The sequence below is a fragment of the Dromiciops gliroides genome, chromosome 3 (genome assembly GCF_019393635.1).
Source record: "Dromiciops gliroides isolate mDroGli1 chromosome 3, mDroGli1.pri, whole genome shotgun sequence".
NCBI classification, from domain to species: Eukaryota; Metazoa; Chordata; class Mammalia; order Microbiotheria; family Microbiotheriidae; genus Dromiciops; species Dromiciops gliroides.
Window position 1 is genome coordinate 89,459,979 of NC_057863.1, and position 52,900 is coordinate 89,512,878.

The 52,900-nt window shown below is 39.4% G+C and overlaps 1 protein-coding gene across 4 annotated transcripts; it reads right to left on the reverse strand.

Annotated features, from left to right (window-relative positions):
* Nucleotides 1–7,324: 7,324 nt before the first annotated feature.
* Nucleotides 7,325–49,135, reverse strand: CASP10 (caspase 10). 4 transcript variants are annotated; one of them, XM_043997212.1, is made up of 9 exons: nt 49,041–49,128; nt 44,829–45,000; nt 34,609–34,965; nt 32,842–32,935; nt 31,884–32,019; nt 21,726–21,799; nt 12,517–12,622; nt 9,585–10,089; nt 7,325–7,735 (listed from the first exon to the last, which is right to left on the reverse strand). In XM_043997212.1, exons 3-9 carry the CDS (start codon nt 34,920–34,922, stop codon nt 7,564–7,566), a joined length of 1,401 nt encoding a protein of 466 aa, XP_043853147.1. In that variant the 5' UTR covers nt 34,923–34,965; nt 44,829–45,000; nt 49,041–49,128; the 3' UTR covers nt 7,325–7,563. The 4 variants fall into 4 exon arrangements, with proteins under 4 accessions (XP_043853147.1, XP_043853148.1, XP_043853149.1 ...); XM_043997213.1 differs by lacking the exon at nt 44,829–45,000 and having other exon boundaries at nt 49,041–49,135; XM_043997214.1 differs by lacking the exon at nt 49,041–49,128 and having other exon boundaries at nt 21,726–21,796; nt 44,829–45,154.
* Between the last annotated feature and the right edge of the window lie 3,765 nt (nt 49,136–52,900).

The following is a 52,900-nucleotide window of genomic DNA, read 5'->3' on the forward strand; positions in this document are numbered from 1 at the left end:
CCTGACACCTATCAGATTGGCTAATATGACAAAAAAGGAAAATAATAAATGTTGGAGAAGCTGTGGAAAAATTGGAACACCAATGCATTGTTGGTGGAGCTGTGAACTGATCCAACCATTCTGGAGAGCAATTTAGAATCATGCCCAAAGGGCATACCCTTTGACCCAGCAATACCACTCTTGGGTCTTTTTCCCAAAGAGATCAAAAAAAGGGAAAAGGACCCATATGCACAAAAATATTTATAGCTGCTCTTTTTGTGGTGGCAAGGAATTGGAAATTGAGGTGATGTCCATCAATTGGGGAATGGCTGAACAAGTTGGAATTCTATTGTGCTATAATAATGGAATTCTATTGTGCTGTAAGAAATGATGAGCAGGTAGAGTCCAGAGAAACCTGGAAGGTCTTGCATGAACTGATGATGAGTGAGATGAGCAGAACCAGAAGAACATTATACATAGTATCATCAACATTATGTGTTGATCAACTGTAATAGACTAGATTCTTCTCACCAATCCAACGGAACAAGAATGTTCCAAAGGACTCATGATGGAAAAGGCTCTCCAAAACCAGAAAAAAAAAAAAGGAACTGTGGAATATGGATGCTGATTGGACCATACTATTTCTTTTGTTTTTGATGCTGCTAGTTTTCTGATTTGAGGTTTTTCCTTTGTACTCTGATCCTTCTCATATAACATGACTAATGCAGAAATATGTTTAATGTTATTATATATATAACCTATATTGGGGCAGCTAGATGGCACAGTGGTTAAAGCACCGGCCCTGGATTCAGGAATACCTGAGTTCAAATCCAGCCTCAGACACTTGACACTTACTAGCTGTGTGACCCTGGGCAAGTCACTTAACCCCCATTGCCTGCCAAAAAAAAAAAAAAGTACCTATATCAGATTGCCTGCTGTCTAGGAGAAGGGAAAGGGAGGGGAGGGAGGGAGAAAAATTTGAAATTGGAAATCTTATATAAACAAATGTTGAAAACTATTTCTACATGTAACTGGAAAATAATAAAATACTTTTTTTTTTAAGTGCCTGCAGCCAAGCCAGGAACTAGATAACACTTTGAAGATAGCAACAGATGCAGAGACATTCAGAAGGTGCAGAAGCAAACAAAGTTAAAGAGCTGCCAGCAGAGGTGACATTGACCAGGAGCCAAAATATGGTTGCCACAGGATTCCAGCCAATTGGAACTTCACTTGAACTTTCTCAATTTATATCTTAAACTTTCCAGGACAGAAATGGAACCACTTAACTGGGGGTTAGTGATAGGCTACTTGCTTACAACTGTTAAATTTTCATCATGAATATGTAATGGGCTTTGGTTAGGGGAGGGGGTTCTTAGGAATTCCTCTTTAAAGAATTATACCCTCTTGCACACAAAGAGTAGTTAGAATAAGGTGGTAGTTTATTTAGGAACAAGGGAAGGGAAGGGTGGGGGAGGGAAACCATGAAAGAAATCCTTGGACTTCTCATGGGGAGATAGGTACAAAGCATGTGGCTCAGAGGTAGCAATCTCCACAAGCAGGAGACTGGTAGGTACTTTTATAGAAGACTGATGGGGGGAGGAGTCACCATTTGACTGTGGAAAGTTCCTTTAGTGATGGAGGACCATCCCCCACTGGTAGTGACTAGAGGAATTGGGTGAGGGTTGGCTACAGATCTCTCTTCAGAACACAAAGGCTGCAGCCACACCCAAATTTATCTCCACAGGGTAAGGGAGACCAGAATGAAGGGTGGGAATCCATAGCTAGCTCTGTCTGATTTGGTTCAGCTTATCTCTCTAGGTGTTATCTGTCCTCTGGTTTAGTTTCTCAAGGAGAAGTTTCCTTGATTTGCCCCAGAGAACTTCTGGGGTGCTCTGCACCCCATGACAAATATTTACACCTCAGAAATCAGCAAAAGCTACAAATATGGCTGCTTTCTCGTTTTGTTGATTTCCTGGACTTAAGAAAGTGGAGAAAATGTTGATAATGTATGTGTACTTTTTTTTTTAACTTGGAAAGCAGTTGTTAAATGTTTACCAGCTCATACCAGAGTCAGGGACATAAGAAGGAGCACTCATCTGGAAAATGGACAATTCATATTTCCCAACTATGTTTTTTTTATTTGTTTGTTTTGCAGGGCAATGAGGGTTAAGTGACTTGCCCAGGGTCACACAGCTAGTAAGTATCAAGCCTCTGAAGCCGGATTTGAACTCAGATACTCCTAAATCCAGGGCTGGTGCTTCATCCACTGTGCCACCTAGCTGCCCCCTCCAACTATGTTTTCTAAAGAGATTGGGATACTAGCCTTTTCAATAATGTATTAGAAAAACAACTTTTGTTTGAATGTTGTTTGGAAGCTTCCATTGGTTGTGGGAGTTGTAATGGAGCCTAAAAGCTCTGTGAGATAGTGACAATTAGTCAGATTGTGGCATTTTTCCTAGAAAAGAGCCTGAATGTGAACAAGAAAAAACATTTATTAAGTATATACTATGTGCAAGTATATCATATACTTGCACATAGTTTATTTATATATATATACATATATATATATGTATATATATATACACACACACACACACACACACACACACACACATATACTATATTAAGTATATACTATGTTCTATGAACTGGGGATACTAAGACACAAATAAACCAGTCCTTGCTCTTAAAAATCTTGTATGTGTCAAAAGTAACAAATTAATTTATTGAGAATCCCAAGAACCAACTGCCCAGAGTAGAAAGGTTGGGAGCCCTATCTGACACTCCAGTTTCACAAGCATGTATGCTGGTGAATCAGTACCCTTATTTTATCTGTACAATCAAGAGTAATAAAAAGGAACAGGTGACATTTTCCTGTAAGAAGGGAAATTCATGTGGGTTAGTCCACTCTCCCCATATTTTTCTTTCTTCCACCTCCACCATACTCCTCACCCCCAGTACACAGACATACAAATATTATATAAGTATCCTTATGGGCTTTGAAAGTTTCCATTTCACTCTGGATCCAACATAATATCCAGTATGTTAGGAAGAGGCAACATAATATAATATATTTGGAGTTAGGAGACATTGAGACCTACTTATTAGCTATGTGACCTTAGGAAAGTCATTTTTTTCTCTCTTAGCCTCAGTTTCCTCATTTGTAAAATGAGAAGGTTGGATAAAATACTTTTTAACATCCCCCCTCCCCACTCAGAGATTCTATGGCTCTATTCTGTAATTCTTGGTTTCTAATAATAATAATAGAAGCTAACATTTATATAACACTTTATGGTTTATGAAGCTCTTGAAATGTTGATCCTCAAGGATTACAATATCCTCATTTTACAGATGAAGAAAGTGAGACAGACAGTGACTTTCCCAGGGTCACTCAGCTAACATGTATTTCAGATAGAGGCTTTCCTGACTACAAGTCTAGAACCTTAGCCACACTAGCTAGTTAGATTATGACAAAATAGTCAAGGAAATCAAAGACAGACAGAAAGAAAGGTTCTAGATATACCTAAATCTTCATAGGACCCCTTTTATGGTAGCAAAGAACTTGAAATAAAGAAGGTACCCATCCATCAGGGAATAGCCAAACCATTTGTTCTGTAGGAATACTATAGAATATTATCATGCTGTAAGAAACAATGAATGTGAAGAATTACGAGAAAACTAGGAGACTTGTATGAACTAATGCAAAATGAATTGAATAGAACCAAAAAGATAATCGACACGGTGATTTTAATACTGTCAGCCAAAAATACAATCAAATGAAATTAGTCCCATTACATAAAAAAGAAAAGAAACAAAAGAGGGCTTACTCAAAGTTTGGAAAACATAAAATTTCATTTATTTCATGACCAGTTGATTCCCCCTAATTTATTAAGCCATTGCTTTCATTGTTAAGGTTTTCTTTTGTAATCATACCATTCTTTGCTTCTTTCTTTCCTTCCTTCCTACCTATCTTTTTCTTCCTTCCTCTCTCCTTTTTTTGATTTTTTCTTCCTTTTTCTCTTTCTTCCTTCCTTTCTTTTTTTTTCTTCCTGCCTTCCTTCTTTCCTTTCTCCCACACCTGAGATGTCATTAGAGTAGTGAGCTCACTCCTCTACCAATGCAGATTGATAATCTCTCCAATTTATAGTTTAGAGATTTGCCTGGGTTACTGGGAGTGATTTGTCCAGGGTCACACAGCCAGTAGGCAGCAAGAGTGGGGTTTGAACCCAATTTATCCAGATTCTGAGGCTGGCTCTCTATATAGTACAGGCTGCCTCTCCATACCAGTATTTCTTTCTTTTTTGGGGTGGGGTGGAGCAATGAGGGTTAAGTGACTTGCCCAAGGTCACACAGCTAGTACATGTCAAGTGTCTGAGGCTGGATTTGAACTCAGGTCCTCCTGAATCCAGGGTGTGCTTTATCCAATGTGCAACTTAGCTGTTCCCCATACCAGTATTTCTTTTTTTTTTTAATGGGGCAATGGGGTTAAGTGACTTGCCCAGGGTCACACAGCCAGTAAGTGTCAAGTGTCTGAGGCCGGATTTGAACTCAGGAACTCCTGAATCCAGGGCCGGTGCTTTATCCACTGCGCCACCTAGCCGCCCCCCCATACCAGTATTTCTTAAAGACTATTACTATTTTCATTGCAGGTAAGTCAAAGTAGTAAATGATTGACCGATTGAGAACAGTGTTTCACAGTACACATGGATTTTTTTTAAATAGAAAATCCCATATTTAAAACTACAAGTTGGGGCAGCTAGGTGGTACAGTGGATAGAGCACTGGCCCTGGATTCAGGAGGACCTGAGTTCAAATCCAGCCTCAGACACTTGACACTTACTAGCTGCATGACCCTGGGCAAGTCACTTAAACCCAATTGTCTCACCAAAAAAAAAAATACAAGTCAACAAAAAGTTTTCTAAAAGAGTAGTTATTTCAAATACAAAACTTATTCACCACCAGATTTTTTTCATTGTACTTAGTTGTCATTTTATTACTGATCAGAGCCCTCCATACATTAATGCTTATCTTTATTAGAGGAGTGGAAGATTAAAAAAATCTCAGACTATCCTGGAATAATATTAATTACTTAGTTGCAATCAATGTTGTCAGATAGTTGTTTCATGGAAGAAGCTTCAAAGAAAAGAAAGGAAATAGCACCCATGGATTGTCAGGGGAAGAGACCAAGATAAGTCATCTAACCTTTTTGGATCTCAGTCTTCTCATCTTTAAAATGGGGGGAGAAGGGGGCAGCTCTATCCACTAAATATGCTGCCCCCTAAATGCTTTTAAAAAACAGAATTATATCGATAATTTTTCTTTTTATACCACCTACATTTCCCAATGTTTCCTTCTGTCCTACCTTCCCCAGAGAGTCATCCTTTGTAGCAAAATATAAAAAAGGGGAACAAATTTTTAGCAAAATTAACCAACATGTTGAAAATGCTAACAGTTGCTGTATCACATCCATAGGCTCCCGCCTCTACAAAGAAGTAGGGTATGGTAGGAGAAATATTACCTAACAGTTGCCAGGTTATAGGTGTTAGGCTTGTTTTCCTTAAAACCGCACCCAATGCAAGTTAGACTAGTTTTCCCTTAAAAGGTATTGAAATTGGGCAGCTAGGTGGATTCAGGAGTACCTGAGTTCAAATCTGGCCTCAGACACTTGACACTTACTAGCTGTGTGACCCTGGGCAAGTCACTTAACCCCAATTGCCTCACACACACACACACACACACACACACACACACACACACACAAAAAGGTATTGAAATTGTCCCTGAGATTTATACATAAGGGTATAAAAGAGACCTACCCATATAGAGTCTGGGAAACAAGTGGAGCCATGCCAGCTCCATTTGCTGTCTCCTTATTGAGTATCTTTGAAGTAAACCTCTTTCTATGTCCTAAGAGTGCATTTCATTCCAATAACAAAACTAAATTACCAGGGGGACTGTCCTGAGTCAGACCTGGCCTATTAGAGACGAGAGGTGCCCTCTGATATCTTTTCTTTGGTGCCAAGCTTGGCCACTCTAATTTTGCAGAACACATACTTAATGGTTTTGTTATTGTTCTTTCCATCTACATTGTTGCAGTAATTTTGTACGTTGTTTTCATGGTTCTGCTTGGTTCACCTTGAATCAGGTCATACTGTCATACCATGCTCTCTGTTCTCATCAAAGTCCTCATTTCTTATTTTCCTGCCAAATTTGAAACTAACTCCCAATGTTTTTTGTTAAAGCGAATATTAATTACATCAAACACACTGCTAGAAATCACCTAAGGATGTCAAGGCTCAGAGTTGTGGGCTGCTTCTTTTCCTGGGAAAGCTGTCCAGAAACTGGTAATGAGGGAGCAGATGTGAATTGTCTTCCAAATAGTGAGTCAGAATGAATGCTGTTATTGTTTACTAGGACACTTTTGGGGACTGAAAACTCACTACTTTATGAGTCAATCTTTTCTATTTTGGATTATGCTAAGTTTTAGAAAGTATTTCCTTCTGTCTTTTCCAGTTGAAAGGCAGAATTCTCAGAAGTCCTGAAGTTACCAGATAAGGAGCACTCACCAACCAAGTGCTTTTGCTGCAGTCTCCCTAATATAGTAGAACTCAGGAATAGCCAGCCTCTCATAAAAGTTTAATATAATAAGAGTAACTGACACGTATTAATTGTTCTAAGTTCTATTCTTCGCAAGAACCAATGTTGAATAGTGGGTAGAGAGTCAGAAAGGTTGGGGTTAATTTCCTGCTCTTGACATATACCAGACCATATGCCCCTTAGCATCTTATTCTAACCATTTCCCTGAGCAAAGTCACTTAATATTTCAGGGCGTGAGTCAGTTCCACAGAGTTATAGAGAAGGTGCTGATCTGTACTGGTGGAGGCAATGTCCTTACTTGGGAGTTCTTTATGGCAATGAAAGCACATGTCAAGTCCCTCTCTGTGTCTAATTTGGTCCTTTCAGTGAAGCAGGTGGCATTATCCCCATTTTACAGATGTGACAACTGAGGTTCACGCCAATTAAGTGGCTAACCCATGGCCACATAGTAGCTAGTAAGTGTCAGAGGCTGTGTTGGAATACAGGTCTCAGCTGACTCCAAGGCTAGTATTCTATTCTATTTATGATACTACGACTCAAGGGGCAGCTAGAGTGGCGCAGTAGATAGAGCACCAGCCCTGGAGTCAGGAGGACCTGAGTTCAAATCTGGCCTCATACACTTGACACTTACTAGCCGTATGACCCTGGACAAATCCCTGAACCCTGATTGCCTCAAACATCCAGGGCCATTTCCAGTCATCCCGAAGTATATCTTGCCATTGGACCCAGATGGGTCTGGAGGAGAGAGTGAGGCTGGTGATTTTGCCCAGCCCTCCTCTCTTAAATCCAATTCACCGCAAGTGCCCCACTGGCCAAAAGATGGGGTCATAAAAACTTCAAATAACAATTAATTCATGAGGCTCTGATAAACAGAAGCCTTCACTTCAAGTAGAGTTGACCATCTGCCATCATATTGTAGAGAAGATTCCTCATGGGCTGGACTTCTGAGGGTGAACTGAGTTACTTCCTTGCTTGAGATTTTATCATTCTATAAGAAATTCTCTTCTGCTGGTGGAGGGTCATCAGGTGGCACTGGGAATATCACTTTTTTCAGGAGTGTAAAAGCAGGCTGGGGGATCTGTTTCATTGTTCCCTTCAGATCACCCTGTTGGCTCACATCATTATTGACTACTGTTAGGATGGTTAAGATGTCTTCCTGTCTGCGGGCAGAAAGGGGTGGGGGGAGCATTAGTGAGAAGGTGGAGAGGACGTATGAGGTTTTCCAAAGAAAAAGCAGTGTGTTGTAATGGAAAGAGTGCTAGACCTTGAGACAGGAGAACCCTGGGTCCCAATCTTGACTGTGATATGTGACCCTGTTCAAGTCACTTAACTGAGGTTCAGTTCTCCCATCTATAAAATAAAGATCTAGGTTCCAGTCCCACCTATCACCCAGCCTGGCTTTGTGACCCTGGGCAAATTACTTAACTTCTCACTGCACCAGGCAATTCATTCTCCAAAGACTAGAAGATGCATTCTTCCCTGGGAGGGAGAGCTGTATTGAGAGAAGTAATTTCCTCCCTCCTCAACAACAGTCGATTGACCGATGGAACCACAAGTCTGGACCAGAAAATGATCAACAATCAAGTCCTATACTTTAGTGAGCATATGGGCACCTAATACCACATGAATCATTATTGTATCTAGTTTTCTTTGGGGAGGACTGGGGGTTTTATTTTTAAACCACACCTGTGATTTCAGAAATATAGGGAGAACCAAGGGCAGCTAGGTAGTGTAGTGGATAAAGCACCAGCCCTGGATTCAGAAGGACCTGAGTTCAAATCCGGCCTCAGACACTTGACACTTACTAGCTGTGTGACCCTGGGCAAGTCACTTAACCCTCATTGCCCCCCCCCCCAAAAAAAGATATGTTCTATCTGAAGGCCTAGTAGGAATTGTAATTTGGAACTGAAGCCTGAATACATCATCAGGACTACAGATATAAATGAAAGGCAAATAGTTAAAAGGTTGTGGCTTGACCAAGACCACATAACTTGACAGGAACAGAATCTAGAGTTCTTTGTAGTGCCACAGCCGTCTCTCTTGTGCTACAACTCGAATTTAGCTTTTAACAGTGATATTGAATTTGTGAAGGTTGCTTATCATTCTGTTCCTGGTCACAGACGAATGAATGTTCTCAGGTATCATTCTGAGTGAAAGTTGTATACTGTGTAAACTTTCTATCAACCATTCAAACAACGAGCATTAATTGATCGCCTCCTATGTGGCCAGGAACTGCACTGACTACCAAGGCTACAAAGATAACAGGAAATAGTCACTGACCACGAGACGTTTCCATTCATTCTACAAGGGGAATACAACACACATCATGGAGTAGCAGCCAGCCAAGAACTCTTTGGTCTAGGCCAAGGGGTCTTGACTTTTTTTTGCATCAAGGACCCCTTTGGCAACCTAGTAAAACACAGGGACTATGTCACAATAATGTTTTGTCGCCTACATTCACGATTGAAGGAAAAGCTAAATTTCAGTGAGAGGTAAGGGAAAACAGAGATTTAATTCTTCCCTCTCCATATTCAAAAAACCCCTGATAAGAACTCCTCAGGTCACAGTGATTATGAGTAATAATAATAACAATATTTATCCTGTCCTTTAAGGTTTGCAAAGAGCTTGACAAATATTACTTCATGTTATCCTCACAACAACCCTATAGAATTAGATGCCTGTTATTATCCCTATTTTACAGATAATAAACTGAGGCAGGAGGATATTGAAGGACTTACCCAGGGTCACCATGGGTAATAAGTATCTGAGGCAGGATTTGAACTCAGGTCCAGCATTCTATCCACAGTACTACCTATTTGCCTCCAGAGTTAGAGCTTCACCCAGAACCACAGGGCAGAAGATTATTATACCCTTTCCCATGATAATGGCAAATACTGATGTGATTATTGATCTAATAGATATAATTCATGACCCATCATCTCTAGGAGTTACCCGTTAGTCTCAACCCAGAACAACAACTAACATCATCAAGCTTCCCAGAGAGAGTACCTTGGTACCAAGCGTTTCAGCTGATGACAGAGGGCTTGAATATACCAGGAACCTCTGACTCTATGTCGAATAGCAGAACAACCATCAACTGTGGCCATCCCCAGGAGGAAATCTGCTTCCTTTGGGATGCACCTCTGAGGGATATTCTTGGTGACAGAAAGTGAGTTTTTGGCCTTCTTCGCATCTGCTTGAAGAAACACACCTTCTTGTATATCCGTGCCTTGACAGGCTTGGAAGAAAAAGAGCTTGGGTTTGTTAATCAGGCCTCGGCATTCATGGGCCATGAAATAGGATGTGAGCTCATAAATGGCTATGCTCTTCTCATCCGAGGAGAACACACAACCAGACTCGCCATGGGTGAGGACGCAGCACACAAAGCAGTCGCTATCTTGGTGCATTGGGTCGATTCTACACAGCATCAGAATCTCTTTCATTTCGTCTTCTGTGGTATTGTGATGAATTGTCACTGTGAACCCAAGCCACTCAAAAACACTCCTCAGGTCATCTGTTAAAAAGGAATTTAACATAATTCCAGAGTGAATCCCCCTGAATCATTGAAATGTCAGTCTTTCTTTGTACCCACAGAATCCCTACTCCCATCCAAGGTGATGGGGAAAGCACTGGGCTTAGAGTCAGGAAGATACAGATTCTGATAATAATTTATATAGTGACTACTTTATGCCAAGCACTATGTTAAGTACTTTACAAATATTATCTCATCCGATCCTCATATCAATCCTGGGAGGTACAGGCTATCATCACCCACATTTTACAGTAGAGGAAACTGATTTGCCTGAGGTCCCTTAGCTTGTAAGTATCTGAATCCAGATTTGAACTCAGGTCTTTCCAACTCCAGGCCCAGCACTCTATCCACTTCACCACCACCGACTGCCTCAGAGTCCTTAGAGTTAGGAAGACCTGGATTCAAATTACAAACGTTGGCACTTATTAGCTGTGTGCCACTAGGCAAGTCATCAGCTTCTGAAGCAATCGCCAAGGACTTACACACACAGTTGATCTTGCTTGATAGTGAAAATTCCCTGTTGTTATAGAAGTCTTAATCCTTCATGTATTCTTATATACATGCTTCCTAAATGCCTCAACATTTTGTTACATGTGATGTACCAGCAGTATCTCATTAAAGAAAAAAACAATTGCCTAGCCTTTATTGTATTGTTCAGTTGTAACCAACTCTGTGACTCCCATGGGGTTTTCTTGGCAAAGATACTGGAGTGGTTTGCCATTTCCTTCTCCAGTGTGTCCCCCATTTTACAGATGAGGAACTGAGGCAAATAGGGGTTAAGTGGCTTGCCCAGGATCACACACACACACACACACACACACACACACACACACACACACTCAGATCTTCCTAACTCCAGGTCCAGTGATCCATTTGCTGTACAACCTAGCTGCTCCTCGCCTTTATACTAACATACTAACATTTCATAGACTAGAGCTGTCAAAGATCTTTGAAATAATCTAGTCCATTTGTTAATGAGGAAACAGAAGACCAGAAGATCCAGTGACTTTCTCAAGATCACATTTAACTGGAAATCTTTGAGAGGCATCATGGCATAATTCTGATAAAGTGTTAGACTTGTCAGAAGCACTGGGTTCCAATCTTGCCTCAGATACTTAACAAGTCATGTGATCATGGGTAAGTCATCTTAAATTGATCAAGCTTCAATTTCCAGCTCTACAAAATAGTGAGGAGAGTTCCTGTCTCACAAGAGCTGTTGTGAGGCCCAAGAGAGGTGATGTAAGTGCAAACTTTAACATATTAATACCAGTCATTAATTTTTTGTTTTTTTGCAGGGCAATGAGGGTTAAGTGACTTGCCCAAGGTCACACAGCTAGCGTCTGAGGCTGGATTTGAACTCAGGTCATCCTGAATCCAGGGCCAATGCATTATCCACTGTGCCACTGTGGTAAAAAAAAATGAAAGTTTTTTAACAGCCGGTTAGGATAACTGAAAGATGCCAGTTTTTTTTTTAAGGACCACCCTTTTGGGGAGGAGACCAACGGCATGAGCTACGCACGCCAGTCTGCCTGCTGCGCACGTCAGACTGCCTGCTAGCACTCCACTTCCAGGGTGCGAGCTTAAAAGGTAGGGAAGAGCCAGGTTATGAGAATTTTTTATTTGTTTTTTTGGTGATGCAATTGGAGTTAAGTGACTTGCCCAGGGTCACACAGCTAGTTAAGTGTTAAGTGTCTGAGGCCAGATTTGAACTCAGGTCCTCCTGATTCCAGGGCCAGTGCTCTATCCACTGCGCCACCTACCTGCCCCTTAGGCAATTGGGGTTAAGTGACTTGCCCAAGGTCATTTTTAAGCTCGCACCCCGAAGTGGAGTGCTAGCAGGCAGTCTGACGTGTGCAGCAGGCGGACTGGGGTGCGTAGCTCATGCCATTGGTCTCCTCCCCGAAAGGGTGGTCCTTAAAAAAAAGACTGGCGTCTTTCAGTTATCCTAACCGACTGTTAAAAAACTTTCATATTTTTTTTACCACACCACCTAGCTACCCCCAGTACCAGTCATTATTACAAAATATAGAAAGAAAATGTGGAATGTGGAAGGTAATCTCCTTTAGAACAAGGATGACATTGGATGTTTTCTTTTGAAATTTTGTATCCCTAGTTTATCACAGTGTCCGGAATAAAGCAGACCAGTATATTGAATGGAATTGTTGAAAATAAACAAACAGGGGTCGGTTGGGTGGTGCAGTACATAAAGCACTGGCCCTGGATTCAGGAGGACCTGAGTTCAAATCCGGCCTTAGACACTTGACACTTACAACCTGTGTGACCCTAGGTAAGTCACTTAACCCCCATTGCCCCACAAAAAAAAAAAAAAGAAAAAGAAAAAAACCAAACAAACAAAAAACCCCACCCCTTTTTAAAATCCATTTGATCAACACCACCCAAATTCCTTACCTGCATCTTTACAACTTCCTTCCCTGTAGTTCATGGTCTGAAATTCATAGTTGTTGAAAATGATGCATCGACCTCTGTATTTATGATCCATTCTATATTTTACTGCCTTTGGGGGAGAAGAAACAAGGCAAAGCATTACAGAAATCCACACTCCCATTAAAGGTATCATCCTGTAGTAGCAGTTCCTAAACAACCTCCCCTATGGTTCATGCACCTTTATTGAGAAGGGGGAAAATATCTTTTGATTGCTGTATTTCAATGCAAATGGCTTCCTTTGTAATTGTATGCATTTTGTTTTAGTCACTGAAAAGTATTATTCTGAAAAGGGGTCCATAGGATTCTCCAGGCTGCTAAAGGTGTCCACCACACAAACAAGGTTGAGAACGTTTCCCTTGAGACCTAGAACCCTGAATGTTAAGAATTCAATGTTACTAAATGCCATCTCCACTTTCTTTTGGCAATTTCCAATTTTACAGGGCCCTCCTTCACTTCTTTTTTTTTTTTTTTTTTTTTAGTGAGGCAATTGGGGTTAAGTGACTTGCCCAGGGTCACACAGCTAGTAAGTGTTAAGTGTCTGAGGCCGGATTTGAACTCAGGTCCTCCTGACTCCAGGGCCGGTGCTCTATCCACTGTGCCACCTAGCTGCCCCCCCCTCCTTCACTTCTTCTGTACTTGAAAAGTTTTCTGATTTCATCTGTGGGCACGACCCTCCTTGGTCAAGGTCAAGTGGTCCCTCCCTCCCCCAAGACTACAATATCACATGTATCGAAACAAAAATTGAAGAATTGCAATGCTCATCTCAAAATCAGTGTGTGTAAATAGTACCAATTTCTGGAAGAATTCTTTCTAAATGTAATGGTAATCTGACCATTTGCAAAGTGCCTTAGATAGAGGAGGCTAGGGAGCCTGCCTCTTGAAGAATCATGATCACTCACAGCTTGACCTTACTTCCTCATCCAGCCCTACTCCTAGAAGTCCATTACCACAACACCCAGCACTTCCTGCTTAAGGGTTGTTTCCCCATTCCCTACCCCACCCCCATCCCCAATCCCTGGAGATATATGGGTCTCTCCTCCTGATGCTAAAGGAGTTGCTGCCACTACTGCCTCATAGTCCTCTGTGGGCTCCTGCACACAGATTAGGGAAAATACTCCCTAGCTATGAATCTTCACATGAAACTAGGACTCTTGCAGGAAATATGAAAGACCAGAAGAAATCCTTCTGGAAGAGCTTCTCTGGCATAGAGGTCCCAGATCTGGTCAGAGGACATATGGGTGCTGCTAGAAACCAGGCTTTCAGCATCACTGTACAATTTGTATAAAAGAAAGGCCAACCTGGGGATGATGGAATCTCACAACTGTAAGTGGCTGCCTTCCTTTGTTCCTGCTTATCTGTGATTCTTTCTGGCCTTCCTTCTGTTGTCATTTGTGCCTTTAAAAAGTGCTTCAATGACCCTGTTTTCCTTATTTTCTTTTTTCCTTCCTTCTTTCCTATCTTCCTTCCCTCCTTTCTTCATGCTTTCCTTTTTTTTTTTTTTTTAGTGAGGCAATTGGGGTTAAGTGACTTGCCCAGGGTCACACAGCTAGTAAGTGTTAAGTGTCTGAGGCCGGATTTGAACTCAGGTACTCCTGACTCCAGGGCTGGTGCTCTATCCACTCTGCCACCTAGCTGCCCCTCATGCTTTCTTTTGGGTCTCTTTCCTTCCTTCCTTTCTCCTTCCCTCCTTTCTTTCTCCTTCCTTCTTTCCTTCCATCTTTCTTCCTTCTTTCCTTCCTTCCATCTTCCTTCCTTCCTTCCTTCCTTCCTTCCTTCCATCTTCCTTCCTTCCTTCCTTCCTTCCTTCCTTCCTTCCTTCCTTCCTTCCTTCCTTCCTTCCTTCCTTCCTTCCTTCCTTCCTTCCTTCCTTCCTTCCTTCTTTCCTTCCTTCCTTTCTCCTTCCCTCCTTTCTTTCTCCTTCCTTCTTTCCTTCCATCTTCCTTCCTTCTTTCCTTCCTTCTTTCCTTCCTTCCATCTTCCTTCCTTCCTTCCTTCCTTCCTTCCTTGCTTCCTCCCTCCCTCCCTCCCTTTCTCTATCCTATATATAATTCCCTTCTCTGTCCTTATTAAACAAAAAAAAAGAAGAAGAAGAAGAAAAAACAAAGCTCTTGTAAAAATATGCATAGTGGGGCAACTAGATGGTGCAGTGGATAAAGTACCGGCCCTAGATTCAGGAGGACCTAAGTTCAAATATGACCTGACACTTGATACTAGCTGTGTGACCCTGGGCAAGTCACTTAACCCTCATTGCCTCACCAAAAAAAAAAAAATTATATATATATATATATATACACACACACATATATATACATACATACATACATACATATATATATATATATATGCATAGTAAAGAAAAACAAATTACCACATTAGCCATGTCTGAAAATGTTTGCCTCATTCTGCATCTTGAGTCCATCACTTCTTCTCTATCAGGAAGTAGATTAGCATGCTTCATGATCAGTCCTCTGGAACACTGGATGGCCATTAAATTGATCAAAATTCTTAAATCTTTCAAAGTGTTTTCTTTATTGTTGTTATATAAAAATTATTCACCTGGTTCTGCTTACTTCAGTCTGCATCAGTTCATGAAAGTCTTCCCACATTTCTCTTTCTCATAATTTCTGACAGTGTAATAATATCCCATTACATTCATATTTCATAGTTTGTTCAGCCCCTGATTAATGAGTACTTCCTTAATTTATAGTTCTTTCACATAACACAAAGAGCTACTACAAATATTTTTGTACACATGGATCTTTTTTCTTTGATCTCTGTGAGCACAGACCAAATGATAGCATTTCTGGATCAAATAATATGCACAGTTTAGTGACTTTTGTGGCATAGTTTAGAATTGCTTTCCAGAATGGCTGGAACAATTCATAGCTCTACCAACAATGTGTTAGTGTACTTATTTTTTTCCATATCCCTTCCAACATTTTTCATTTTCATTTTTAAAAAATTATCTTTTTGTGGGGCAGCTAGGTGGCACAGTGGATAAAGCACTGACCCTGGATTCAGGAGGACCTGAGTTCAAGTCCGGCCTCAGATACTTGACACTTACTACCTGTGTGACCCTGGGCAAGTCACTTAACCCTCAGTGCCCCACAACTCCCCCCCCCAAAAAAAATTATCTTTTCCCATCTGATGGGTGTGAAGTAAAACCTCAAAGTTCCTTGAATTTACATTTCACCAATTCTTAGTTATTTGGAGCATTTTCTCATATGGTTGTTCATAGCTTGGATTTTTTTCTTTGAGAACTGCCTCCTTATATCCTTTGGCGTATTGGAGAATGAATGACTCTTGTATCAGAACTATCTTTTACCTGTCATCTCTCCCAATTAAAGAGTGAGCTCTTCAAGAGCAGGGACTACTTTGCTTTTTCTTTTTGTAGCACTTAGATTAGTACTTGGTAAATATTAAAGACTTATTAGTTCCTTTTTCATCCATTTCATCTAAACTGTTGTCTGGACCCAGTAGGCTGAGAACTCAAGCTCCCAGGAGAGGGGTATGTGAGTTGGTGACCACTTAAGATTGAGGAAGTGGTTGGTTCTTCCATGGTTCCCCTTATTTTGTCTGCTTTCTGCCTGCTCCTTGTGGCCCTTCCCACACAACCCCTGTCATCTTTCTACTACCTTGTTTCTTTGGCCAGATGACTGGCAGAGATATGATGAGTTAGTTAGCCCACAGTACAAACACAACCCTTTGCCTGATCAACAGCCCAGCTCCATGAAGTGTCTAATCAGGTCAAAACCACCATGATACAAGTGGGTTCCATTTTATTCTGGAGCCAAGAGCTAGTGACCAGAAGCAACAGGAGTAAAAGAAGGGATTATGAGCAAGGATGAAATGGTCCTGGGAGTGAATGCAGTTGTGGCCTATGGCCAGCACCACAAATTTTGTGCTAAAAGGGAATTTAATTTTGGAGTTAACCACACCTACCCACACAAACCATTCTTTCTCGCTCACTTTTCCCTATCTAGAGCCGCCTTCAGGAACTCTCAGACTATTGCTATATCTGTATCTCCACAGAAGTGGATAAAAATGGTCCACAAGCTTTATAGAAACTCTCAAGATAATAATGCATACTGTGTACAGAATAATCCCTTCACAGATGATGGAGAATTGTGCCAAGAACTCACAGTAGCCTATAAATAATCATTATCATTCTTTTCCTCCTCAGATGAGTCCCACCATTCAGCACAGGGTCCTATTCAGTGCCAACTCTCAAAGAACCACCCTCTATGGCTTGGAATCCCCTCAAAAGGGAAACAAAACTAAAGGAGCAACCCTTCCAACATACATTATGGTGAGTTCCACTTTAACCTCTGAGACTAATATAATCGTCCAGACTATAGCTTTGAGGACTTAGATGCCCCTCAGAAGGAAAATTAACTTGAAGTTATTAGGTGGGTAACCCCCTTCCCATCAGACCTGCACTATCTGAATAAGTCATGATGATTATTGAAGGATTGGAGGGGCTATAGAAAATATAAGCATCATAATGTACTGTTGATATAATCCTAAATTTGGTCTAATTATTATGGAAAAATGATTTTGAATTACACTAGAAAAATCATTAAACTATTCATGCTCTTTCCCCCTTTAATACAACTTCAAAATATACATCCAAAAGATTTCAGGGGGGGGGGGTCCCAGCCCTCTTTTCCTCAAAGAGGGAAAGATCTTGTGTACATCAAAATATTTATAGCAACACTTTTTTGGTAGTAAACAAAATGAGTGCTCCCAGCCTGGGGAAGAGCTAAACAAATTGTGGTATAAAGTGTAATAGAATATTACCATGCTGTAAGAAACAATGAAATGAAGAATTCAGGTAAATTTGGAAGATGCATATGAACTCATTCAGTGAATTAAATAGAACCCGGACAACAATATATACATAATGACCACAATGTAAAAGAAAACACATTGAAAGACAAAGGAACTCTGATCAACACCATAACTGGCATGTCTCCCTTCTCTTAATACCTATATAGCAGTCTATAGAGGTGGAATGAAGAACATGTTGTTACATACAAATGACATGGGACAGCCAGGTGGTGTGCAATGGATAGAGTGCCAGGCCTGGAGTCAGGAAGACTCATCTTCCTGAGTTCAAATCCAGCCTCAGACACTTACTAGCTATATAATCCTGGCCAAGTCATTTAACCCTATTTGTCATCTGTAAAATGAGCTAGAGAAGGAAATGGTAAACCATTGTAGTGTCTTGGACAAGAAAACCCCAACTGAAAACGACTGAGCAACAACACACATGACTAATACGTTGACCTATTTTGCTTAACTGACCTTTGTTACAAGGGAGAGTTCTGTTGGAGGAATGGAGGCCAAGGAGGATCATTTGAAATTGTCAGCAGTGATTTTCTTTTTAAAGAAACATCAATAGGGGCAGCTAGGTGGCGCAGTGGATAGAGCACCGGCCCTGGAATCAGGAGTACCTGAGTTCAAATCCAGCCTCAGACACTTAACACTTACTAGCTGTGTGACCTTGGGCAAGTCACTTAACCCCAATTGCCTCACTAAAAAAAAATTTAAAAATTAAAAAAAAAAAAGAAACATCAATAAAACTTTTCTTAAAATCACACCATTGATTTCTTAAGATTTAGGAGATCCAGTGAGAAACTTCCTCTACCAATGCAGATGGGCATCTATTCTGCAACCAATGGTCTCAGATACCTGGGACACTGAAAGATTAAGGGCCTTGCCCAAAGTTAGACAATCAGAATGTGAATCTAGATCTTTTTTTGATCTGAAGCCACTTTCCATCCACTACTACATGCTTCCTCTCCATAAATTAAATTATTGTTAAAAGAATTAACAAAGGTTGGGGGCAGCTAGGTGGCACAGTGGATAAAGCACCAGTCCTGGATTCAGGAGGACCTGAGTTCAAATCCGACCTCATAGACTTGATACTTACTAGCTGTGTGACCCTGGGCAAGTCAGTTAACCCCAATTGCAAAGAAAGAAGTAAAGAAAGAGAGGGAGGGAGGGAGGAAGGGAAGAAGGAAGAAGGGAAGGGCCAAGTTCAAGTTTCTACCCCCTGATATTATCTGGTTTTATTGCCTTGCTAGATCTTCAGCTCCAGGTGTCATATTTGTGACCCTCTTTTCCTCCAACAAGTGGTTCTTCCCAGCAATTCTTCTTTCTCTCTCTAGAAAGCAGGACTCCAGGGTCCTCTTCTCTCTATGGGAAACTAGAGCTTCCCCTTTTCTTACTAGAAAAACAGATACCCAAACCCTTAAGCTCGTGTTTGCTGAAGAAGCAAAACTACAGTTCGAGCTGGCGCTTGGGAATCCCCCTTCTCTCTCTAAGAGGCTAAGATTTGGAAACTCCCACCACTCAGCCACATTTCCTGTTTCCTAGGAGTGTGCGATTGGAAGCATGTCCTGTTGCAACATATTCTGACTGCTATTTCTCCAAGTGACTCACTCTAGTAGATCTATAAAATTCAGAATGCACAAAGGATTTGAATTAAAGTGGGTATGCATATAGCTCACTAGAGGAAAAAGTATAATACAGGCTATATAATAGGATATAATATGACATGACAGAATATAGAATAGAATATATAGCATAGCCTAATATGATATATAAGCTAATATATTATAGTATAGCTATATGAAGTATATAAGTGAAAGATGAATTTAAAAAACATCACTAGGGCAGCTAGGTGGCATAGTAGGTAAAGCACTGGCCCTGGATTCAGGAGGACCTGAGTTCAAATCCGGCCTCAGACACTTGACACTTACTAGCTGTGTGACCCTGGGCAAGTCACTTAACCCCAATTGCCTTGCCCCCCCCAAAAAATCACTGCCCTTAGACTCACAGGACATGAATTTGATTATCTCCTCTACCACTTACTATTTGTATAACCTTGAGCAAGTCACTAGAATTCCAGGCCAGGAATTTTTCAGCAGCACTGACTGAGATTATACGGGGTAAGTTAAGTACTCTCAGCCTCTCTCCCTTAGTCATTCATTTCTTTCCCATCTTCAGAGAGTCACATTTGCCCTCAAGGTCTGGCCCTGCTCTCATCGCAACCTCTTGTTCCCCAGTTGTCCCTATGGTTCTGCAGCAGCCAATAGATTCTCCATGGCCTGCGGAAGGGAAGTTAGATTGCTCTGGCTCACCTGAACCTGCTCCTGGGCAGGGACGGAGGTGAGAACTTCAGGGCAACATGAGAAAACAGACATGACTCAGACGAGAGTGCCAGGAACTGAGGTGAGAACGTCTGTAGACAAAACCACCCACAGTCCAAGAGATACACATCACCTGATTTTCCAAGAAAAGGAATCCCAGGCTGATGATTCAGGCATGGCAATCAGGTCAACAAATTATATCATAATAATAGCTAACATTTCTATGACACCTACTGTATGCCAGGTACTGTGATAAACACATGACAATTATTATCTCATTTGACCCTTACAACGACCCTGAGAGGTAGGTACTATTATTATCCCCATTTTATAGATGAGGAAACTGAATCAAACAGAGGTCAAGTGACTTGCCCAGGATCACACAGCTAATAAGTATCAGAGGATTTGGACTCAGTTCTTCCTGACTCCAGGCCCAGTGTTCTATCCACTGTGACACCCAAATGCCCTAAGATAGCTAGTTTCAGGGGAGCCCAGGTAATGCAACAATAAATCGATAATTCAGTCATGCCAATGCCAACTGGCATGACATGCCAATGCTGTCAGAAAGAACTCCAAGACAGAGCAAGTTTCACCTAGAAGTAACAGGAACTCGGGAAGGAGATAATCCAAATACAGGATTACTGAGTGCCCTCATCCAAGATGCAATTTATTGCCTTCTGTTTGCCACAGTGTAGGGTTCCTGCTCTTTTAAGATGGAGAGCACAGCATGGTCTGTACCTACCCATTGTTGTTGTTGTTGGTGGTGGTATTTTCTTTTGTTTTGTTCTGTAGTGTGGGGAATTATAGATCTCTTTTTGATGGTATGAGAAATAAACATGGTCACTTAGGTGACAAAAATGTGGATGGAATAGTAACTCCTTCCCCTCCTGGAAAACACAACCTTCTGTTAGGCTTTTAAAGCTCTGGCCCTGGGCAGCTAGGTGGCACAGCAGATAAAGTACAAGCCCTGGATTCAGGGGGACCTGAGTTCAAATCCAGCCTCAGACACTTAACACTTACTAGCTATGTGACCCTGGGCAAGTCACTTAACCCTCATTGCCCCGCAAAAAAAAAAAGTTCTGGCCCTTTCTAACTCTCCCTTCTTCTTATGCTTGACTCCAGGTGGCAGCTTGGTAGTAGATAGAACCCTGGGCCTGGAGTTAGGAAGGCTCATCTTCCTCAGGTCAAGTCTGGCCTCTGATACTTACTAGCTGGGTTACCCTGGGCAAGTCACTTAACCCTGTTTGTCTCAGTTTCCTCATCTGTAAAAGGGGCTGGAGAAGGAAATAGCCAACCCCTCTAGTATCTTTGCCAAGAAAATCCCAAAAAGGGGTCACAAAGAGTCAGACATGACTGGAAAAAAAAAAAGACCAAATACTTTATTCCCTTCCATGTACCCTCAAAATCCAGCAACAACTGGCCTCCTTGTTGTTCCTCACCCCCACCTCCCAATTCTGTACATTTTCACTGGCTGCTCCCCATGCCTGGAATGCTCCCCCTCCTTATTTCTATCTCCTGGCTCCCTTGGTTGGGTTGGGTTTGGTTTTTTTTTTTTCAAGTCTCAGCTAAAATCTCACCTTCTACAAAGAAGCTTTCGCTTACTGCTAATACCTCCCTTCTGAAATTATGGCCAATTTGCCGTCTATATTTTGTTTGTACATAGCTGTCTACATGTTGTCTCCCCCATTATGTTGTGAGTTCCTGGGAGGGGGATGGGCAGGGACTGTTTCTGCCTTTATTTGCGCACCCCTGCACTTAGCACAGTGCTTGGAACATAGCAGGTACTTCACTGATGCATGGTGACTTTGCCTAGAAAAACAGCCCATGTCCTACTGAAGGTTCAGTGCTATCAATGACAATCCGCATCTTTTCTTCATTGACTTCAGAAGAGCAGTGGGAAAGACAGAATCAGATCAAGAGGGGAAAATGTAAGCAAAAATATACCCCCAAATCAGTATCAAAGCCTCAAAATCATTGCTGACTAAATCAGAAAAGTATTTGAGAAAGAATTCATACCTCCATGTTCTTTTCAGCAGATGCTTCCACTGATCTGTTGGCAGTGCCTGATGTGAGACTTAGTTTTTTCTCTTCTAGAAAGCAAGGAACACAGATTTTTGAATCTAACTACTTTTTTCCTGAACAGCACTAAGCGTACATTCTAGGGGGCAGCTAGGTAGCACAGTAGACAAAGTACAAGCCCTGGATTCAGGAAGACCTGAGTTCAAATCTGACCCCAGACACTTGACACTTACTAGCTGTGTGACCCTGGGCAAGTCACTTAACCCTGATTGCCCTGCAACAACAACAAAAAAAAGGTACATTCTACATGAAATGCTTCAATACCCCTATTGCCTTTTGGGGTTTGGCTTCTGGCAAGGCAGTTAAGTGGCTCCACAGTGCACAGAGCACTGGGCCCTGGAGTCAGGAAAACTTGAATTCAAATTTAGCCTCAGACATCTACTAGCTGTGTGACACTGAGAAAGTCACTTAACCTCTGCCTGTCTCAGTTTCCTTAACTTAAAATGGGGATAATAATAGCACCTCCTTCCTGACAAGGATTGTTGTGAGGATAAAATGGAATAGTATTTACTAAATTCTTTGAAAACCTTAAAGCACTATATAAATACCTTGTGATTGTAGTTCAGTTGTTTTGCTTGTGTCCAACTCTTCGTGACCCCATTTGTAGTTTTCTTGGCAAAGATATTAGAGTGGTTTGCCATTCCTTCTCCAGTTCATTTTACAGATGAGGAATTGAGGCAAACAGGGTTGAATAATTTGCCCAGGGTCACATAGTTAGTAAGTGTCTGAGGCCAGATTTGAACTAAGTAAGATGAATCTTGCTGACTCTAGGCCCAGAACTCCATTGCCTGCACCACCATGCCCTACTAGTTATTATTATTATTTTAATCACTTAACAAGAACTTAACTTAGGGTATACTATACTTCATATAAAGTTATATAATTAAGAATAGTTTGGGGTTTTTTTTCTATACAGGAAACTCCAGGCTCTTCACAGCCATAAACTCAAGCATCTTTAAAATATAGCAACCACTCCACACCCAGGTGCCAAGTATGCCCCTTTTATCACAACCAGCATTAGAAGCATACACCACTATCACAAATTTGTGCCTGCAGGAAGAGCAGCATAAAATACATTTGATAGCTTCCTGTTAAATTACACTACCTGGGGGCAGCTAGGTGGTGCAGTGGATAGAGCACCAGCCCTGGAGTCAGGAGTACCTGAGTTCAAATCCAGCCTCAGACACTTAACACGTACTAGCTGTGTGACCCTGGGCAAGTCACTTAACCCCCATTGCCTCACTAAAAGAAAATTAAATTACACTACCTAATTATTTTTCTAGTAATAAATAGGTGCTAAATTCAATTATTTCTACATATTTTAAAGGATTATAGGTATTGTCTGCAACCCAGGACAAAACCCTGATGACTCAGTCCCCTTAATAGATTTGACCATTATGACAAGTCAGACAAGCATTCAAATAGATATGGGACCCTAGAAGTCAAAATATAGTCTTGTCTTTCTACTCAAATGAGAAGCCAGCTCTTTCTGAGTCTGTACTTATGCCTTATCAAACAAACAAACAAACAAAAAATCAGTGAGGAAAGGGATGGGGAGGAGGGCAAAGAGAGGGAAGGGGAAAATGAAAAGGGGGGAGATAGAGAAGGCAGAATTGTAGGAAACAGGACATCAAGCTCCTCTCTACGAAATTTCTCAAAAAACACCTAGAGGGCAGCTAGGTGGAGCAATGGATAAAGCACCGGCCCTGGATTCAGGAAGACCTGAGTTCAAATTTGGCCTCAGACACTTGACACTTACTAGCTGTGGGACCCTGGTCAAGTCACTTAACCCTCATTGCCCCACCCCAAAAAACAAAACAAAACAAAAAAACACCCAGAAAATGTACCAGCCTGAATCCTGATGGGAAAATCCAGAAAACCTTTGTCCTGTTCAGGTCAGCATAGGGAGTCAGACAAGGAGATCTTCAGACACTGAAGATGAGTGGGATCAGGTTGACTCAGGAGCACACAGGCCCAGGGAGAGGTTATACACCATGAAGAGGTCTAACATCCAAACTGGACCTCTACCAGTTCCATTCTGGGGCTCAGTTTTAAGAACCCTGGTCCTGGAGTTAGGAAGATCTGAGTTTAAAATATAATCTAAGGGGTGGCTAGGTGGCTCAGTGGATAGAGCACTGGCCCTGGAGTCAGGAGTACCTGAGTTCAAATCCGGCCTCAGACACTTAACACTTACTAGCTGTGTGACCCTGGGCAAGTCACTTAACCTCAACTGCTTCACTAAAAACAAAAACAAAAAAACAAAAAACAAAACAAAAAAATAAAATATAATCTAAGACACTTACTAGTTATGTGACCCTGGGCAAGTCACTCAACCCCGATTGCCTCCAGAAAAGAAAAAGAAAACCCCATGGACAGTATGGCATGTGGGGTCATGAAGAGTTGTTCACTATGGAACAACAACAACCCAGTTTAAGTCATAATTCCAGAACAGACTGAGAAGGAGACCTAACTAACCATGGGGATGGAGGATGAGAGGGAGGGGTCACATGACATTCTGGCTAGGGAGATGCTAGGCTGTGGATGGAGAAAGGAGGAAATGCAGAAGCTAGAAGCCACAGCAGTAGTGTGACTCAGACCTCAGGCTCAAAGCGGGGTTTCATTTGCAGCATCTAGACAGACCCGCCTGCAGCAGTATAACCAGAGCAGGAATCCCAGACCAAAGGGGAGTCTGCCATCTGCCCCTCTGAAGCAACAGGGCTTTTCAGCTGACTGATGGGGCAGTCAAGCAGCAACCTAATGTTGCTCGGAGCTAAACCTAGGTAAGGAGCTTGCAGAGATCAGACCAAGGGGACGACAGTCAGACATTGTCAAGGATCAGAACATTTGGGGAACACCAAAAGCTTTCAAGTCACCAGCCTGTCCCTTAAATCCTGAATAATCCTTAAGAAAGCAGTAATAAGACTAAGAAGACTAACATCCCCACCAGAGGTGCCACAGAGCCCAACCCTGACGTCAAGTCCAAAATCAGGAAATAAGGTGGAAGAATGAGTAAACAAATAAAGAACCCTACCATAATCTTCATTGCTAGCATGTATATAGTGCCGACTGTGTTCCAGGAACTGTGCTATCTCAACTGTTCTTCACAACAACCGTGGGAAGTAGTTGCTATTATTATCTCCATTTTACATTTGAGAAAACTGAGGCAAATAAAGGTTAACTTACTTTCCCGAGGTCACACAAGCTAGTAGGTATCTGAGGTCAAATTTGAACTCAGGTCTTTCTAACACAAAGCCCAATGCTCTATCCACTGAGCCACTTTGCTGTCCTCCAAAAAGGGCTATTAATAATATCAGGGAAGCTTAAGACACAAATCCAGAAAAAGAGAATGATGACAAAATATCTACAGGTTACAAGCAAAGCCTCACAAACTCAGCTAGTATGCCTGGAAGAGATGAAACAATGGTTTAAAAAAAGAATTTTTAAATGTTTTTATAAACAGAATGAGAGTGCTTAAGGGTAAAGTTAGGAAGAAAATGAGAGTTATGAGAGAAAGAACTGGAAAGCTCTTAGCAAGAAGTACAAAGAACTGGAAAGCTCATAGCAAGAAGTACAAAACCTTAATCAAGTAGCAAACTCCCTGAAAATGTGAATGGACCAAACAGAAGCCAACCACTCCATGAAGCAACAAGAAATATTAAAAGAAATTAAAAACACTGACCAGATCGAAGAAAATTAAGGTATCTCATGGCAAAAATTACTTAGAAAACAGATCAAAGAGAAAGAAATGTAAGAATCATTGGACTATCTGAACACTGAGACCAGGGAAAAAAAGCCTAGACATCTTATTTTAAGAAATCTTTTTTTTTTTTTTTTTGTGGGACAATGGGAGTTAAGTGACTTGCCCAGGGTCACACAGCTAGCAAGTGTCAAGTGACTGAGGCCGGATTTGAACTCAGGTCCTCCTGAATCCAGGGCCCTGTGTTTTATCCCCTGTGCCACCTAGCTGCCCCTTATTTTAAGAAATCTTAAAAGAAAACTGCGGGGCAGCTAGGTGGTGCAGTGGGTAGAGCACCGGCCCTGGATTCAGGAGTACCTGAGTTCGAATCCAACCTCAGACACTTAACACTTGCTAGCTGTGTGACCCTGGGCAAGTCACTTAACCCCAATTGCCTCACTAAAAAGAAAAAAAAAAGAAAAAAAAAAAAGAAAACTGCCCAAATCCCTTAGACCCAAAAGACAAATAGTGGAAATAGAAAGAATCCACTGGTCACTTCCTGAAAGAAATCCCAAATGAAAACCCCCAGCAGCAATAGTATTGGCCAAAATCAAGAATTTCCAGGTCAAATCAAAACACTGCAAGAGACAAAAAGAAAGAATTCAAGTACTGAGTAGTCACAGTCAAGATCACGCAAGATTTAGTGGCCACCATTATAAAGAAATGGAGAGCAGAGCCAAGATGGCTAAGGACAGGCAGTGACTCCTCAGAGCTCTCCCTCACATTTCTCCAAATCCCTTCAAATAATGCCATAAGACAATTCCTGGAGCAGCAGAACCCACAAAAGGACAGGGTGAAATTATTTTCCAGTCAAAGACAGCTTAAAAAGGTTGGCAGGAGGGGTCTGATTTGCCAGAATATGAGTGGAACCCAACCCTGAGGTCGTGCCAACACAGATTCGGCCCCAAGCAGGCTGCACCAGAGAAAGAGACCTCAGAGCCTCTGAATCAGCTGCAGCACCAGCATTTTCTGGAACTAAGCTCACAGTCTGATGAGAGGGCTGAGTGGCTGGCCAGAAGAAGATTACAGGGGTCTCTGCTGGCACTGAGGCAGAACTTGGTTGTTTTACCCCTGCTGGGAGCCAGGAATCAGCCTTGAGTGGTGGTGGCCCAGGTAGGAGAGAGGCACAGGCTGGCCAGAGCTATCAACCCAGCAAAACGAAAACTTTGTTTTCTGGGTGAAGAGCAAGTAGGCCTGGGGTTATTTACAGACTAGAGCACAGGCCAGGTGAGTGAAGAACCTCCCACTCCTTAAATCATACCACCTTGGACCTCCTGGAGCTTCAGACAATGCAGCCTGGAAGCAGTGCCCCACTTTAAGAAGGAGTTAAAAATTAAGAAATAGGCAAGCAAAATAAGAAGACAGAGAAAGATGCAGACCATAGAAAGTTTCTTTGGTGACAAGGAAGATAGAGGTACACCCTCAGAAGAGGATAGCAATGTCAGGGCTCCTACATCCAAAGCTTCCAAGAATAATATGAATTGGTCTCAGGCCATAGAAGTGCTCAAAAAGGACTGTGAAGATAAAGTAAAAGAGGTGGAGGAAAAAATGAGAGTGATGCAGGAAAGTCATGAAAAAAAAGTCAACAGCTTGAAAAGCCAAATGGAAAAGCTTTCTGAGGAAAATAATCACCTAAGAATTAGGATTGAAAAAATGGAAGCTAATGACTTTATGAGAAACCAAGACACAATAAAGCAAATCCAAATGAATAAAAAAATAGAGGGCAATGTGAAATATCTCTTTGGAAAAACAGCTGACCTAGAAAATAGATCCAAGAGAAAATTATTGGACTACCTGAAAACTATGATCAAAACAAGATCTTAGACATCATCTTCCAAGAGATTATAAGGGAAAATTGCCCTGATATTCTAGAAACAGAAGGTAAAATAGAAATGAAAGAATCCACTTATCACCTCCTGAAAGAGATCCCAAAATGAAAACTTCCAGGAATTTTATAGCCAAATTCCAGAGCTCCCAGGTCAAGGAGAAAATATTGCAAGCAGCCAGAAAGAAACAATTCAAGTACTGTGGAGCCATAGTCAGGATAGCACAAGATCTAGCAGCTTCTATATTAAAGGATCAGAGGGCATGGAATATGATATTCCAGAGGGCAAAGGAATTGGGATTAAAACCAAGAATCACCTACCTAGCAAAACTGTATAATCTTTCAGAGGAATAAATGAAACTTCAATGAAAAAGAGGACTTTCAGGTATTTGTGATGAAAAGAACTGAGCTAAATAGAAAATTTGATTTTCAAATACAAGACCCTAGAGAAGCATAAAAAGGTAAACAGGAAAAAGAAATCAAGAGGGATGTTATAAAGTTAAACTGTTTACATTTCTACATGGGAAGATGATACTTCTAACTCATTTTTTTTTTGCAGGGCAATGAGGGTTAAGTGACTTGCCCAGGGTCACACAGCTAGTAAGTGTCAAGTGTCTGAGGCCGGATCTGAACCCAGGCACTCCTGAATCCAGGACCAGTGCTTTACCACTGCTCCATCTAGCTGCCCCGATACTTCTAACTCATAAAAAGTTTCTCAGTATTAGAGCAGATGATAAGAAGAAATTTAGACAGAGAAAACAGGTGGGAATTGATTATGAAAGGATGATATCTGTAAAGCATTTATTTTTTGTTTGTCTTTTTTTTTTGTGGGGTGGTCGGGGTTGGGTGGCATTCCCAGGGTCACACAGTGCATGAGTGTCTTGTGTCTGAGGCCGAATTTGGGCTTGGGTCTTCCTGAGTCCAGGGTGGGTGCTCTGTCTATTGTGTAACCTAGCTGCCCCATGATGACATCTTTAGGGTAAAATTTAGGGGTAAGGGGATTGCACTGGGGGAGGGGGAATGGGAGAGGTAAAATGGGGCAAAATCCCACATGAAAGAAGCAGGAAAGGACTTATGGAGTAGGGGGAGAGATGGGGGAGGAGTGGGGCAGTGAATGAGCCTTACACTCATCAGAACTGGCTCAAAGATCTTATTCATTAGAGTATACTCAAGGAGGGAATACACACTCAATTGAGTGGAATAATCTATCTAATCCTGCAGGAAAGTAGGAGGGGAAGGGGATAAGGAGGGAGGAGTGAAAGAAGGGAGGACAGATTGGGGGAGGGGACAGTCAGAAACAAAACACTTTTGAGGAGGGATAGGGTGAAAGAAGATAGAAAATAGAGTAAATATCATGGGGGAGGGAATAGGATGGAGTGAAATAGTTAATAATAGTAACTGTGAAAAAATTTTTGAAGCAGAGGCGAGAGTAATGTAAAATGATGATTGATTGATGATGATTGAATGAAGATGAGAATTGATTGATGATGAGGATTAATAATGAGGATTTATTGATGAGGAGGATGGGTTGATGGTGATGAAGATTGAGTGGTGATGATTGATGATGATTATAAAACATGGTATTTACTTTGATGGTCTATTGTGAAGAAAATTCTTTGTCAGGTATATGGTACTATATAAATGTTATCTATTACTGTTGTTGCAATAATCAACCTCATGGGTTTATTGTAAGGAAATCTCTCTTTAAAGTACTACATAAATGTAGTTTACAATAAAAAAATTATGAGCAGGATACTATCAGAAAAACCTGGAAAGACCTACATGAGCTGATGCAATGTGAAATGTACTATATACAAAATAAAAGCAATATTGTAAGATGATCTGCTGTGAATGACTTGGTTTTTTTTAGCAATGCAATAATTCAAGACAACTCTGAAGGTCTTATGAAAAATGCAGTTCATCTATAGAGAGAGAACTGATGGTGTCTGAATATAGATTGAAGCATAATTTTTTTGTTAGTTCCTTTATCTGAAGTTTTGTTTTCATCTTTCTTTCACAACCTGGTTAATATGGAAATGTTTTGCATGACTGCTCATGTATAGCTCATGTATAGCTTATATTGAATTGCTTGAGTTCTTGGTGGGGGAAAGGGAGGGAGGAAGAGAATTTGGAACACAAAGTTTTAAAACGATGTCAAAATTTGTATTTATATGTAATTTGAGAAAAATAAAATTCTAAATTAGAAAAAAATAAAGAAATGGAGAGCTTGGAATATGGATGTTCTTGGAATGTGATATTAATCTCACCTTTAATTCTGAGGATTTCCAATATAATATTTAAGTGGGGATTTCTTGGGGAGCGGGACAATAGGGGTTAAGTGACTTGCCCAGGGTCACACAGCTAGTAAGTGTCAAGTGTCTGAGGCCGGATTTGAACTCAGGTACTCCTGAATCCAGGGCTGGTGCTTTATCCACTGTGCTACCTAGCCGCCCCTAATTGGGGATTTTTAATTTTTTAATTTTAGTTTTTTAAATTGCATACCCAAATAATTAGTCTGTTCTTTCTCTATTTTATTGATATAAGCATTTAAAAATACAAATTTTCCTCTAATCACTGCTTTTGCATAGGTTTTGATATGTTGTTTTATTATTGTCATTCTCTTTAATGAAATTGTTGATTGTTTCTATGATTTGTTCTTTAACCCACTCATTCTTTAATATTAGGTTGTTTACTCTCCAATTAGTTTTTAATTTAGGTTTCCTTTGTCCTTTAGTAAATATAATTTTATTACATTATGATATGAAAAAATAATTTTCATATTTGTGCTTTTAATTATAAAATTTTATGTACTAACATATGGTCAATCTCTGTAAAGGTACCTTGAACCACTGAGGAAAAGGTGTGTTCCTTTCTATTCCCATTCAATTTTCTCCACATATCTATCATATCTAGTTTTTCTAAAATTCTATTCACTTCTTTAATGTCTTACTTATTTTTTGGCTAGATGAGTTCTGAGAGGAGAGGATTAAAGTCCCCTACTTTTATAGCACCACTATCTATCACCACCTATAATTCATTTAACTTTTCTTTAAAAAATTTAGATGCTATAATATTTGGTCCATATAGGTTCAGTGTTGATATTGCTTCATTGTCTATGGTACCTTTGACCAAAATGTAGTTACCCAGTTTATCTCTTTTAATTAAATCTATTTTAGCCATAACTTTGTCTGAGATAATAATTGCTACCCATCTTTTTTGCATCAGCTAAAACATAATAAATTCCATTGCCAACCCTCCATTTTAAACGTGTGTATTTCTCATTCTTAAATGTGTTTCTTGTAAACAACATATTGTTGGATTCTGATTTTTAACCCATTCTGCTATCCATTTCTCTTTTATGGGTGAGTTTATTACATTCATATTCAAAATTACAATGACTATTTGTGAATTCCTTTGACTTTATTTATACTCACTGCTTTTTATTTATAAATAAAACTAGGAGTTGGTTTATGAAAAAAATTAATAATACAGATAAATAATTGGTTAATTTTATAGAGAATAAAATCAAATCACTAATATCAAAAATGAAAAGGCATATAAACTACTAGTGAAGATGAAATTAGAGCAATTTATAAGGAGTTATTTTGCCCAAATAGATGCCAATAAATTTGACAATTTAAGTGAAATGGAAGAATGCTTTTTTAAAAATTAAAACTGCCTATATTAACAGAAGAAAAAATAGAACATTGAAATAGTCAGGAAAAGAAATTGAACAGGCCATAAATGATCTTCCTAAAAAGAAAAGCACAAGGACTAGATGGCTTTACAAGTGAATTCTATCAAACATTTAAAGATCAACTAATTCCAATATTAAATAATTTGGAATAATTGGTAAAGGAGGGATTATACCAAACTCTTTTTACAAAACAAATATGATACTGATACCTAAATTAGGAAGAATAAAAACAGAGAAAGGAAAATGTAGACCAATTTCATTAATGAACATGGATGTAAAAATCCTAAATAAAATACTAGCTAAAAGATTTCAACAATTAAATCACAATGAGTATGCATTATGATCAAGTAGGATTTATACCAGGAATGCAGAGATGGTTTAACATAAGGAAAACTATTAACATTATTTATTACATCAATAATAAGAGTTCCAAAAATCATATGATTATATCAATAGACGCAGAAAAAAGATTTTGATAAAGTTCAATAATTATTTCTACAAAAACACTTTGAAAGTATTGGTATAAATAGATTTTTCCTCAAATTGAGAAAGAGCATTTATCTAAAACTATCAGCAAGCATTATTGGTAATGGGGATAAACTAGAAGCTTTCCCAGTAAGACCAGCTATGAAACAAAGATGCCCACCGTCACCAATATTATTCAATATTGTATGAGAAATTCTGGCAACAGCAATAAGAGAAGTTCTGTGACCTTCTAAATACAAAAGTCTTGGTTGCCAGGTTACCTACAATGCAGCATAAAATATAAGCCACAACACTGCTCACTACTTAGATTACACCCATGGTCTGCTACAAGCTCAAATGTAGGTGACTTACTTTCCTCGTGTTTGTATTGGTTGATCCTTTTTATGAGATTTTTTGACACAGACTCACATATAGTCACCAGCATGTCCAGATTATTTTCACTTAAAAGTTCTTGTTTCTCCATATGTTTCAAAAGACTTAAAAAGGACTGAAAGAGAATCAACATTAGTATATGGACTTACATCATGGTCTGTCTTTATCTTGGCTATTTTGGTCACAAACATGTGGGGAAAGGGATGGGGAAGTGGTGTGCAACCATGATAAGAATGTTTTTTTTTATTACTAATATGGCAATGTTTTACATAATCACACATGTATAACCCATATTTGATTGCTTACTGCCTCAGGGACAGAGGAGGTGAGGGAGGGAAAGAAGGATAAAATTTAGAACTCAAAACTATAAATAAAAATGTTTATTATTTTTTAAAAAGATAAATTTAAAAGCATCTTATGTAATTTGTATTAAATGTTATGAAGGCAAAGGGATATGACTTATAGTTGTTAAGCAATAAATGACATTTTAAAAGAATTTTTTTAGTTAAACTCCCCAGGTGCACTATTAGGCAAACAGGACAGAAGAATGGGAGAGTATAGCAGGAGGCAAGCAGAAGGTTGAAGCAGTAGAGACCATAGCAAGTGTTAACACAATCAGGAAAGCTGTGCAGCTCAGCTGAGTGAATGCTACTGTCTTTGCCCCTCTGACACCATACATAGGCAACAGATAAAAACAAGGAAAGCCAAAATCTCTAGGCTGGTTTTATTTTTTTTAGACTGGCTTATACCTTTACATTGCTGTTTGCAGAGCAAGTTCTTTTTTGTTTTGGTTTGGTTTGTTTTGTTTTTGAAAGAGGGAAAGAGAAGAAGAGAGCAGGTGAAAAGCTTTTATAGTGGAGTCCCATCAAAAGGCAATCTACAGAAGCAGAAACAGAAATGGTAAAGAGTTAGGAAAATAGCAATTTTCCCCACTCACCGTTAATGTCTTTGGGATATCCTTATGAACGAGGAATTTTATATTCTTAAACTCTTCATTAGTGATTTCCTCAGATAGGTTGTAAAGCATGATTCTGTGACATAAATTTGATGCCATTAGTAATGACTACTTTGCAGTCATAATGGTTTGGTTTTGTTCAATCAATTTTCAGTTGTATCCAACTCTTTGTGACCCTATTTGGGTTTGGGGTTTTTTTGGCAAAGATACTGGAGTGGTTTGCCATTTCCTTCTCCAACTTATTTTGCAGATGAGGAAAATGAGGCAGAGTTAAGTGACTTGCCCAAGGTCACACAGCTAGTAAGTGTCTGAAGCTAGATTTGACTGTAGGAAGATGAATCTTCTTGAGTCCCATTTGACAATGTACCCAAATGACAATAAATGTTTGTTTATTTTACTTTCAAAATTCTAGTGTAGATTACTGAGGTTCTTTAAATCCAGAGAGTTGATGCATGAACTAAGCACACAACAATTCCTGTTTAAACTTTTGTCATAATTAAAATCCTCCAGTTTGGTGGTTTGGGCAAATATGAGGGGCTGGGATACATCACTTTCCCTGGCGTATACATTAAGGTACTATTTAAAATGAGGTTTGCTGGGGCGGCTAGGTGGTGCAGTGGATAAAGCACCATCCCTGGATTCAGGAGTACCTGAGTTCAAATCCAGCCTCAGCCACTTAACACATACTAGTTGTGTGACCCTGGGCAAGTCACTTAACCCCAATTGCCTCAATCAATCAATCAATAATTAAATGAGGTTTGCTGAGGGATGTTCTAAGGCGGGCTGCCCTTCATTTTCCCCAATGTCATCTGGATTTAGCTGTCAAAGAATGTATAAAAAGGAGCAGCTAGGTGGCGCAGTGGAGAAAGCACCGGCCCTGGATTGAGGAGGACCTGAGTTCAAATACAGCCTCAGACACTTGATACATACTAGCCGTGTGACCCTGGGCAAGTCACTTAACCCCCATTGCTCCCCTTCCCCCCCAAAAAAAAAGAATGTGTGAGAGCCTGTCAAAGTAGACAGGATACATGGATGATTCCCTCCCTCTCCTACTAACAAGGCTTTTTTCCTCTCTTTCGATTATGCTTTAGGTATTTCTTATTCCCCCTCCAAATTCAAATTCAAAAGATATAGAAATATCAGTCAGCAGTGTAGAGAATAAATCTACTAACAGTGAAGAAAGGCTAGGATACCTGTTTAAGGATGGAGAGTCCATTAAGTCAATCAATCAATTACGTCCAATTTACTTAAAGTGACAAGATGTTTTGTCATGATACTTTCATTGAATAAAACAACCAGTCAATAAGAAGTTTGAACCAAGTGCGAACAAAGTCTAAACATCTTTACTTAGCCAATCAGTCATAGGCTTTTTTTTTTCCTTTTCTTTTCTTTTCTTTTATTTGAGTGGGGCAATGAGGGTTAAGTGACTTGCCCAGGATCACACAGCTAGTAAGTGTCAAGTGTCTGAGGCACTCAGACTCAGGACCTCCTGAATCCAGGGCCAGTGCTTTATCCACTGTGCCACCTAGCTGCCCCAGTCATAGGCTTTTATCCAAACTTTATAAATCATTATTTTGAAATGTTGGACCTCTAATTTCAGTACCCTGGGACAAAGTCTCTATTATCTTGCCCTAGTTGTAGCTCTGTGAATGTTTTCTGGAAAGGATAAGAGCTAAAAACCCAAGGTGAATGGAAATGTAAAAAGAAATGTAATTTCCCTCAAATTAGCCCAAGTTGCAGATACTTTACCTATATGGAGAGATTTTCCTTTTGGTAGAAAGTTCATTAAGTACTTGTTCCTTTGTGTAGTCAATTTTGGGTAGTAAATAATGCTGCTTAATTAGGAAGAGGAGTTCGGCCAGTAGGAAACAATCTTCTTCATTCAACAAACTTTCTTTCATCAACCTCTCAAATAATTGATGAGCTGACTCTATATGCTGGAGGTTCTTAGGTGAGATCAAGTCACTACAAAGAAATATAAGGGCCTCTATATCTTCACGCTCCAGTTTTTCATCAATAGAGAGAAGCTTCTGGTGAAACTTGACATTATTGTCATCCTCCATATTCAGGCCAGATCTTGGCACTTATGGGCAAAATGATGACCTTCTAAAAGAACAAAAACAAAGATTCTCCCATGTAAAACTTGTTCATCTCTCAGGAGAGATTAAATGCAGAGGAACCCAAGGTTGACTGAATATTCTATTTTCCAGAATTAGCAGAATTATCAAAATTACCTTGCGTGTGTGTATATATATATATATATATATATATATATATATATATATATATATATATATATATATATATATATATATATATATATATATATATATATAAACACACACACATTTTATATTCTTTGTCTCACCCAATAAAATGTTTTTTGTAGGTAAAAATGGATTCATCTTTGTCTGTATATCCCCAACACCTAGCACATAGTAGATACTTACTAAATATTTGTTCGATTCTGGTATGTTATTTGGTTATTCTTTAAAAATTCAATAAACAAAATAAAGGTCCAGTGATTTTAAAAAACAAATAAATTGCTAGCTTCCCTTTCTCTCCATTCAGGTTACATCTCATATACTTTTCTCTCCTTGCCCACCAAAGAAGGAGGAGACCCTATGAGATTTCCCCATCTTCACCAAAACATTAAACATATCCTAGTAGCCTACTATGTGGTAAAAGCTCTATGTTACATGCTAAGGAAGATATTGTTGGGAAATAAGACTCACATAACACAATTTCTCTATAACTTAGTAAAAGATGGCCTTCAAGGGTTACCAAGGCTGAAAACGTTTATAGTTGAGGAAATTGTGGTAAACAGAGCTAAGTGACTCATCCAAGGTCACACAGCTAGTCAGTATCTGATGCTGGATTTTAACTCAGGTCTTCCTGACTCTAGGCTCAGTGCCCCATCCACTGTACCACTTAGCTGCATGAACATGCTACATTGGGGAAATGCATGATATTTCCTCTACTGTCTCCTGTAGCACCCTTCCACTCTCTATCTATGATATAAACATGGTATTGATACCTAAACCAAAGAGAAAAATAAATCAGGGAAAGAAAATTACATACCAGTAAGCCCAATGAATAATGACCTAAAAATGTTAAGTAAAATGTTAGCAAGTAGACCATAGCAACAAAGTAGAAAAATTATACACTATGATTAGGTTGAGTTTATTATAGGAACAGAGTGTTGGTTCAACATAAGAAAAACAATATATATATATATATATATATATATATATATATATATATATAATTTTTTTTTTAGTGAGGCAATTGGGGTTAAGTGACTTGCCCAGGGTCACACAGCTAGTAAGTGTTAAGTGTCTGAGGCCAGATTTGAACCCAGGTATTCCTGACTCCAGGGCCTGTGCTCTATCCACTGCACCACCTAGCTGCCCCAACAATAAATATTTTTTAAAGTTAATATAAAACTTTTAAAACTATGTGATTATATCAATTGATATTGAGAAGGCCTTTGACAAAATCCAGCACTTATTTCTATTAAAAATTCTACAAACCATATTAGTAAATGGACTTTTTTTTAATATGGTAAACTATTGAAAAAGAAGAGCTAGCATTGTGCATAATGGAGAAAAGTTAGCCTTTCCAATAAGATAAGATAACATTGGCACCATTACTATTTAACATAGAACTAGAAGTGCTGTCTGTAGCCATAAGACAAGAAGAGAAATTGAGGAAATAAGCATAGGCAAAGGGGAAGCAACATTATCACCTTTTACAGATGAAATGATGATTTACTTAGAAAACCCTAAAGAGTCAGACAAAAATGAATTGCAACAATAATTTCAACAATGTTGCAGGATATAAAATAAATTCACATAAATCATCAGCATTCCTATATGTTTACAACAAAACTTAGGAGGAAGGACTAGAAAGAGAAATTCCATTTAAAATAATGTATCTACCAAGATCCAACTATAAAACTCTTTTTTGCAGAAATAAAGGCAGACCTAACTAATTGGAAAAATATCAATTGCTCATGAGTAGGCCAAGTTAATGTGATAAAAATAATACTATCTCCATTGATTCATAGTTACAATTCTATACCAATCAAACTACCAAAGGAATATTTTATAGAGATAGAAAAAATAACAATGAACTTCATCTGGAGAAAAAAATTAAGAATCTCAAGGGTAATAATGAAAAAAAAAAGTGGGAAGGAAGGAGGTCCATCAAAACCAGATCTCAAACTGTACAACAAGGCAGTATACTCCTTTCTCTCCCATTACTGCCACCTCTCTAGTGCAGGCCCTCATCACCTTATGCCTCAATTATTGAAATAGCCTGTCGGTGGATCTGCCTGCCTCAAGTTTTTCCCCATTCCAATCCATTCTTCATGTGCCACTAAAAGTGATTTTTCTGAAACCCAGGTCCAATCGTGTCACCCATCCCCTCTCAATCAACTCCAGTGGCTTCCTATTTCCTCCAGGAGCAAATACAAAATGCTCTGTTAGGCGCTCTTCACAACCTAGCCTCCCCTTACCATTCCAGTTTTCTTATACTTTAATTCTCAACACATACTTCTCAATCCAGTGACACTGGCTTCCTGGTTGTTCAACCTACATGACAAGCTATTTCTTGACTCCAAACATTTCCAGTGGCTGTCCCCTATACCTGCAATGCCATCCCTCTTCCACTCTGACTACTGACTTCCTTGGCTTCCATTAAGTTCCAGCTAAAATCCCACCTTCTACAGGAAACCTTCCCTTATCTCTCCTAATTACAATGCTTTCTCTCTTCAAATTATTTTCTTGGGTTTTTTGTATATAAATTCCTTTATATATATTTACTTGCATATTGTCTCCTCATTAGATTGTGAGCTCCTTGAGGGCAGGGACTGTCTTTTGCCTCTTTTTGTATCCCCAGTGTTCCGACCAGTGCCTGGCATGTAATAGGTGCTTAATAAATATTGATTGATTGATTAAAGACATTTGGAACTGGACAAAAAAATAAAGAGATGAATCAGTGGAACAGATTAAGTAAAAAAAACATTCAGAAGTAAGTGAATCTAATATCCTAGCATTTGATAAACCCAAGTATTTTGGTAACTGATGGAAGGACTCACTATTTGACAAAAACAGCTGGGAAAACTGGACAGCAATCTGGCAGAAATTAGATTTAGAGCAATACTTCACACCATGCATCAAGATAAATTCCAAATGGTGTAAAAGATGATATCAAAAACAAATTAGGGAAGCAAAGAAATTATTTTTCAGATCTATAGACAGGGAAGTGTTCATGACTAAACAAGCAATGGGGAGAATTACACAAGATAAAATGAACAATTATGGTTATATTCTAAAAGTTTTTGCACAGACAAATCTAATATATTTGAATTAGAAGAGAAAGAAACAAATGGGGAAAGGCCTTTGTAGCTAATTCCTTTGATAAAGATCTCATAGGTAAGCTATACTATTTATAAGCACATATAACATAAATAAATTTATATGTAGATTTTAATATTATTATATTATATTTTACAAAATACATATAATATATTCATAAATATTTATAGTGTAAATAGAATCCTGGATCTGGAGTCAGTAAGACTTAAGTTAAAATCTAGCTTCAAACACTTAGTGAGTGACCCTAGGCAAGTCACCTTAACCTCTGCCTATCTCAATTTCCTCATCTGTAAAATAGGGATAATATCACCTACCTCCTAGGGTTATTGTGAATCATGATTATTAGAGACATGCAAAGTAAGCGACTCAGAGGTCCTACCTCAAACCTTTTAGACCAACAAAGATGAGAAAAGAGTAAAATGAAAAGTAGAAGGGCTGTGCAAAAGCAGATATGTCAGTGCACTGCTGGTGGAACTGTGAATTGATCTAGCCATTCTGGAAAGGAATTTGGAATTGCAGTATGCCCAAAACTTTGCTGAACTATATACAAAGGGTATGTATAGTTTAGCAAAGTTTTGGGCAAAATGGTCCATTTCAGTGGAAATTGGAAAGACCTCTATGAACTCTTGTAGAGTGAAAGGAGCAGAATTATGAGAACAATTTATACAAGGACAACATTGTAGAGGAAAAACAACTCTGAGACACCTTTTCTAATTCTGATCAGTATAATGTGAGATTTTCCCTAACCCTTAGATATAAGTGATTTAACTGTGGTAGTAATCAGTATTATAGACTACAAATGGTGATTTACTTAATTTTGAGTCTTCTCTAGTCTCTTAGGTTAATAATAATATAATACAGAGCATAGATATTATGTAACCTGTTCTTGATGTATATTCTTTAGTTGACTTCTTATAAACTTTTTCTTAATTGATGTCCCCCTCCATTGTGGTTCCAAGGTACATTGTGGTTAACCACAAGGCTAAAAATAGTATCCTCTAAGCTGGAGTAGCCAATCAGCATTGAGAACCCTAAACATAACCCTGTTTGGTTGACTGACTTGACCAAATCCCTGACTTGGCTGTCTGCTGAGCAAAACTTTGCCCATGTCCCTGTCCTGTCCCTGTCCCCACAAACCATGTGGATAACCTTGATCAAGACTACTATGTCTTGGGGCAGCTAGGTGGCACAGTGGATAGAGCACCGGCCCTGGATTCAGGAGGACCTGAGTTGAAATCCAGCCTCAGACATAATCATAGAAGGGTTTGGCCATAAGGAAGATGGAAAGATTTGGTGGCCCTTAGAGTGCAGCAGGATTAATGGAAATTCCCATGGATCTAGAGGTCACAAGGGGGAAGGCCAAGTAGTTCCTCTTTCTTACAGTAAGGATTGAGGTTGGTCATTTTCTGCTTGTCAAAGCTGATAATTACAAGAGATTTCAAACATGGGAAACTGGGCAAGAGGGTCAGGAAGCCCAAGTATCAGTCTCTCAAAAATTTGCCCCATCAGAAACTTCTTTTATCAATGCAAAAGAATTATTATAATAATAATTGGGGGAAATTCCAGCAAACAGCTTCCAACCTTTGTGGAGTAAGAGCATTTTTTTTTTTTGAGTAGGTAAAAGACCTTTTTTTTTTTGCTTCACTTCTTACTTAGGCTTAATCATTGAATTGCTATTACTTCAAACAAACTGAGACCTGAAAAAGACCTTTGTTTAAAAAGGCCATGGTCTCCTACTGCATTCGAGGCCATCTCCAGTCATCCTTGTCTATTTCTTGCCACTGGACTCAGATGGCTCTGGAGAAGAGTAAGGCTGATGACTTTGCACAGCCCTGCCTTATTTAAGTACAATTCCTGTAAGTCGTGGCATCACCTTCCGGATGTTATGTAGTCTTGGAGAACAAAGGACAAACAACAAGGAGCACCTGTGGGAAATACAGGAAATCTCCCCACTCCAAGAGTGAGTATCAGCTATTTCATCTACTTTGCATATTTGACTTATGGGATCCTTCTTGGTCTGCCATTTTCATGTTATTGAGGCATTACTTTTACACACAGAGAGAGCAAAAGAAGGGAACACTTGATGAATCACTTTGGTTGGAGTGGAGGGAGATGAGGAAGCACCTACCTCCTTTCTATAAAAAGTAAGGGGAAGGGACTGTGGTTGTGTGACATTGCACATATTTGCAAACTTGGTCACTGGGTCTATATCTATGTGTTTCTGTTAAACTTTGTTAAAAGAGAAGAATCACTGGTGGTAGAGGTGGAGTGAATTAAAAATAGAGCTGCAAATAATGATGTAAAAACAGAAAGCATCAGAACCAGGAGAAAAATTTATGTAATAATGATGATATTGTAAATATTTATGGCAGGTCTTTTTGAAGTAGAAAAGAACTGGGATATTAGGAGCATGCTTATTAATTAGTAAATGGTTAAACAAATTATGGTATATGAAAGTAATTAATTAATATGCCATAAGAATTATATAAGGGACAGTTTCAGGAAAGCCTAGGGAGACTTGTCTGAACTGATGGAAAGTAAAGTGAGCAGAACCAAGAACACAATTCTTATAATAACATAATTTTTAAATCACAAATTAATTTTTTCATTCAACAAAAAATCCCAATTTTTTTCTCCCTTTCACCCCCCCCATTAAAAAAAGAAAAGAAAAACAAAACCCTTGTAACAAATTTGTATAATTAAGGAAAACAACTTCCTGCATTAGCCATATCCAAAAACATAAATATAGCATTCCATACCTTGAGCCCATCACCTCCCTGTCAATGTTGTTCATAGCTTTCAAAGCTAATTTTGAAAGACTTAGGAACTCAGATCAAAATAGGGACTAACCTCTATTCCAAAAGACCAACAATGAGGTATGTTACCCACTTCTTGACAGGAAGGTGATAGATTCAAGTTATGGAATGAAATCTACATTTTTGGACATAGCCAATTTGGGAATTTGTTTTGCTTGACTATGTATCTTTGTTTGTTTTCCAAGCCAGGGACAACCTTAAATGTATTTTAAATGACTGTTTCAAGATCTCCTGAATTGAGTTCATTAATTAATATGGAAATGCCTGAAGCTTTTCATGTAACCTTTGCCTTCTAATATCAATACAGTAATACTATGTATTTTTGTTAAAGGGATCTTTCCTTTTCCTTTTTTTTTTTTTCTGGGGAGAGAAAAAGGGAGGGAGAGAAAATAAAAATATGTTTGTTAACTGAAAAATGCTTGATGTGGCTCAACTGAGAGATCCTAAGTGAGGGTAATTCTTTTGTTCTCCACCACACTAACAATTAGACTGACGGTGTTCTGAGCCTATGTGCCAAGGAATACTAGAGAGCCTGGAAGAGGTCCTAGAAACCATAAGTCCACCAAGCATTTTTGATCTTTATTTAACAACACATATATCATAACTCAGAAACAATAAATAAGCAAATTTGCTTTCTGTATTGCATGCTTATATATTTCTTTTGCATGTGCTTTTCAGATGCTTTTGTGATTAGTAAAAATACAAATTCACTTTTTTTCTTTTTAATAATAAAGTATTTTGGGGCAGCTAGGTGGCGCAGTGGATAGAGCACCGGCCCTGGAGTCAGGAGTACCTGAGTTCAGATCCAGCCTCAGACACTTAACACTTACTGGCTGTGTGACCCTGGGCAAGTCACTTAACCCCAATTGCCTCACTAAAAAAAAATAATAATAATAAAGTATTTTATTTACTCATTTTTTCCCATTATATGTAAAGATAGTTCTCAACTTTTGTTTATACAAGCTTTCCAATTTCAGATTTTTCTCCCTCCCTCCCCTCCCTCCTCCTCCCCTAGACAGCAGGTAATCTGATATAGGTTATATATATATAATAACATTAAACATATTTCTGCATTAGTCATGTTATAAGAGAAAAATCAGAGAAATGAGGATAAACCTCAAAATAAGAAAAACAAGAGCACCAAAAACAAAAGAACTGGTATGGTTCATTCAACATCTATATTCCACAGTTCTTTTTTTTTTTCCCCTGGATTTGGAGATCCTCTTCTATCATGAGTTCCCTGGAACTCTTCTGTACCACTGCATTGGTGAGAAGAATATAGTCCATCACAGTAGATCAACACACAATGTTGATGATACTGTGTACAATGTTCTTCTGGTTCTGCTCATCTCACTCATCATCAGCCCACACAAGACCCTCCAGGTTTCTCTGAACTCCTCCTGCTCATCGTTTCTTAGAGCACAATAGTATTCCATTACATTCATATACCACAACTTGTCCAGTCATTCCCCAATTGATGGGCATCCCCTCAACTTCCAATTCCTTGTCACCAAATAAAGAGCAGCTATAAATATTTTTGTGCATGTGGGTCCTTCTCCCCTTTCCATGATCTCTTTGGGAAAAAGACCCAAAAGTGGTATTGCTGGGTCAAAGGGTATGCACAGCTTTATAGCCCTTTGGGCATAACTCCAAATCACTCTCCAGAATGGCTGGATCAGTTCACAGCTGGCCATAAAAATTGTTTCCCAGCACAAATTCACTTTTAAAAGTTGAATCCATAGGAGCTTTTTTGTATGCATTTTCTCAGTCAATGGATAGTAATATTATATCTCCTGTCATATGGGGATCCACAAGTGTTTTTGATTTTTAAAAAGGGGTCCTCCTACCTCAAGATTAGGAACCACTAACTTAGAGCATCTGACTGACACAGTTGCAAATGGTCTTTTCAGCTACCTCCTGAGAATGTTTAGACTGGACTAAAACTAGGTTGTGGATCTTCCAAGTAGAAGAGCATTAAGGGCAGAAGAAGCTCAGGATAAAAAGTGTGGAATTAGTTCAAAAGATCATGTGTTCCAAATAAGATTAAGATCACTCACCACTTTGAGGATATGCCAAACAAGGATGTGTTGCCAGGGCCACCAAATGCTAGTAACCAAAAGGAGGCATGGACTTATGATGAATAGTTTCTAAATTCAGAGCACTTTAATGTGCCTCTCTATTAATGCCCGTAGGAGTATGGGGTATGAAGAGTGGAGAAAGGGAAGTCATATCTGAGAAAAGCCCCATGAAAGAGGTTTTATTTTAGGAAAGAGAAATCATCCAGATATTACATAAATTTGTACCTAGGAAAAATAGAGCCTAGGCAGGAGGGCACAGCTAACACTTCCTTCTGAAATTTAGTAAATTATTCTGATTATCTACAGAAGCATTGCTAGTAAAAAGTTGGGAACCTTACTTCTAATTCAAAGATAAATTATGTGTGCTAATCTCACCCATTCTAATTGATTCATTCTAAAACATCACGACTTGAAAGGACTTTAGAGACCAAAGGGAGGGCAGCTACGTGGTGAAGTGGATAGAGCACCTGTGCTAGAGTCAGGAGCACCTGAGTTCAAATCCGAAAACAGACATGTACTCACTAGCTGAGAGACCCTAGGCATGTCATTTAACCCCCGCTGCCTCCTCCCAAAAGACAGAGAGAGATCTAATCCAAATTCTCCATTATGTAGATGAAAGAGACTTGCCCATACAGTGGAAAGGGGCATCAAATCTGTAACAAGAATGTCTGGGTTTGAATTCTAGCTCTGCCAATTAATTTTCTATATTTGTGACATTGGAAAGACTCCTTGGGTGCTTAGTGTAGTGAAAAGGGTACTGGGTTGAGCTAGGAGTTGCAACTTAATGGTTACAGGACTAAAGCAATAAATTTATTCCCTTCATTTTTCTTGGGCTTCAGTTTTGATATGTGTAAAATATGAGATTGGATCTAGTAAATTACCTCCAAGGTCCTTTATAGTTTTAAATCCATATAAAAGCCACACAACTATCTACTAGCAAAGTGAGGTCAAGAATGCACAATTCCTGGTCCCAGTTCAGACCTCTAACCCTTACGCCAAGACAAGTATCTAAGAGAGGACACTTTGCAATATAACTCAAAGATTGCTGCTAAGTAGAAAGGAAGGAAGGAAGGAAGGAAGGAAGGAAGGAAGGAAGGAAGGAAGGAAGGAAGGAAGGAAGGAAGGAAGAAAGAAAGAAAGAAGGAAAGAAAGAAGGAAGGAAAGAAAGAAAGAAAGAAAGAAAGAAAGAAAGAAAGAAAGAAAGAAAGAAAGAAAGAAAGAAAGAAAGAAAGAAAGAAAGAAAGGAAGAAAGAAAGAAAGAAAGAAAGAAAGAAAGAAAGAAAGAAAGAAAGAAAGGAAGAAAGAAAGAAAGAAAGAAAGAAAGAAAGAAAGAAAGAAAGAAAGAAAGAAAGAAAGAAAGAAAGAAAGAAAGAAAGAAAGCTGCATAGCTATTGGCTGGAGTATAAACCATGAAATCATTTTCAATATTTCACTTATTTGTTACAATTTAAGATTCTCTATGATTCAGTTTACATAGGCAGAAATACTCAAGGTTTTAGCACTCATCCCCGAGTCAAATAGAGAGATTGGACACTCACTGGCATGCAAAACAATAACCTGGTTAAGAGAAAGAGACCAAACCCAGTGACCATTTTAGTAAATGTGCCAAGAAAAAAAAGGAGAAGAAAAAAGAATGCTGTATGCAGAAAATTTTCCAACCCTAATTAAGCAGCCGCATTCTTCTGTGTACATACCTTATTTACTGAATCTACCCAGTGCGGTGCTCCAGGCCTAAATTCCAAGGTCATTCGTATTAAGCCACACAAATGTCCAATGCATCCCTTTTATATTTCCACTTCCAAAATAAAGCACTTTGGGCTTTACACATCTGAGATCGCAGATATCCCCTCCATGAAGATGCGGGAACTGAACCAGAAACAGGAAGGACGGTGAGAATTTGTCACTGGCTCAGAATTCAGTGCAAACGGAAAATCCTAATCTCAAGTAGCCAGTAGAGAGCCAATTGGAAAAGGAGGGTCAAATAGATGCCTGGTTCTTTGGAGGAGTACTTCCTCTTCCAAAGGCCACATTTTCTTCTCACTCCACCATGTCAGGACTCCTCTCCATGAATGCAGCTCCCTGAAACGTGACCTTACCACGTATTACGTGTGCCTTCTATGTCTCAGAGCTTCTCTTTTTCCGGGAACAGCAAGGAGGTGGGATTTATTAACTTGTGAGCGCCAATATTTTTCTATAACAATAGCTGGGTCAGAAAGCTTTTTGTTTTTACTTTCATTTTTCCTTAGCTTGAAACAGAAACTTATGAAGTACTAAAAGGAACTTAGAATGATGTGAGTGACACATTCACTGAAACCAGATAAAGTCAGCAAGGAAAGAAAGGTAATTGCAAAGTAGATAATCCCAGCCAGGTAAATAGGAAGTAAATGCAGCCTCAGAAAAGAAGGAGGCCACAAGTCTTGGGTTCAAAGTTTTCCACTTGAGTGAGACTCATTCTGAAATGAGGGGGAAGCAGTTTTTGCCCCTGCCCTAGTTTGAGTCTGCTCCAGGTGTGTCCTGTTTATGCCTGTGACTTTCCCCCATCCCCTAGTCCAACCCTGCCTCCTCTTACAGCCTTTATTTAAAATAATCCATTTGACATGATTAATTATTGATGAGTACCCTTTGAAAGAAGTTGAAAATGGAGGCGGCTAGGTGGTGCAGTGGATAAAGCACCGGCCCTGGAGTAAGGAGTACCTGAGTTCAAACCCGGCCTCAGACACTTAACACGCACTAGCTGTGTGACCCTGGCAAGTCACTTAACCCCAATTGCCTCACTAAAAAAAAAAAAAAGAATTTGAAAATGAATCTAAAATCTTCTAAGAATTCAGACAGGGCTATATATTTCAAACATATGCAGAAACAGGCAAGAGAAAAGAACTCCAAACTTAAAGAATAGTAATAGCAAGCAGATAGATAGATATAGACAGATAGAGAGAGAGAGAGAGAGAGAGATGATCGACAGCTAGATATAGATAGGTAGATGATAGACAGACAGATAAATAGAGAGACAGATACACACATATATGTGTGTGCATATATAATGTTAACTCATATATAGTATGTTAACCTATATATTAACATATATATGTGAGAACTACAAATTTCCTGAGAACTGACTGATCCCCACCCACTCCGCCTTCCCAGGCAAATGAATTGCCTGGGGCTAACCAATCTTTTGTCAATTCCAAATTCTTGATCGACTTATGGACCTTCCCCCAAGCAAAATGATCCTGGTCTTACTCCCTGGACTTTATATTATTCTGTAAAAAGGGTCCACCTACGTTAAGTAGTTTCTCTTTAGAGTTAGTAGTGTCTATACTTAACTCAGGAGAAGTTCTACTGTTTCTTTTGTTAAAGGTTCATTTACATTTAGTTGTAAGTGATTCTGGAGCAATCTTTGGATTCCCTTCTGTTACCCCTTAAAAACCCTGTCCTCTGTTGCCATCTTTGGGTATTCCTAGCTTCAGAGCTTTGCAATACCACAAGCTATGGTTCCTCCGCCCCAATTAAAGACCTTATTTCTCCTATATTGATTGTTTCCTTAATTTCCAGGTTAACATGTGTTAACATATTTGATCTGCACAACAGTTTTGTGAGGTCAGTGCTAACATTATTCCCATTTTACAGATGAAGAAACTGAAACACAGAGAGGTTATATGACCTGCCCAGAGTCAAGCAACTAGTAAGGGATCTAAGATCATTCTGACTTTCAAGTCCTGGGCTCAGAAATCTCAAACTCCAAGAGCAAAACTCCAGCATTATTTACAGAAATCAGATTTAAATGTAATTAGGAATGTTTAATAAAATTATATGTAATAAATATATAATATATTTGTGTATATTATATATAATAAATATAAAATATATTTGTGTATTATACATAATAAATATATATTATATGTAACAAATATAAAATATATTTGTGTATCATATATAATAAATATGAAATATATTTGTGTATATTACATATAATAAATAATAAAATAAAAATAAATTAGGAATATTTAACAAAATAAATACAAATAAAATGCAACATAGAGAATGTTCATTTGTAGTTTTCTAATGTGCAGTGCAGGAGATCTGTTTCTATTCTGACATCGCTACTGTGTTCTATCCATAGCACCCACCCAATTTCTTATAAACTAGATTCTAAGTATGTTTTCCGTCTTTTTTGGCCATATTGGCTTTTAATTTACTATTGTCAATAAACATTTATTAAACACTTACTATGTGCCAGGCATTGCGCTAGTCATTGAGAATACAACAACAACAACAAAAAACAGGTGGAGCTTCCATTCTCTTGCAGAAGATAACATATAAAAGGGAGCTGAAAAGGGCAGGGGTGGAGAGATATCCCCGTCAGGGAGAGGATGGCAGAATCTGGAGAGTCAGAAGCCAAAAATGGGACAGGGCTAGTCCGCCAAATGGAGGCCCCAAGAAGGAACTCACGAAGAGGGCGAAGAGGACTGCAGGGGCGGAGGAATATTTCAGGGTGAGAACATGAGTGCAGAAAGAAGTGACTGGATGCGAAGGCTGCTGAGGCTTGGGTGGGGACCTCCACAGAGTCAGATGCAGAGCCAGGAGAAGAATGGGTGGTGGAGAAGTATCCCTTCCTTTCCCCATTTCTCCCCAAACTACACTCTACTTCCTCTACCATGCCCCAGCTCTGAAGCCTCACTCTAGCCCCAGAATTCTCACAGTGGATGCTGTCCCTCGGATTGGATGGCTCTCCCAGAATCTCCATTTGAAGAGAACAATGAAACCAGCCATGTTTCTTTCCTCCCCAGGCTGTGCTGGGACGTTCCTCTACCTTATAGCTTCTTAGAAGGGTACCTTTGCACTTCACACCCCCACTCTTTTCAGCTTCCCCGTTAAGATGTAAGCTCGCTGAGAGCAGAGGACCTCTCTTTCTTTCTACTTGGATTTATATTTCTAGCATTCAGCACATAATAAAAGCTTAACAAATGCAAGTTGATTGACTGACAGGAGTACTAATGAACAACAGTTCAACCTACTGGGTACCAGAAGTCAAAAGAAGCAAAAAAGGAAGTCAAGGAAAACTAAAAGTGTCGTTAAAGAGAGACAGCAGCTTTCCTGTTAAGCCTTTTCGAAAATTCCATACCATTGGAGAGGTTAAAAAGTGAAGTCTGTACTATTTTTCTGGAACTAATTTCTTCAAATTAATTAATAGTAATGAGAATGATGCCTTTCTTTTATTACCTCAAAATAATGAGCTTTTCCTGAAATGTTGACATCTTGAGGCAGTGAACCACCAGCTTATCTAGAGCACCCCAAGAAATTAAATATATGATAATGACCACACACTCCCACAGGACTACTTTGTATCTTCAGCATGTGTGTGTGGAGAAGCTATAATGGCCCTCTCTGGAGGGACCCACTCAGGATGTGGATTCTCATTTCTTCCAAGCTAGCCCAGGGATTACCTGGTAGCCCCTTGAACCAAAGGGCAGAGGAGTGAGAAAAGGAATCTATTCATTGGAATGATAAACTGTGGCTCCCTCTCTACTCCCCCATTCTCACAAAACTAGCTAAAGTTGAGTTCCTAGGTAATAACGATGAAATGGGCGAGTGTTGGCAAGATAGTGTAAAGAATCAAACCGGTTTTCCTTTTCTCTCTCCTCCACAACCTCCACGTACCATACCTTCCCAACTTCTTCCTTCTTGCTGGGTGTCACACGTCGCTTACACATTAAAACCTTATCTGCCGAGCGTGTCACATATCCATCTGTGACTACATTCCGTGTCTACTATACACCAGCTGGGTTGGGGGAGCAGGGAAGAAGGAAGGAGGTAAATGGCCCCTCTATCATACCTACAAAAACAGACAGCCCACACCCCCAACAGCAAACATACCCATGTGCCCATACCCCACATAAATGACTTACCCCATCTCTAAGAAGATTCCTGTACTCAAGAATTTAGAGCCAACCCCTTCTTTGCCCAGGGACAGGCAAAGTTTTGCTTTCTCCTTTCATTTTCCTGTGTTTTTTTTCTTCCCACTTCTAGAGCCCTACCCTGCCCTGCACTGCCTCCAACTGGTTCCAACCCTCAGCAAAACAACACTAGGTTGGGAAGAAGATGCTGCATATTTCAGGAATAGAACCAGAAGGTGGGACCAGGCAATACCTGTGTTCCCACAGTTCCTCTGACATTGATTATTCTCAACTTTCTTATCTTTTCCAGTTTGTTGTGTGTGAGGTGAAACTTGAGACTTGTTTCACTTTGCATTTTTGTTATTACTAATTTGGAACAATCTTTAATATGATTGTTAATAGTTTCTTTTGAAATTAATTTGTTCAATTTATTTGCTCAAAATTCTTTTGAAAATTATTTATCACCTTTATCCTTTAAAGAATTGTTATTGTTTAGTAGTAGTAGTAGTAGTAGTAGTAGTAGTAGTAAATTTTCTATGTACCTTGTGTTATGGGGGAAATGGGGTACGGGTTGGGTTAGGGGTTGGGGTTCTTAGGAATTCCTCTTTAAAGAATTACACCCGGGGGCAGCTAGGTGGCGCAGTGGATAGAGCACCGGCTCTGGAGTCAGGAGTACCTGAGTTCAAATCCGGCCTCAGACACTTAACACTTACTAGCTGTGTAACCCTAGGCAAGTCACTTAACCCCAATTGCCACACTAAAAAATAAAAAAAAAAAGAATTACACCCGGATAGAGCCCCGGCCCTGAATTCAGGAGTACCTGAGTTCAAATCCGACCTCAGACACTTAACACTTACTAGCTGTGTGACCCTGGACAAGTCACTTAACCCCAATTGCCTCACTAAAAAATAAAAAAAGTAAAGAATTACACCCTCTTACACACAAAAGCAGTTAGAATAAGATGGTAGTTTATTTAGGGGCAAGGCAAGGGAAGGGAAGGGAAATCCTTGGACTTCTCTTGGGGAGAAAGGCACAAAGCACTGAGGTACCAATCTCCTCGAGCAGGAGACTGGCAGGTACTTTTATAGGGGGCTGATGGGGGTGTGACCATCTGCCTGTGGAAAAGTTCCTTTAGTGAGGGAGGACCATCCCCCACTGGTGGTGGCTAGAGGAATTGGGTGAGGGGTGGCTACGGATCTCTCAAGCCATCTCTCTCTTCTGGACACAGAGGCCACAGCCACACCCAAAGTTATCTCCCCAGGGTTAAGGGAGATCAGAATGAAGGGTGGAGGTCCCGAAGCTAGCTCGGTCCAATCTAGTTCCGCTTATCTCTCTAGGCATATCTGTTCTCTGGTTTAGTTTCTCAAGGACAAGATTCCTTGGTGTGCCCCAGAGAACTTCTGGGGTGCTCTGCACCCTCAACACTTGGGTATCAGACCCTATCATTAGGATCATTCTATGCAAAGATTTTCACCAGTCAATATATTCCCTTCTCAAACTAACTGCATTGATTTTTCATGTAAAAACCTTTTTTTTTTTTTTGCGGGGCAATGGGGGTTAAGTGACTTGCCCAGGGTCACACAGCTAGTAAGTGTCAAGTGTCTGAGGCCGGATTTGAACTCAGGTACTCCTGAATTCAGGGCCGGTGCTTTATCCACTGCACCACCTAGCCGCCCCAAAAGCCTTTTAATTTAATAAAATCAAATTATCTATTTAAGGGATCAGCAAACTATATAGTTTGTGGGCCAAATCTAGACACTGACCTGAAAAGCTAAGAATGGGTTTTTTTATCCATTTAAAAAATTTTAGATACAACTTTATTTAAAAATATAACTAGTTCATATGAAAAATGATGGAATATGATTGTGCTATAAGAAATGACAATCAGGATGACTTCAGAAAGGCCTGGAAAGACATGTATGAAATGATGTATAATGAAGGGAGCAGAACCAAGAGAATATTGTGCACAGAGACAGCAATATTGTTTGATAAACTGTGAATGACTTAACTATTCTCAGCAATACAATGATCCAAGATAATCCCAAACAGCTCTTGATGAAACATACTATCCATCTCCAAAGAAAGAACTCATATTGATGGAACACACTGAAACATGCTATTTTTCACTTTCTTTCACTTTTTTTCTTTTAATTAAGCTTTCTTGTACAAAATGACAAATATGGTAATGTTTTACATAATCATACATGTATAACTCATATCTGATTGTTTGTTGCCTAAGGGAGGAGGAAGGGGAGGGAGGGAAAGAGGGATAAAAATGGGAACCCAAAAGTATAAATAAAAATGTTTATTACAAAAATAAATGAAAAGAAGGAGAATATTATGACAGATTAAAAATTTCAAATAAATAAAAATTTAAAATATAACTAGTTAAGATTACATTTAAATTGTAAACTTTATTTTTAAATGTTTGGAAAATTTTAAATACAACTATTTTTAGAGTTCATATAAAATTGTTAAAAATAAAATTTTATTTCAAATGTATCTTTATTAAAACTTACATTTAAAACATAAACCTTATTTGAAAATGCAAAAACCATTCATATCTCACTGTGCCACATAAAAACAGCTAGTGGCCATATCTGACACATGAGTCATGGTTTGTTGACTTCCTGGATGTATTGTATCATCTGTGATTTGCTTCATCCTTTATTTGGTTGAGAATTCTCTGCCTATGATCCAATATAACTCTGAAGAACTTAGGAAAATTGCAGTCCATCTATAGAGAAAAAACTGATGGTATCTGAAAACAGACTGAAACACATTTTTTTTATAATTCCTTAATCTGAAGTTTTATTTTTATCTGTTTTCTCTCACAACCTAGATAATGTAGAATTGTTTGCCATGAAAAAGAGAGAGAGAGAGAGAGAGAGAGAGAGAGAGAGAATATTCTCTGCCTAGCCATAATTGTAAAAAAGTACAACCATCTGTTTCTACCCCCCCACCCCCATCCCACCTTTTTCTGGTGTGATATTTTATATTAATTTGAGTGTCCATTTGGAAGTTATTGGTACATCATGTGATAGTATCACAGATCCAGAGCTAGAAGGGACCTAAGAGTTCATGTTCTCTAACTCCCTAATTTTGCAGATGAAGAAACTAACTCCCAGAGAGATTAAGCAATTTACCCAAGGTCATAAAAGCATGACTAGAATTTCCAGGGGAATAATGGGAGGAAGGAAAATAAGATGTTGGAAATGGCAAGTCCATTTCTTCCTTTCCTGCTTTCTTTTACTTCTTGTTGTTGTTGTTGGCCTTTCTTATATATAGTGTAAGGCAAACTTTTCCAGGTTTTGCACCTATTCTTTAGGAACAGTTCTTGATTTTTGGAAGGCTCATGGGACTTTTTGGAAGTCTAGCAATGCCTGTGGACCCTTTTGTAGAACAATAATTTTCAGTGAATAAAATAAAATTCATAGGACAACAAAGTGTCATGGGGTGCAGAGCACCCCAGAAGTTCTCTGGGGCACATCCAGGAACCTTCTCCTTGAGAAACTAAACCAGAGGACAGATAACGCCTAGAGAGATAAGTTGAACCAAAGCTAGTTTGGGATTCCTACCCTTCATTCTGGTCTCCCTTACCCTGGGGAGATAAATTTGGGTGTGGCTGCGGCATTTGTGTCCTGAAGAGGGATCCATAGCCACCCCTCACCCAATTCCTCTAGTCACTACCAATGGGGGATGGTCCTCCCTCACTAAAGGAACTTTTCACAGGCAGATGGTCCACCCCCATCAGTCCTCTATAAAAGTATCTTCCAGTCTCCTGTTCAAGGAGATTTGGTACCTCTGAGCCATGTGCTTTATGTCAATCTCCCCATGAAAAGTCCAAGGATTTCTTTCATGGTTTCCCTCCC

Excerpts from the sequence above, each read along its gene's own strand:
- CASP10 (XM_043997213.1), bottom strand. The coding sequence starts at position 34,922 with ATGGAGGATGACAATAATGTCAAGTTTCACCAGAAGCTTCTCTCTATT. Across the intron at positions 32,936-34,608 it reads AGGAAAATCTCTCCATATAG|AATCATGCTTTACAACCTAT; the intron begins GTAAAGTATCTG and ends TTTATGTCACAG. Across the intron at positions 32,020-32,841 it reads ATATCCCAAAGACATTAACG|TCCTTTTTAAGTCTTTTGAA; the intron begins GTGAGTGGGGAA and ends ATTCTCTTTCAG.